We start from the raw sequence: 72,089 nt of genomic DNA, 5'->3' as shown, positions 1-72,089 counted from the left end.
ACCTTACTCCCAGCTTTTTAAGTCCATCCAAGTGACTTCATCAGTTCTTTCATTTCCTTATTTATCTCCACACTCTCTCCTTTTCAATTTGCTCTTTATTTTCTGCTGTCAAGTATATCAGGTTTCAGTTATTCATCCATGGGATCACCACATTGACTCTGCTGCTCCTTATAGGTACTTCACTTGTGCCAGATCTTCCCAACCAATGTGAGCTACAAAAGCATCTGTTTATTCTTCTTGTCCATCTGGTAATTGTCAGATTGCACATACAAACACATGCACAGAAACAAAAACAAAAAGTACAAATCTTAAAGAGGAAAGGAAATCTTTTCCTAATATTCGGTAATTTTGCAACACTGCTGTACAAAAGTTAAGCCAAATTTTAGAGATTACTATTTATTTGGGCCCATTTAACATTTAGACAAAGGCCGCCTTCCTTCTCAAGCTGTGACTAATAAGCTGTAACGAATCTTTGGCCTTATAGTCATATATATAAAGTCTAGAGAATAAAGTTATTAATTTTTAATGGTAGACCCTTAAGAACCTGATGAAAGTATATAGACTCTCACCCCAGGACAAAACATACTGCCATTTTTTACTTAGTTCAGAGGTCCACAGATCCTGTGAAGCCTAACCATAGATCCAGATGTAAAAATCTTTTCATCTAAAACATTAGCAGTTATTAGAGATCGTTTCCTAATTTTTATTTTCTAATTTTCCTAAAATAAAAATTTGTGTTAAAACGTATGTATATTTTAAAAACAAACCCATGCTATATGATATGCATAAAGGATCTTGTAAAATAAATTCATCATGAAGTGAACTTGTCAAAGACTGACAGATTTTGAATTAGGCATGACTGTAATACAAGGTACTTAGGTTTCCCATCTGTAAAATGGAATAATTAATGTTAATCAGTCATTATGTCATATAGGTTAATGTTTGCAAAATTCTAATAATTATGATCTTTCTATGCTATCCCTGGATAGTCTCTTTGTCATTAAAGTTGTAATTTTCTTCCCTAGTCTTGAAGCAGATATAATGCCACAGCTGTTTCTTCAGCTATTCTGTTTTCTGTGAATAAACACCTGCTTAGAATGTACCTAAGGAGTTATTTCTTTGTTTTTTGATAATTAAAGCACTGCTATGGCTATAGCTGACATCTGGATTCACTTTTAAAGACTTTGTTGTGTTTTTCTGCTCCTGGGAGACTCATGAAGTATAACGCATTAGATGGAAATGTGGTGATGTGCTTCATTTTGCAACAGCAGTTTTACTCTTGCTTTGTTATTTCCCCACTGCAATGAGAAAGAGCTGCCACTCTGTTGCTGCTGCTATGAGATTAGGGGAGCTGAGTTGAGCTCTAGAAATTTAATATGCCATATAATGCCTGATTCATTTTGATTCTGGCTTTGACTTGATAAAGTCATTTGGGACTGCTATAAAGAATCAATATTGGCCCAGTGCCACAGTGGCTCATGTCTGTAATCCCAGCACTTTGGGAGGCTGAGGCAGGCAGATCACTTGAAGCCAGGAATTCAAGACCAGCCTGGCCTACCTGGTGAAACCCCATCTCTACTAAAAATATAAAAATTAGCTGGGCATGGTGATGCATTCCTGTAATCCCAGCTACTCAGGAACCCTAGAGGCAGAGGTTGAAGTGAGCTTGAACCCTAGAAGCAGAGGTTGCAGTGAGATGAGATTGCACCACTGCACTCCAGCCTGGGTGACAGAGAGAGATGCTGTCTCAAAAAAAAAAAAAATCAATATCCATAGGTTGAAAATTTATATAAACTGGTTTTAAGATAATTTCTTTTAGAGGACAAAAAAGTCTAAGGTCTCCTATTTCCAACAGTAATAGAGAAACTTGGCAAAAATGTTCCAATATTATATATAATTTCCTTAAAAGATACATTCTTCAATTTCTGCTTAATAATAGTTCACTAAACTTTTCTAGAGTTTGTTTTCCAGCATTATGCACCTTTGTTTACAGTGATTATAAATTATATCGTTACTGCCTCTACCTTAATATTCTCCTTAGCCTGTTACAGGTAACAATACTTCAAAGGAAGAAATATGTTTTCAGTTAGGGCTCACAGTTGTAAGTAATAGAAGCTAATTCTGCCTGACTGAGTAGAAAAGAAGTTTGTTAAAAGGAGATGGGAGGACTCATGAATCAACGGGCTAGAGGAACAGGCATGGAATTAAGCTTGCAGGAACAATGCTTAAAACTGTCTTATAAAACTGGTCCAATGACGAAGTCACTGTCACAACTTACTATTGCCCTACCAAACACTAAATCTAAATATAACTGCTGCCACTCCCACTGCCCAGCAAGCCCACTACTGCACTAGTTGTGGCCTTGCAAGCACTGCCATCCCAAATGTCATATCAGCAAATTGTTTTCAAAGTAGAATCTTTCCTTTCTCAAGCTGCTAACTTCCAAATCAGTTTTCTGCAGGTGTTCTGTCCCTAGCTTTGAGACTCTGGAAAAATTTTCAGAGCTTATCTTGGGGAAGCACCACTTATATTAAGATTGGAAATTCCCTAAACATAGCAAATAGATTCAAAACATCATGAGCTACCAGAAAATATGAAAATGTTTACTACAGGAGAAAATCAATTTTGGTTAAGAGTATATGCTAAGTGCCAGATGCTTTAAATTACATTACTTAATGCTCACAAAAATAAATATTTAACTCTATTTTAGTGAAGGGAAAGCTGAGGCTCAGAAAGGATGTTATTAGCCCCAAATTGTCTTGTTGGTAAAATGGAGAACACAGATTCATGTCCAGGCTTTTATCTTTCTGAATTCTTCATTTTATTTGATTTTTTTTTTTTTTTACAACAGAACTCTAATTCCAATTCACAGCTTCTAATGCCCCTATAAGCAGTGGTGTACAAAGTAGTGGGGCTGAGGGGAGAGTAAAACCATCAGCTCCCGGAGCAGGCAACCAGAGGCGCTTTATCTGGGAGAAAATTTAAAAACAATAGTAAAATAGACTAAAAATAGATCTGCTTTCAATGATAATCATCATGTGATATCAATTCTAAACAATGTCAGCAATAAAATATTCCTTCTTGCTGAGGTGAACTGTTCCCCACTCCTTGGTAACCAGCACATATAAGAAGCCCCCAACTTAATTTTCAAGATTTTTCCAAAGAGAAGTTTGTTTAGAACTTGTAATAGAAGTGCCATATACAGTCTGATGTTCCTAGAGTAGACCATAAAGAAGCCATTTAATACGTGATGTAGGCCAGGCACAGTGGCTCACATCTGTAATCCCAGTACTTTGGGAGGCCAAGGTGGGTGGATCACAAGGTCAGGAGTTCGAGACCAGCCGTCCAATATGGTGAAACCCCATCTCTACCAAAAATACAAAAATTGGCTGGGCATGGTGGTGGGTGCCTGTAGTCCCAGTTACTTGGGAGGCTGAGGCAGGAGAATTGCTTGAACTCAGGAGGCAGAGGTTGTTAGTGAGCTGAGATCATGCCACTGCACTCCAGCCTAGGCAACAGAGAGAGACTCTGTTTCAAAAAAAAAAAAAAAAAAAAAAATACGTGATGTACTAAGTACCTATCTTTTAACATTGTTTCTAAGAATAAATGAATTCCAATTTTCATTTTGGAAGTATATCTCTCCCAATTTTGGCAGTGTGAGAAGGGGTTGTTTATCTTCTAGTAGCATCAGACCCTCTGTTAATATGACAGAACCTCCTGGGAGAGCTCCTTTGGCAGTAGAGGCTCTCTTGGCAAGATGGCTTTTGCAGATGAGGGGAAAGAAGATGGTTCTTGGTAATTTATACAGTAGAAGAGGAAAGGGCACCTCTTTAAATTGGCACAAGAAAGTAACTATTTAGGTTAATAGGTTTAGAGAATTTGAGATCTTAAAACATTACTTTGCACCACCACCAAATTATATGTTGAATTCATTCATAAACTGGGAAACTTGGCTGGGCATGGTGGCTCATGCCTGTAATCCCAGCACTTTGGGATACTGAGGTGGAGAATCACTTGAGCCCAGGAGTTCAAAACCAGTCTGGGCAATATAACAAAAGATCCTGTCTCTACAAAAATAATAATAATTTTTTTAAATATAAAAAAATAGGGCAAAGCTGGATCAACTTTTCAGTGAGACTGGAAAACTAAAGATGCTAAATTTAACTTTCAGAGTTTCCAGGTGTCCCTGTCATTTATGTCAAGAAAATTATTGTCATTCGTATGTATTTCTTATATATATTTTTTCAAATGTAAATCTTTGACTTGGAAAGATTAACTGACTTGTACTATACATATAGTGGAACCTAGTGTCACAAAAATTGAAAAACTATATTGCATACACACAAAAAGCTATTAAAGGGGAGCAGAAATATATGTGGCATATTGCACAAAAAATGATTACTAATTAATAAATTAATAAAAAAAGGAAACTTTTGTAGTATTAGGATTCTTCGGAGAAACAGAACCAAGAGGGTACACACACACACACACACACACACACACACACACACACACACACAGAGAGAGAGAGACAGAGAGAGAGAGAGAGAGAGAGAGAGAGAGAAAGTGTGAGGCAGAGAAACAAAGTGATATTTTATTTACTTATGTATTGGAGACAGGGTCTCCTTCTGTCTCCCAGCCGGGAGTGCAGTGGCTCAACCATAGCTCACTGCAGCCTCAAACTCCTGGGCTCAAGCAATCTAACTACCTCAGCCTCCTGAGTAGCTAGAATGACAGGCATGTGTCACCATGCCCAGCTAATTTTTGTACTTTTTTTGCAGAGACAAAGTATTGCCATGTCTGTTGCTCAGGCTGGTCTCCAACTCCTGGTCTGAGGCAATTGTCCTACCTCAGCCTTTTGAGTCACTGAGATATTTATAAGGAACAGAGAAAATTCACAATTATAAAGGCTGAGAAATTCCAAGATCTGTAGTTAGCAAACTTGAGACCCAGGAGATCTGATGGTATAATTCCAGTCTAAGTCTGGAGATCTGAAAACCAGTACTGCCAGTGGTCTGAGTTCCAGTACAAGTCCAAAGGCAGGAATGTTCCAGCTCAAAGACAAAGGCAGAGAAAGCAAATTCTCCCTTACTCAGCTTTTTGTTCTAATTATGCCTTCAATTGATTGGATGAGCCCCACTCACATGAAAAAGAGCAATCTGTTTTATTCAGTGTACCAATACAAATGTTCATCTCATCCTCAAACACCCTCACAGGCACATCCAGAATAATGTTTAACCAAGTATCTGGGCACCCTGTGGTCCTCTCAATTTGACACACAATTAACCATAACGTCTTTAAAAAGGCCTGTATTTCAATATGTCATAGAAATACAATGGAATATATAGAGCTTTCTTACAATTTACAGGAAATATAAAAGAGTATGGAAAAAGTTAACTTACACCATAAAGAAGTAAACAGATAAATCCAGACCACAGAACATTTAATAGAACAACTAACCTTGAAGTTTACAGAGGATATAAGACATGATGCCTTTGATTGCTTTAAAATTCTAAAGAGAGAAAAACTAACAAAAGAATAAAAAGAAAAAAATGCAGCAAGTTAGGCAAATGTGACAAATGCTTTAAAAGTGTTGAACCTGGTGTGATGGGTTTAAGAGAAAGGGTTATTATACTATTCTCTCTATTATTGTGTTTGAAATTTCTCATAATGAAAAAATTTAAAAATAAACATCTGACTCATGTCCTGAATTGGCTCTTCCTATTGTTTTCTCTTGACTAAGCACAAACTTTGATAATCACACAAATCACAATTTGCATATTATCTTTGATTCCTCTTTCTCATATACAAGAAGTCACTAAGTCTTATAGATTCTACTCCTAAATATCTGTCACATATGTCCCCTCTTCTTGGCCTAATACTATTTAACCTAGACTAATGTAACACCTTGCTACTTGGTCTTACTTACTGTCATTATTTCCAATTAATTGCAAACTATTATCCACATATCTGTTAGAACAACCATCTAAGCATGAATGAGATCATGAAATTTCCTTGCTTAAAACCTTATAATGACTTTTATGTCCTTCAGGATAACAATGCAAACTCCTCTGCAGAACTGAGACATTTCTTAAAGATATGACACCTCCTTATATCCTCAGCTTCATCCTTTGCCATTCTTTAACTCAAACACTATAGTATTCCAAACTACTTGCACTCCAAATGCATAATGCCCTCTTGGATCTTTCTGGTACTACATATGTTGTTGATTCAGCAGCCTAACTCCAACTCATTCTCCTGTGGAAAGCCTTCCCTCTTTCCCAAACTCAACTGTATTATGTACTCTGTACTTTGTGATCTGTCCCATAGTACCAGAGGTTTACCTCCATATTAAACTTAAATGATAGAAAAGTAATTGCTTTCTGGTCTGACTTTTTCTACTAGATGGTAAGCTTTCAACCCTTGCACTTAGCACAGTTTTTGTACTCAACTTTTTTTTTTAAATGAATGCCAGGTCCTACATGGTATATGTATTGAGGAGATGAAAATGTGGTATTAAGTACAAATTGCTTTCATATTACTAAAATATAAAGCATAAGTTGTGCCACAAAAGAAGTTAAAATGTAATTATTATTTTCAGGAAGGAATGCTCAATTCTGGTTTTAGGGTAGGATGGGGGTATAGATTTAAGAAAGTTTGAGGGAGAAGATGGCAATTTGGATGACTCTGACAAAAAGAATTTTAATATTTGGAGAGGCAATGCACATATAAGGAATAAGTTAGGTAACAGTATTGGCATAGTAAAACTGAGGGTGTAATACAAGGTGATAGTGTAGCCTTACTGAGCATGTAACAGATTATTGGACAAAGCTAGAGAAGAAGGTTAGGCTTTCAATGCTGGCTAAGGAGGAAGTATATAATTCAGAAAGCAACTATAGTGTCATTAAAGGCAGTTATTAGCAGAAGACAAAATATTAGAGCAACCGTGCTAGTCCCATTAAGGAATAACAAGTTTATCTTTAATAGGTAGTATGGTATAGACATGCAGAGAGACTTGGCTTCAAATGCTGGTTCTGTTACTTATTAGTGGTATGATCTTGAACGTGTCACGTAACTTTGCAAAGTCTGATTTTCCTCATTTTTTTCAAAAGCAATTTGTGATTAAATTTATATAAAGAGATTAGCATGGTGCTTGAATTAATCAGTGATATTTCTGCTCCAACTGATAAAAATTCAACTCAAATGAGCATGAGCAAATAAGGGAAATTATTAAAAGACTAGTGCCTAGATCAATAAAACAGAATAGAAAGCCCAGAAATAGACCCACATAAATACAGTCAACTGATCTGCAACAAAAAAGCAAGGGCAATACAATGGATCAAAGATAGTTCAACAAATGGTGCTGAAACAACTGTCCATCCACATGCAAAATAAAAAAGAAATATAGACACAAATTTTACATCTTTCATAAAAACTAACTCAAAATGTATCACAGATATAAATGTAAAATGAAAAAGTATAAAAGTTCCAGAAGACAACAGGGAAAAATCTAGGTGACTGTGGGTTTGGTGATGTCTTTTTGGGTACAATACTTAAAGCACAATCTATAAAAGAAAACACTGATAGTCAGACTTCCTTAAAATTGAAACTTCTGCTTTGTGAAATTCACTGTTAAGAGAATAAAAAAAGTTGAGCATGGAGGCTTACACCTGTAATCCCAGCACTTTGTGAGGCTGAGGTGGGAGGATTGCTTGGTCCCAGTTGGAGACCAGCCTGCACAACATAGTGAGACCTAGTCATGGAGAAAGAGAGAGATAGATAGAGATAGAGGTAGAGAGACAGAGAGAGAGAGACACACACACACAGAAAAGACAAGCTATAGATTAGAAAAAATATGTATCTGATAAAGGCCTGATATCAGAAATGATTAAAGAGCTGTTAAAAGCTAAGCAGTGAGAAAACAGCCCAATTAACAAATAGGCAAAAGATCCAAGAAGACATCTCACCAAAGAAAATATTCACATGGAAATAAGCTTATGAACGTGCACTCAACATTATACATCAGGGAATTACAAAATGAAACAAGTTATCACACACCTATTAGAATGGCCCAAATTCAAAACATTCACAACGCCAAATATTGATGAGGATGTAGAGCAACAGGAACTTTCATTTAATGATGGCGAGAATGCAAAATGGTATAGCCACTTTGGAAGACAGTTTGACAGTTTTTTAGAAAACTAAACATACTTTTACCATTCAATCCAGCAGATGCACTTTTTGGTATTTACCCAAATAACCTAAAAACATATTTCAAAACAAAAGCCTGCACACAAATGTTTATGACAGCTTTATTCATAATTGCTGAAACCTTGGAAGCAACCAAGATAACCTCCAATAAGTGAATGAATACACTGATTCCCAAATTCAATGGAATATTAGTCAGCAATAAAAAAATGAGCTATCATGCCAAAAAGGTATGAAGGAAACTTAAATGCAGATTGCTAAGTGAAAGAAGCCAATCAGAAAAGGCTGGCTACTATATAATTCTATCTGCATGACATCCTAGAGAAAGTAAAACTATGGAGACAGTGAAAAGATGAGAGGTCTCCAAGGGAACAATGACTAGGTAGAACACGGGAAATTTAGGGTAGTGGAACTATTTAGTATGATACTGTAGTGGTGAATTCATGGCAGTACACATTTGTGAAAATCCATGGAATATAAAGATTAGGGTGGTGCAAAAGTAATTGTGGTCTTTGCCATTTTAATGGCACCAACCTAACATAAACAGTGAGCCCTAATGTAAATCCGCCTACCTCAACCTCCCAAAGTGCTGAGATTACAGGCATGAGCCACTGCTTCTGGCGTTCCTGGTCCCTTTTTTAGATGGAGTCTCACTCTGTCACCAAGGCTGGAGTGCAGTGGCATGATCTCAGCTCACTGCAACCTCTGCCCCCCAGGCCCACCTCAGCCTCCCTAGTAGCTGGGCCCACAGATGTGTGCCTTATGCTCAACTAATTTTTTAATTTTTTTTGGTAGAAATGAGGTTTCACAATGTTTCCCAGGCTGGTCTTGAACTCCTGAGCTCAAGCAAACTGCCTGCCTCAGCCTCCCAAAGTGCTGAGATTACAGAAATTGGCCACCATGCCCGGCTTACAAGCTCTTTTTGAGGATTTTCTTTTTCTTTCTTTTTTTGGTCTACACCTAGTGGCATTTCTGAATTTCTGGCTTCTTCAGCTCCAATTCTGCAATATGTGAAGCCAAAAGAATATCCAAGGTATCACCACCATTTTGTTCCTTGAGTCCTGAAGTCCCTAGGTGGTCTGCTTTCTCCTTTCTACCTTTCAGAGACTTTTTCTGTTTTATAAATAATGTCCAGGGTTTTTACTTGTACTTCTCTGGAGGAATATAGAAATGCCTATTTATTCTATCTTCTCAAAAGCATTTATAACTTCTCTATTTCACTAAGGAGTTCTTCAGTAAGAATGCTGATGGTATCAGCTCCTAATTGTGTATGAAAAGATACAGAAAGAAAGAGACAAGAATTAAAAATGGTCAGTTGCCAAACAAAATTTAAAGGATATATAGAGGGTCCAGGACTTTTTATGTTGGAAAATAAAACTTTCTATCTCCAGTCTCTCCAACTAAAATATAGCCTGGTAGCCAAAGATAGGATTAAGTGTATAAATATAGATCCTTCATACAGGTCTTTGAAAGAACTAAAGTAATAACTATTAGATCTTATCAGCAGGGCAGAGGGGTTTTGGAATTTTAACGTCATGGTCTTACAGAAAACTTTTCCCAAAGTAAAAATCTCTATATACAGAGGCATGCTTTATTATTATTATTTGTTTAAGAGATGGAATCTCACTATGTTGCCCAAACTGGAGTGCAGTAGCTATTCACAGGTGCAGTCCCATTACTGATCAGCACTAGAGTTGGGACCTGCTCTGTTTCTGACCTAGGTTGGTTTACCCCTCCTTAGGCAACCTGGTGGTCCTCTGCTCCTGGGAGGTTACCATATTGATGCTGAAGTTAGTGTGGACCCCAAATTAGCATAGTGCATTACAGCCCAGAACTCTTCAACTCAAGTGATCCTCCTGCCTCAGCATCCAGAGCAGCTAGGACCATAGGCACACATCACCATGTCTAGTGAGAGGCATATTTTAAAAACAATTATGGATGCTGGGTGCAGTGGCTCGCACCTGTAATCCCAACACATTGGGAGGCCAAGGTGGGAGGGTCGCTTGAGCCCAGGAGTTTGAGACCAGCCCAGGCAACACAGGAAGACTCTGTCTCTACAAAAAAATTAAAAAATTAGCTGAGCATGGTACATGCCTGAGGTCCCAGCTATCTGGGAGGCTGAGGTGGGAAGACTGCTTGAGCCTCAGAGGTCAAAGCTGCAGTAAGCCATGATTGTGCCACTGCACTCCAGCATTGGCAAAAAAGTGAGACTCTGTCTCAAAGAAACTCTCCAAAACCAAAAACACAATTATGAGTTGTGAGTTTTGGAGCACGGCATAGACTACAATCAAATACATAGGAAACATAATTTTTAAGTAAATTTTATAGGTAAAAATGCTATTAGAACGCCTTTAAAAGGACTGAGAGTATTCGAACATGCAAAAAGACCTTTGGATCCCTAACTTACCATTGGCAGAAAGCAGGTTAAGAACGTTAGTCAGCTGCCACATGAGCTACTTAAGATGTATTCAAAGGATGATGGAGAAGAAAATATATCTCATAGTATATTGCTCAGAATCGAGAGCCAAAACTCACAGGATACAATGGAATACAGAGCCACTCCTAGAAAGTTAAGCTGGGCTCCAATCGAGGAATATTCGCTTTCCCAAGAATAGAGGGATCTGATAACATGTGTCTAGAGGAATTTCAGAATTGCTCAGAACCAAGGACTGAAGTGTGCTAACTTTGCTCTTTTTGAATGGCAGTATTTATGTGATTTTCCACTCCTTATTTGATCACTAAATATTGGATGTGTGAGGGACAGATAACTTTTTTCACTTTATAGATTTGCCTATCAGGGAGTCCTGCCACATTGGTACCCAACATAGAACATGAAATTCTGAAGTATGAAACCATGATTGGATGAAAATTAGGGTATCCTGGAGTAGGAGTGAATGTATTTGTATGTAAGTGTATGGGAAAAGAGAATTATTTTCTCGTTAATCACCAGATTCATGACTGAAGCCCCTATAACAAAAGAAAGATTAATAGGAGAAAAGCATAAAAATTTCTTTAATATAAGCTTAACATGACACAGGAGCTTTCAGAAATGTACAACTACAAATAGGGAAATTTGTATATCTTTATGCTATGTTTGATAAAGATGTGGAAAGTTGAGAAATATGGACAAAAGTGGTGTGATCTCATGGTAATAAACTAGGGGGAGCTTAGCAAGGCTTGTTTGTTCAGATTCTTCTCTGTGACCCTGTGCCTTTAGGATAAGGATGTTCCTTTCCTCTGAATATAGGAAAGGAATCTCTGACATGAGAGTAATGTGATCTACTTTGGAGGAAGGTCGGGAAATTTATGTTTTATGGCCTGCTCCCGGAAAGAAAAGTGAGGGGAAGATGAGAGTGAACTTCCTGCTTCTGCTGTTTTCTCAAATGCCAAGATACCATATTTTGGGGTAGGAGGAGGGATCATGAGGAGGGATGTAAGTATTTGTGGCCAGAGAATGGACTCTGGTAGATTACAAAAATGGCTACAATTCTTCAACCGTTTCTATATCTATGTCCTATGCAATGTGACTTTGCAGTTTCTCCCATTAAGAGGTGGAATCTATTTCTTCACTCCTTGAATTGAGCTAGGCTTATTTCTTGCTCTGTTAATAGAATGCAGCAGCTGGATAACATGCAAGTTCTAAGTCTTGGCTTCACTTTTGCTCATTCTCCTAGGCACTACCATCATAAAAATAAGCCCAGACTACTCTTCTGGATGGTAAATGATACATAGCCTAGTCACCTCTGTTGCCTTAGATAATAGCTAGTCACCAGATATGCAAGTGAAGCTATCATAAACAAGCCAGCCCCTAGCCATTCTGTCATCTGAATACAGGGATTAGCCAAGATCAGTTGACACTAGCCTAGATCAGCAAAACTGCCCAGCTGACCAACATGTTCATGAGCAATAATAAATATTATTGTTTTATGTCACTGAATTTTAGATTGGCTTGTTATATCTACAGCATTATTGTGACAATAGATAACAGACATATATGGGGTACTGAAGTAGCTATCCAACTGGCTTTCCTTGACTGCATTTCTGTCTCCTTTAATTTCTTCTCCATACTGCTGTAACAGTGATCGTTCTAAAGTGCAGATCTGATAATGAATTTCCCTATTTAAAATTCTTCAGTAGCTCCCCAAGTTTTTCAAGATAAGGTTTAGTTTCATACTATCATTTTCTTTTAACCTTTAAGCTCTGTTGGACTTGACAATAATCTAGTCTTAGCTAAGTCTACCTTATTTCTTTTTATTCACCTTGTGCTTAAGTTCAAAGTTCTCTGAATTCTGATGGGTCTAGAGTGAGCTTGGATATGGTTGTTTTAAAATATATTGACAAGAGTTTTGATATTCCTCCCTTCAAGAGATAGAACCTCTTCAAAAGGTAGAAGTTACTTGTTCTCCCCTTCAGTGGACTTAGTGACCAGGTTTTAATTAGTTCCTCTTCTTCTCCAGCCCTATGTAATCATTAATCTAACTTCTGAATCTACAGATAGATACTCAATTTTTAGAGCACTCATATGAATGGACTCATACAATTTGTGGTCTTTTGTAACTAGCTTCCTTCACTTAGTGTGTTTCCATAGTTCATCCATGTTGTAGCTTGGATCAGCATTTAATTACTTAAAAAAAAAAAAAAAGAAGCAGTGTCTCACTATGTTGCCTAGGCTGATCTTGAACTTCTGGCTCAAGCAATCCTCCCACCTCAGCCTCCCAAAGTGCTGCTATTACAGGCACGAGCCACCATGCCTAGACGAATTCCTTTTTGTTATTATTATTATTTTATTATTCAATAATATCAATATATTATATGAATGTACTACATTTTTTATTCATTTATCAGTTAATACACATTTGTGTTGTTTTTACTTTTTGGCTATTATAAGTAGTACTGCTATGAACATTTGTGAACAAGTTGCTGTGTGGTTATATGTTTTCATTTCTGTTGAATATATACCAAAGAGTAGAATAGCTGGGTCACATGGTAAATCTACATTTAACATTTTGAGAAACTATCAACTGTTTTCTAAAGCAACTACACCATTCTTAAGAGCAATGCATGAGTGCCCAACTTTTTGTTGATATTTTTTATTATCTGTCTTTTTACTATGACCATCCTGGTGGATATAACATGGTATCTCTTATGGTTTTGATTTGCATTTCCCTAGTGGCTAATGATGGTGAGCATTTTCTCATGTGCTTATGGTTTATTTGTATATCTTCTGTGAAATGTCTATGCAGATCCTTTACTCATTTAAAAAATTGGGTTATCTTTTTATTTCTGAGTAGTAAGAATGGTTTTTATATTTTGGATATAAATCCTTTAACCAATGGTATAGTTTGGATGTCTGTCCCCTCCAAATCTCATGTTGAAATGTGATCCCTAATGCTGGAGGCAAAACCTAATGGAAGGTGTTTGGGTCATGGGGGCAAATCTCTAGGCAATTGTGTAGTGCCCTCCCTATGGTAATGAGTGGTTATAGGCTCACATAAGATTTGGTTGTTAGAGCCTAGCACCTCCTCCCTTCTCTCTTGCCATGTGACATGCCAGCGCCCTTTCTCTTCTGCCATGAGTAAAATGTTCCTGAGGCCTCACCAGAAGCAGATGCTGGTGCCATGCTTCTTGTATAGCCTACATAACTGTGAGCCAAATAAACCTCCTCCTTTGTTTATAAATTACCCAATCTCTGGTATTCCTTTAGAGCAAAACAAAATGGACTAACAAACAGCACATTATTTCCAAATATTTTCTCTCATTCTGTGGGCTGTCTTTTCATTTTCTATTGCTGTCTTTTGAAGCACTAAATTTTTCTAATTAGATAAAGTCCAATTTGTCTTTTTGTGTTTGTTTGTTTTGATTTTTGGTACCATATATGAGAAGACCTGGGCTAAGCTAAATTATGAAGATTTACTCCTATTTTTTTCTCCTGATAATTTTATAGTTTTAGCTCATATATTTAGATCTACACGCCCTTTTGTGTTTTGAATGCTTGAAGGAAGGGGTCTAACTTCATTTTTTTGCATTTGTCCATCCAGTTGACCCTGTACCACTTGTTAAAAGACTTTTTTTCCCATTATCTTGGCACCTTTGTTGAAAATAATTTGACCATAAATTTAAGGTTTATTTCTAGACTCTCAATACTATTTTACTGTTTTACATGCCTATCCTCATACCCACACACACTGTCTTGATTATTGTAGCTTTGTAGTAATTATTGAAATGGGGAAATATGAGCCCTCCAACTTTGCTCATTTTTTTTTAAGATTGTTTTGGCTATTCTGGGTCCCTTGCATTTCCATATACATCATAGGATCAGCTTAAACATTTTTGCAAAAGAAGCAGCTGGAATTGTGATACAAATGGCACTGAATCTGTAGATCAATTTGGAGAGAATTTCCATCTTAATAGTAAGTCTTCTGATCCATGAATATGGGAGATCTTTCAATTTCCTCCTATTTAAATATGGGAGGTCTTTTTAAATTTCTTTGAACAATGTTTTGTAGCTTTCACTATATAACTTTTGCATTTCTTTAAATTTATTCCTATCTTTTCAAGTTAATGTAAATGGAATTGTTATATTTTTATTGCTCTCATATAGAAATATGACTGTTGTATTTTGTATCCTGCTGAACTTGTTCATTATTTATAACAATTTTTTAGTGGATTCCTTAGGATTTTCTATATTCAAGATCCTGTCATCTGCATGGCTTTAATCCTTCCTTCCCAATCTACATAGCTTTTATTTCTTTTTCTTACCTAACTGCCTTAGCTAGAACTTCCAGGATGATATTGATTAGAAGTAGCAAGAGTAAACATCTTTATCTTGTTCCTATTCTTAGGGGAAAAACAGTCATTTATCATTAAGTATGTTAGTTGTGGGTTTTTCATAATGCCCTTTATTAGGTTGAAGTTCCCTTAAACTCCTAGTTTGTTGAGTGTTTTTAATCATAAAAGAGTGTTAGATTTTGTCAAATGTTTTTTCTGTGCCTATTAGGATGATTATGTCATTTTTATTTTTTATTCTATTGATATGGTATATAATGTTAATAGATGTTCAGAGATTAAAAACCAGCTTTGCATTCCTGGGATAAATCCCACATTTTTATGATGTATAATTCTTTTCATATGTTGCTGGTTTTGACTTGTGTATTAGTCCATTCTCATGCTGCTATAAAGAAATACCCGAGACTGGGTAATTTATAAAGGAAAGAGGTTTAATTAACTCGTAGTTCTGCATGGCTGGAGAGGGCTCAGGAAACTTACAATCATCGGGGAAGGGGAAGCAGGCACCTGCTTCACAGGGCAGCAGAAGTGAGAGAAGTGTGTGAAGGAGGAACTGTCAAACACTTATAAAACTATCAGCTCTCGTGAGAACTCACTCCCTATCACAAGTACACCATGAGGGAAACAGCCCCCATGATCCAATCATCTCCTTCCCTCAAGATGTGGGGATTACAGGTCCCTCCCTTGACACACGGGGATTATAATTTAAGATGAGATTTAGGTGAGGACACAGAGCCAAACCATATCAGTTTGTTAGTATTTTGTTAAGAATTTGTTATATTTTGAATTGATTCATTTTTTTCAACCCTTTAACAGTGGGTAAAGTACAATACATTCAAGTACTCTTAGCTAGTTATTGCATTTGAGGATTCATTGAGTGCTAAAGATAATCTATAAGGTCTTGACATGTAGTGATTTGCATTTTGAGGAAGCATATGTTTAGTAAATTACATACCACAGGAACAGTGTACATGGTGTCACTTAGCTAGTGAAACTAGCCAAAGAATAAGCTTTCAAATCCCCAAATGGTTCTATTCTCTAATTTTTATTTTATCAAGCATTTTGGGAGCAAAATTATATGCTATAGTGGCATACTTCACGTGAAGCCTGTTCCTCTCAAGGCCCAGTTTTGGCACAGAAGCTTATTAAAACACACAAAAAAAAACCTGTTCAAAACCAAGAATAATTTTTTAAAACTTTTTTTTAAAACTCTTAAAGAACATCAAATGGGATCCAATTAAAATCTCACAGAACTTCTTAAAATCTTTTCCCCGGCCGGGCGTGGTGGCTCAGGCCTGTAATCCCAGCAGTTTGGGTGGCTGAGGCAGGCGGATCATGAGGTCAGGAATTCAAGACCAGACTGGCCAACATGGTGAAACCCCGTATCTACTAAAAAATACAAAATTAGCTGGGCACTGGTGGCTCGCGCCAGTAATCCCAGCTACTTAGGAGGCTGAGGTAGGAGAATTGCTTGAACCAGGACCCAGGAGGCTGAGGTTGCAGTGAGCCAAGATCATGCCACTGCACTCCAGCCTGGGCTACAGAGTCAAAAAGACTCCATCTCAAAAAAAAAAAAAAAAATCTTTTCCCCATTCTTTTCCCTCTCAATCGCTCACAGAAAGCCACAATTAAGGGCTTTTGTCTTTTTTTTTTTTTTTTTTTTTGAGATGGAGTTTCGCCCTTTTTACCCAGGCTGGAGTGCAGTGGCGCGATCTCAGCTCACCGCAACCTCCGCCTCCTGGGTTCAGGCAATTCTCCTGCCTCAGCCTCCCGAGTAGCTGGGACTACAGGCACGCGCCACCATACCCAGCTAATTTTTTGTATTTTTAGTAGAGACGGGGTTTCACCATGTTGACCAGGATGGTCTCGATCTCTTGACCTCGTGATCCACCCGCCTCGGCCTCCCAAAGTGCTGGGATTACAGGCGTGAGTCACCGCGCCCGGCCCGTCTTTTGTTTTTTTTTTAAGACAGAGTCTTACTGTGTTGCCCAGGATGGAGTGCAGTGGCCTGATCTCCACTCACTGCAACCTCCGCCACTCGGTATTCAAGCGATTCTCTTGTCTCTGGAGTCGCTGGGATTACAGGCACCCACCACCATGCCCGGCTAATTTTTGTGTTTTTAGTAGAGACAGGGCTTCACCATCTTGGTCAGGCTGGTCTTGAACTCCTGACCTCAAGTGATCCACCTGCCTCGGCTTCCCAGAGTGCTGGGATTACAGGAGTGAGCCACCACACCCAGTCTTTTTGTTTTGTCTTTTTTCCCCCCATCTCCTGCCTTCCTATATCCATTCATTTCACCTCTACTAGTAGAGAAGTTGTACATTTGTGGCTCATAGGCCAAATACATGCATTTAATTGAATAGTGTTTTACAAGCAAATTTAATTAGTTGTCAACATTTACAAGTTGGCAAATGAAACATAAAAATCTGTATTTGATTTGTGTTGAGAAAGCTCTTAAAAAATTAAAGATTTGGGAAAATGCTGTCTTCATTTTACAACTGCATAGTAGTGAATAGTGACTGCCTTCTTCAAATATGACATGTCTCTGTAGTTTGCCAGTGTTTACACTCTGTATTGTTTACTTATAGCCAATTTTACTGTTTATAATACAGACCTGGCCCCTGTAGATATTGGAGTTGTTGCTTTTTAATGCTGTCCTTTCCAATGTAAATTAGCCTTTCTCAGATTCCTTCCAATTTTGCAACTTTTCTATTGTATTGAATAGCATTAAAAAGGTCTGAGAGCTCAGCAGGATCCCTTGAGAACTCTCTAGAGTCCAGAGGTGAGCTATAGCTTTTTGGACACTATTAAGCATTAATAAAATCCCTGTGCAGAATCCTATCAGTTAGAGAAGAGAAAACTCACATAACAGATTAGGGTAACTTTTATATGTAAGATCTCATTGTGGGATGGAAAACCAGCTCTGAGAGAGAATAAAAAGGGAGAATGCTCGGCCTACTGTGCCAGTGATTGTTAGAAAAGTAGTGATTTACAAAATCAGTCACCTAGCAGAAGACAGAGGGATGGAGACAGAAAATACTATAGTAATATCAAGGGGACCTGTGAGAAGGAATTGCAGCATCAGTGACTTACCATAAATGACATACATACCTCAGCTAATAAATTGAGAGTGGTTACTTTCTCTGGAAGTGTCTCCTATAAGGCTGTACAAATCTCTTGACTGTAGGGAAACATTTGTGCTTACTTTAGTCTGTTTCTGTACTCTACCCTTTAAATTTTTACTTGTATTTCTCAAAGACCTTAAATATCTTAGAGATACCGAGACAACTTTGTAGTATTTAATATTTGCTACAATTTTCTTCTAAAACACATTCTCCATCCCCTTCAATAAAATAGATTTCATTAAGGCTGGGGGCAGTGGCTCCTGCCTGCAATCCCAGCACTTTGGGAGGCCAACGCGGGTGGATCATCTGAGATCAGGAGTCCGAGACCAGCCTGGTCAACATGGAGAAACCCCATCTCTACTAAAAAAATACAGATATTAGCTGGACATGGTGGCACACACCTGTGATCTCAGCTACAGGAGGCTGAGGCAGGACAATTGCTTGAACCCAGGAGGTGGAGATTGTAGTAAGCCAAGATTGTGCCACTGTACTCTGGCCCGGGTGACAAAGTGAGACCTTGTCTCAAAAAAAAAAAAAAAGTAGATTTCATTAAAAATTCAAGCTAAAAACAAGACCACAAATCAAAAGCTGCATTTGCAATTCATGTACATGTTTGGACTTTGAGATTACATTTCAGCAATCCTGTATTTAACAATGGTAAGTAACATGTATGCAATTGGCAAAACAGAGTGAAGTCTGGTTGCCTAAATGTCATTATATACTCATTATTGTATAATTAATCTCTACTTGTTTTTAACCAGTTATTTTAGAAAGCAGGTCTCCTTAGTAATTAATTGAATAATTTTTGGTTGATAACAATATTTTGATGTCAGATGGAATGCAATAATTTAGACCACAGTAGGTTAGCATACTGTCACTGTATGTATATATATATGTGTGTATATATATGTATATATATGTCACTGTATGTATATATATATACACACACACACACAAAACTTGCTCATTTATGTTCCTTCTCCAAGCCATTTGTTAATATTTGCATATGTAGACCAAATGAAACAGTATGTGTGCTTAAATACACATATATGCACTCAGAACAATTATATACAAAGTGCTTAGTTAGATTTCTGGCCGATAGTAAACCCTCAATAAATATTGGCTGTAGTTTTTGTAATTCTCATTAATATTCTCTCCCAAAGGTTCTTTACAGTGCTTTGTCTCGCAAGTACTTGTATCTCATCCTCGCATGCACACATTTTCCTGTTTTGTTTGTTTGTTTTTAGTTTATTTTTTGAGACAGGGTCTGCTTCTGTTGCCCAGGCTGGAATGCAGTGGTGGGATCACAACTCATCTCAGCATACAACAACTGGGCTCAAGCGATCCAATCTCCCACCTCAGCCTTCCCAGTAGCTTGGACTACAGGCACGCACCACCATGCTAGACTAATTAAAAACAAAAAAATATATAGTAGAGACAAGGCCTCCCTATGTTACCCATGCTGGTTTCAAACTGCTGGACTCAAGTTATCCTCCGCCTCGGCATCCCACAGCGCTGGGATTACAGGCGTGAGCATACATTTCGTCAAATCTTATTCCTACTCAACTGGACACAGACAGTTGCTGGACAAATATGACTTTCCTACACTGTTTAAATTAGTTTTTGAAAACCTCCAAATAGCAAATCTCATCAGTTGGAAAACACCAAGTAATGCGTAGTGCTTCTCCCCGTTTTTTCCTGTTCTCGACCATGTGCCCATGTGCCTTTTGCGAGAACGCTACCAAGCAGAGGTGAATTAGCTTCATAAATAACCACAAATTCCTCATGAACATAGCGATGTTCGTGTATGTATAATAATTCTACTTATGAAACTCAAGGTTTGAGGAGATTCCCTTCCTCCAGGGCATGTAGAAGACTTCTCACGGACAGAATTACTCACATCTTTGGGACTGTCTCCCTTTTAAATCCTGAAAGACCAGATAAATCGCAAGTGAACCTACAGAAACAGGGAGCTTGGTATACGCAGAAATCTATACGTTACAGATTATTGAACGGCGACCTGCGGCCACCCGGGCTGCTGCGCATGCGCTGCAACTGCCGCTAGCTCCAGCTGGTAGTACTAGGATCTTCAAGTCTTGGCACTTCGCCGGCTCTTCCTCAGACTTCCGTTCGAACTTCCCGGTCACGGCAGAACCCACCAATCACAAACGTCCTTTCTCAAGGCACGCCCACCGTTCCCTACGGGAACCCAAAACCGATTTCGCGCACACCCCTCCCTTCCTTTCCTTACGCACGCTGCGCGCGGACGTCGGCCTCTGACGTCGTCGCCCCAGCGCCGGCTCCCGGCGGGGCTGCGGCCGCCGACAGTTGGGCCGCCTGCTGAAGTCCCTCCCTTAGGAACCCCCTCCCGCCACCCTCCACCTCCGAACCGCTCTCGCGGCGGCGACCCATGTTGGGGTTCAGGCTCCTGCGGTCGCCGCCGCTATTGCTTCTGCTGCGGCAGCTCGGAATCGGAAACGCCTGGTGCTGCTCTCAGGCCAGAACCATGAACCAGGTCGGCAGCAGCGGCGCGCGATGCTCCCTCTCGTCCGAGGTGCACCGCCGGCAGTGCCTGCAGCTGTCCACTGTGCCCGGAGCCGATCCTCAGCGCAGCAACGAGTTGCTCCTGTTGGCGACGGCCGGGGAGGGGCTGGAGCTGCAGGACCTCCCCGGGGACCCTGCGAAGGAGGAGCCACAGCCGTCGCCCCAGCATCACGTCCTCTATTTCCCTGGGGATGTGCAGGTAACTTGGGGCCTGCCTGGGTGTCTGTTCCCTCCTGTCGTGTTGTGTCGTGCGCGGTCACTAGATTCTTCTCTTGTGGCTGCTGCCGGGTTCCTTTCCTCATCTGAACACACCCACACATTCACTTATGAGGGTGACTTTACCGCTACTCCACGAAATCCAAAACCGCGCCTTCCATGCCCCTGGCGCCCCATGTCCTTAGAGCCCCATGGGGAAGGTGTCCGAGGAGGGCTACGATCTCGAAAGAGCCACCTGTCAGTCCAGGCTTCCAGGAGGTGGAATTTGAGACAGAAAATGAGACGCGTCTTGTATATTCATTCTGTAATTTGGTTTGTCAGAGGATCCTGTGTGTGTGTGTTGGGCAGGGAACAGAGAGATGGCTTTTAAATTAACTTAGCACGTAGTGTTTAGAAAACGGTGGCAGTAATTAAAAAACAACCAATCAACCCAGTAACCCTAAAAAAGAGTGGGGACTGGTGGGAGAAAAGGGACAATAATTGTTAAGCATGTCTGTTTCGACGCACACCTCATTTTGTACTTTTGCTTTTGCATTTTAGGTTTATTTTGTAGCTGCAGGCAAATATCTGTGGTTCTGTTGCCCTGAAAACTGGGTCTTAATCTAAAGTTATATTATTTAATGTGGTAGCTATTAGCCATATGTAGCTATCTGAATTAATTAAAATTAAATAAAATTAAAAATCTAGTTACCCAGTCATATTAGCTGCATTTCAAGTGCTCAGTAGCTACAGATGGCTTGTGTGTGCTGTATTGGACAGCACAGATATATGGCATTATCATAGAACGTATCCATCATCATAGAAAGTTCTAGACAGGTAAAGCTAGAATGTAGCTAAATGTGTTTCTGTGTTTTTTGTTTTTTGTTTTTGAGACGGAGCCTTGCTCTCTTGCCCAGACTGGATTGCAGTGGCACAGTCTCGACTCACTACAACCTCCGCCTCCCAGGCTCAAGCGATTCTCATGCCTCAGCCTCCTGAGTAGCTGGGATTTCAGATGTGCACCACCACAACAGGCTAATTTTTGTACTTTTAATAGAGGCGGGGGTTTCACCATGTTGGCCAGGCTGGTCTCAAACTCCTGACCTCAAGTGATCTGCCGCCTTGGCCTCCCAAAGTGTTGGGATTACAGGCGTGAGCCACCGCACCTGGCCTAGATCGATTTCTTATACTATGAAACTGCATCAGTTTGTTTTCAAAATTGATGCTTTAAGATGACATACTTAGAAACTTTATGCTCTGAGTCAAATAATGATTAAGATATACACACACACACACACACACACACATACATACATATATATATATAGTATTTTCTTTTACCCTCAAAATAATTGACTGGTTTAGTTGACTGCTAATAAAAACGGGGGAAAAAAAAGTAGTATTTAGATTTAAGAGAAAAAACGTCGTTTACTCACTTGGTGCCCTTGTGGCTCAGACTGGGAAAATAGTATGTGACATTTCTGACTATGACTATAATTTTGCGGAACAATTATTGCATACATTCCTAAAATGATGATAATGATAATTAACATTTATTGAGCACCTCCTAAAGTATTTTTAAAGTGTACAAGCCAGGATATAATAAAAAGTCTTACAGTTTGAGGCTTTTTTTTGTTTTGTTTTGTTTTTTTGTTTTGAAGCCAGATTGCCTGTGTTTGAACCCTGCTGATTTAGAACTTATCCCTGGACAATTGTTAAATCTGTTTCAGCTACCTCAACTATAAAATAGGAATAATAGTTTATAAGGTGTCAATGGAAATTAAATATGTGAATACTCAATGAGTTCTGGTCCCTTCTCATCTCTCTGGTGACTTTAAAAATTATTGTGTATCCTAGTGGTCTGTTCTTCCACATTTCCTCTGTCTGTGTTCACTCCTTTCACTCAAGGCTTTGCTCACTACTTGTACCCTGACAACTCTCAACATTTATGTATCTAGCCTACATACACTCCTCAAACTTTAGGCTGACAAATTAATATGCATGATTATTTCCTTTTGGATATTTAATAGATATCCTAAACCTAAAATCTCTGAATCTTTACTCCTATGCAGTCTTCTCATGTTGTTAATGGAAACTTTACCTTCTTAGTTGCTCAAGATAGAAATCTTGAAGTCATCCATTAGAAATCTCTTTCATACCTCTTATATCATCAATCTAGTGGCTTTACCTTCTCAGTCTATCTAAAGTAATCAGAATAACCATTTAGAAACGTAAGTCAAATCATTCCATGTGTGCTCAAAACTCTGCAGTTGCTTCCCATGTCACTCAGAGTAAGAGCCAGAGTCCTTCCTGTTAATGTCCTGTCTTGCATGGCTTTTCATTCTCTCTCTCTTTCCCCAACCTGTTACCTATCTGACTTGGTCTCCTGTTTCTGTTTCCTCTAATCCAGCCTCTTTGGCTTTCTTGGTGTTGCTCAAACATGTCAGGCACACTATACCTAAAAAGCTTTGTGCATACTGCCTAGAAGAGTCTTCCTGTAGATATCTGTAGATTTATTACCTCGCCTCTTCCATGTCTGCACAAGACTCTGCCTCTCTCAGGCCTTTTCTGACCATCCTGATTAATCATCACAGTATACATAGGCTTCCTGTCAACTTTTCTTCTTTATTTTTACCTGTTGCATTTACTGTACTAGTTACTTTTCGTTTTGTTTGCCGTCTGCCACTAAAATACAAGCTCATGTCTTTTCACTGATATAAACCGTGATGCTTGAGAGTGGCATGTAGTAGGTGTGCATTAGATGACTTGTATAAATCAGTATTTGTGAGTTTCTTTGAACAATGCATGAAGTGCTTGAAATGTGTTGGCTATTATATAAAATGCTGTTAAACTGATTTCCTCATCTTTATTTCCGTACTTGATTCTTTTGAGCCTAATATTTATCCTTTTGAAATTTTTGCTGTTAAATATAGCCCATCTTTTTATTGTGTTGATCCTTTTATTTTCTCTTATTGTTATTTTTTACAGAGATGGGGGTCTCACTATATTGCCCACTCCTGTGCTCAAGTGATCCTCCCACCTCAGTCTTCCAAAGTGTTGGGATTACAAGTATGAGCCACCACACCTGGCCAAGCATTCTTGTTATAGCTTTATTCTTAATTTGAATAAATATTGAACTGATTAGGGCTAAATAGAATTCTGTAAGATAGCATTAGAAGCTTTGCCTATCTTTTGTTTTTTTTTCTTGAGATGGAGTCTTGCTCTATTGCCCAGGCTGGAGTGCGGGGATGTGTTCTTAGCTCACTGCAGCCTCTGCCTCCTGGGCTCAAGCAATTCTCCTGCCTCACCCTCCTGAGTAGCTGGGACTACAGGCGCACACCACCACACCCAGCTAATTTTTTGTGTGTGTGCTTTTAGTAGAGACGGAGTTTCACCATGTTGGCTAGGCTGGTCTCAAACTCCTGACCTCGGTGATCCTCCTACCTCAGCCTCCCAAAGTGCTGGGATTATAAGCATGAGCTACAGTGCCTAGCCTGAAGCTTCGCCTATCTTGATACTGTTTCATTGTTTGGTTTTAATTAGAACTGGTTATTCATATAATTTTAAGTCCTTTTAATTCCCATTAACTTCTTGATGTTCCTTTTGCAGTCATCTTTTGTTGTATATCCTTTTAAAAAATTCTATACTTGTCCTTTATTATTTGAATTACAAGAAAGCTAAGGCCATATATATTAGTCCATTCTCAGCTGCTAATGAAGACATACCTGAGGCTGAGTAATTTATAAAGGAAAGAGGTTTAATTGACTCAGTTTCACAGGGCTGGGAGGCCTCAGGAAACTTAAAATTATGGCAGAAGGGGAAGTAAATGCGTCCTTCTTCACATGGCAGCAGGAAGGAAAAGAATGAGAGTGAAGATGGGGGAAGCCTCTTATAAAACCATCAGATCTCATGAGAACTCACTCAGTACCATGAGAACAGCATGAGGGTAACCTCACCCATGATTCAGTTACCTCCCACTGGGTCCCTTCCACAACACATGGGGATTATGGGAACTACAATTCAAGATGAGATTTGGATGGGGACACAGCCAAATCATATCATTCCACCCCTGGCACCTCCCAGATCTCATGTCCTTACATTTCAAATCATAATCATGCCCTTCCAACAGTCCCCCAGAGTCTTAACTCATTCCAGCATTAACTCAAAAGTCCAAGTCCAGAGTTTCATCTAAGACAAGGCAAGTCCCTTCCACCTATGAGCCTGTAAAATCAAAAGCAAGTTAGTTACTTCCTAGATACAATGGGGAACAGGTATTGGGTAAATACACCCATTCCAAATGGGAGACATGGACCAAAACAAAGGGGCTACAGGTCCCATGCAAGTCCAAAATCCAATAGGACAGCCATGAAACCTTAAAGTTCCAAAATGATCTCCTTTAACTCCATGTCTCATATCCAGGTCACGCTGATGCAAGAGGTGGGCTCCCATGGCTTTGGGCAGTTCCCCGCCTGTGGCTTTTCAGGGTATAGCCCCTCTCCAGGCTGCCTTCATGGCTAGTGTTGAGTGTGGCTTTTCCAGGCACATGGTCAAGCTGTTGGTTTATCTACCATTCTGGGGTCTGGATGACAGTGGCCGTCTTCTCACAACTTCACTAGGTAATGCCCCAGTGGGGAAATGAGAGCCCCACATTTCTTTTCCATACTGCCCTAGCAGCAAACTTCTGCCTGGACATCCAGACATTTTTATATATCCTCTGAAATCTAGGCAGAGGTTCCCCAACCTCAATTCCTGACTTTCATGCACCTGCAGGGCCAACGTCACATGTAAGCCACCAAGGCTTGGGGCTTGCATTCTCTGAAGCAACAGCCTGAGCTATATGTTGGCCCCTTTATATGTTGGTCACAGCTGGGACACGGCACCAAGTTTCAAGACTGCACAAAGCAGCAAGGGCCTGAGCCCAGCCCACCAAACAATTTTTTCCTCTTAGGCCACTGGGCCTGTGATGAGAGAGGGTGTCCTGGAGACATTTTTCCCATTGTCTTGGCAATGAACTTGGGGGCTCTTTGTTACTTATGCAAATTTCTGTAGCCTGCTTGAATTTTTCCTCAGAAAATGTTTTTTTTTTTTCCCTGTGGCATAATCGGGCTACAAATTTTCCAAACTTTTATATGCTGTGTCCCTTTTAAACATAAGTTCCAATTCCAAACCATGTCTCTCAAGGTCAAAGTTCCACAGATCTCTAGGGCAGGGGCAAAATGCCGGCAGTCTCTTTGCTAAACCATTAACAAGAGCGACCTTTGCTGCAGTTCTAAGAAGTTTATTATCTCCATCTGAGACCACTTCAGCCTAGACTTCATTGTCCATATCACTGTCAGAATTTTGGTCAAAGCCATTCAACAAGTCTCTAGGAAGTTCCAACCTTTCCCACATTTTCCTGTCTTCTTCTAAGCCCTCCAAACTGTTCCAGCCTCTGCTTGTTACCCATTTCCAAATTCTACATTTTCAGGTGTCCTTATAGCAGCACCCCACTCTCTTCAGTACCAATTTACTGTATTAGTCCATTCTCATGCTGCTAATAAAGACATACCCAGGACTAAGTAGTTTATAAAGGAAAGAGGTTTAATTGGCTCACAGTTCCACAGGGCTGAGGAGGCCTCAGAAAACTTACAGTCATGGCAGAAGGGGAAGCAAACGTGCCCTTCTTCACATGGTGGCAGGAAAGAGAAGAATGAGAGCAAAGAGGGGGATGAGCCCCTTATAAAACCATCTTGTCAGAACTCACTGTCACCAGAACAGCATGAGGGTAATGACCCCCATGATTCAGTTACCTCCCATTGGTTCCCTCCCACAACACTTGGGGATTATGGGAACTACAATTCAGATGAGATTTTGGTGGGGACACAAGCAAACCATATATCCATAGTAATTTGTATTTCTTTAGGTATCTATGTTTTTCTTATCCAGCTGTAATGATTTTGAAGGATGATCAAGATCAAAGTAGGTACTACTTTCCATTTTGAGTTATGTTTTTAAAGCCTCAGAGTATAGAATTGTATTTATCCCCTTTATTTTATTTTATTTATTATTTTTTGAGATGGAGTCTTGCTCTTTTGCCCGGACTGGAGTCCAGTAGTGCAGTCTCGGCTCACTGCAACCTCTGCCTCCCGTGTTCAAGTGATTCTTGTGCCTCAACCTCTTGAGTAACTGGGATTACAGGTGTACGCCACCATGCCTGGCTAATTTTTGTATTTTTAGTAGAGATGGGTTTCACCATGTTGACCAGGCTGGTCTCGAACTCCTGACCTCAAGTGATCTGCCTGCCTGGGCCTCCCAAAGTGCTGGGATTACGGTTGTGAGCCACTGCACCCAGCCGCTTCAAGTAAGAGTACAATTTTTTTGAATTTTGACAAGTGTTAGAATTATGTAACCACCATCATCATATTGTAGAATATCTTTATTATCCTAAAAAGTGCCTCTGTGCTCCTTTATGGTCAGTTTTCTTTTCCCAACCACTAATCTGCTTTCTTTCACTATGGTTTTGCTTTTTCTAGAATTTTGTTAATTTGTCTATAGTATGTAGTCTTTTGTGTGTGACCTCTTTCACTATGTAATACTTTTGAAATTCATCCATATTGTTACCTGTATCTGTATTTTTTTTTCTTTTTTTTTTTTTTGAGACAGGATCTCGCTCTGTCACCTAGGCTGAAATGCAGTGGTGTGATCATAGCTCAATGCAGCCTCAACCTCCTAGGTTCAAGCACCTTAGCCTCCCAAGTAGCTGGGACTACAGGCATGCACCATCAAAACTGGCTAATGTTTTAAGTTTTTTGCAGAAATGAAGGTCTCATTATGTTGCCTAGGATGGTCTCAAACTCCTGGGGTTAAGTGATCCTCCTGCCTTGGCCTTCCAAAGTGCTGGGATTACAGCTGTGAGTCACTGTGCCCAGCCAGTAGTCTGTTTCTTTTATATACAGAATAGTATTTTATGTATGGATATATAATTTGTTTATCCATGCAGCAGTTCATAAACGTGTCATTTCCAGTTTTAACTCTTTAAAAATTTTGCTTTCCTAAAGGTTAGAATCTATAGATGATCATGCCCTAAGTGATGTGTCTTGGTCATGTATCTTGGAACTTCCTGTGCTTTATCAGGCAGCTCTCTTAGGCTGGACCCTGTTCTGATCATTCTAGCTGTGCACTTTATGCACAGCTAAGATGTCCCTACACCCTGTGTTTTTGGTTTTTCTTGGAGATGAGGTGTTGTTCTGTTGCCCAGGCTGGAGTGCCATGGTGCCATCATAGCAGACTGTAGCCTTGAACTCCTGCTCGTGTCCTATTTTTGATGGAAATTGTCATAGTTCGTTTTGTGCTGCTATAACAGAATACTTGAAACTGGGTAATTTATAATAAATAAGTTTATTTAGTTCATGATTCTGGTGGTTGGGAGGGGCCTACATCTGGTGAGGGCTGTTTTGTCGTGTCATCTCATGGTGGAAGGCAGAAGGGCAAGAGAGCACTAGGGAGTGGGAGAGGGAGGGAGAGCAGAGGGCAAATTCATCCTTTATCAAGAACGATTAATCCATTCATGAGGGCAGAGCCCTTATGACTAATCACCTGTTAAAGATCCCACCTTTAATCATGGTTGGTTTAGGGATTAAGTTTCCAATACATGAACTTTGATGGACTCATTCAAGCCATAGCAGAAGTTCTCTCTGCTTTAAGGGCAGAACACATAGCTTGAATCTATTATTTGTCTCCAAACTCTTAGAGACACATATCAAGTTTTCCTAAAAATCCTTTGTTCTTTACTTCATTAGCAGTTTGGAGTGGATCTCTGAGTTTTTGCAGATCAGCAAGCATCTAACTGTGGAGTAGTAAGCATTCCTTAAATAAACTCTCCAAGAGATTTTCTGTGACCTCCCTCACTGAAGATGAGAAGCATGGCCTTTCACCCCTTACCTCCTACGGGGTTAGTAGTGCATTGCATTCCCAACTAGGATGAAAACTCTCTTCAGAAAAAGCTCTCTCTTTCCTTAGTCTTTAACCTTTTCTGTGAATTGGCCATGGGTAATAATAGCCTGGGTTGCAGAACCAGTTTGGGCTACCTCTTAGTAACTCCTATAGGGGTGTCTGGTGCCTCTTTTTAGAATACGAAAGTGTGTTTCCATTGTTCTCAGATCTGGGCTTTGACACAACAGTAATGACTCCATCTTTACATTTTAGTGCATACAGTTCCTTAGAATAAGCATTCTCCTTCCTCTAATCATGGAACCCGGGGCTAATCAAGGAAAATATCACATTTCTAGATTTAGAGCACCTTCTATGTGGTAGAGACTAAACCGAGAGTCCTAAAACCTAGGTTCATTTTGGCTCATTAACTAAATAAATATATAAATAACTGTGTAGTTTCCAGGACCTCAGCTTCCTTAACTATAAAAAGGATATAGATGAGCCCTTTCAGATGTAAGTGCCTATGATTTCATAATTGTATATATCATATAATTGTAAAATAATTGTGCAGAAAGCAATAGCAGAATCCATAAGAAGTCAAATGATGGCCTTCCAGGAATTAATACTTTTAACATATATGATAAACTACTAATATTAGTGAAATATAACTTAGGAAGGAGTTGAACATCATAGTGGGAAAATTATCGTAGGACATGAACAGAAAATTAACAAAAGAAAAATGAAAACTGCCAGTTAACAATGTTTAACCTGATAGGGAATCAAAATATGCAAATTAAATCAAAAGTAAGATATCATTTTATCATAGTAGCAAGGATTTTTAAAAAATGATGCTAATAGCCATTAGCATTATGGATGGGTAAAGATGTGGGAAAATAAGCACCCGTTTATATTTCCAATGAAGGTGTAAATTGTTATTAACCTTAGATATCTAAAAATTATGATGCAAATCTATATTGATATGGAACCATGCCTATAATATATTTTTAAGTGAAAACTATGTATAAGCTTATTGCTTGTTGGGGGAGAAGAATGCTCCCTTGTATACATACTTGTAAATGTGTATGCTAGAGAAAACTGGACTGCTAGACCTCGGAATTTTAATGATTATTTCTAATTGGTGGTTATATGGATGAGTTTTCTATCTTATCTATATCTTTGTATATAGACTGAATTTTTGTATTTACTAGTTTTAATTTTTAAATAGAGAAAATGTGCATATTGCTAAAAATTCAGATAAAAAAGTTAACCACATGTGATGATATGCACCTGTGGTCCCAGATACTCAGGAGGCTGACAAGGGAGGATTGCTTGAGCCCAGTAGGTCAAGGCTGCAGTGAGCCATAGTTGCACCACTGTACTCTAGCCTGGATGACAGAGCAGATCTTGTCTCACACAAAATATGGGGGATGGGGGGCAAAGGATATGAATAAGCAAGAGTAGAAATCCAGACTTAAATTACAAATATTCTTTGACCTAGTTTTTTCATATCTAGGAATTTAAGGATATAATCACAGATTTGTACAAAGAGTTTTCTGTAATGTTCATTGAAGCTTTGTATATAATACTAAATTTGAAATTGAACATACTGTTCAGATTGCTAGAGGAATCCAAAGAGGGAAGGGTATAGAATGGCAACTTAGGGAAATATTTTAAGGTTCTGTGTTGGTCAAAAAGTCTAGTGAACCAAATTTATATTTTCAGTTAATGTGTTAGGAAAGTTGATTATATGTATATGCTAAAAAAAATTGTTAAACATATCTCTAATCTTTCTAAATTAAAATTTTTTAACTTTTTTTTCTATAGCTCATTTTTTTTTCATTTTACTTTAGGTTCTGGGGTACATGTGCAGGTCATGCAGGGTTGTTGCATAGGTGCATACTATATCTGTCATTTCTCCCCACGTTATCCCTCCCCACCCTTCCCACACCCCAATGTCCCTCCCCTAGACCCCCCCAACTGCCCCCAGTGTGTGCTGCTCCTCTCCCTGAGTCCACGTGTTCTCATTGTTCAACATCCACCTATGAGTGAGAACATGCGGTCTTTGGTTTTCTGTTCTTGTGTCAGTTTGCTGAGAATGATGGTTTCCAGATTCATCCAAGTCCTTACAAAGGACACGAACTCTTTGTTTTTTATGGCTACTTAGTATTCCGTGGTGTATATGTGCCACACTTTCTTAGTCCAGTCTATCATTGATGGGCATTTGGGTTGGTTCCAGGTCTTTGCTATTATAAACAGGGCAGCAATGAACATATGTGTGCATGTGTCTTTATAGTAGAATGATTTAAAATTTTTTTAACTTTTTACTGTTTTCCATGTAGGTATCTCTTATTTCCCTGTCTCTTGATAGATTTCAGAGCTTAAACTGAAGAAGTGATTTGTTCAAAATCTTATTACTAGAAAGTAAAGACAGATTTATACTTTTCATTTCTAACGCCATTAACCATAGGTCATTGTAGTATCCTTTCTCCACAATAAAAATGGAAAATCTTTTGTGGAAATCATTTTCTGTAAATACGTATTTAATACTTATTTCATCTTTCTTACCTTTCAGAATTACCATGAAATTATGACTCGTCATCCTGAGAATTATCAATGGGAAAACTGGAGTCTAGAAAATGTTGCCACCATTTTAGCCCACCGGTTCCCCAATAGTTATATTTGGGTGATAAAATGTTCCCGAATGCATTTGCACAAATTCAGCTGCTATGACAATTTTGTAAAAAGTAACATGTTTGGTGCCCCAGAACACAATACTGACTTTGGAGCTTTTAAGCACCTTTATATGTTATTAGTTAATGCTTTTAATTTAAGTCATAATAGTTTATCAAAGAAAAGTTTGAATGTTTGGAATAAGGACTCCACAGGATCTAACTGTACATCCAGTTCTTCTCATACTACGAATGGTTGCCAGGGAGAAAAAGAGAGGACCTGTGAAAAATCTGATGGGTCTACCATGAGTTTTTATCCACCCTCACTAAATGATGCATCTTTTACTTTGATTGGATTCAGTAAAGGTTGTGTTGTTTTGAATCAGTTGCTTTTTGAATTGAAAGAAGCCAAGAAAGACAAGAACATAGATGCTTTTATCAAAAGCATAAGAACAATGTATTGGCTGGATGGTGGTCATTCTGGAGGAAGCAATACTTGGGTTACTTATCCAGAAGTTTTGAAAGAATTTGCACAAACAGGGATTATCGTTCACACTCATGTAACACCTTACCAAGTACATGATCCAATGAGATCTTGGATTGGAAAGGAGCACAAGAAATTTGTTCAGATACTTGGGGATTTTGGTATGCAGGTGACTAGCCAAATTCATTTTACAAAGGAAGCTCCTTCCATAGAGAATCACTTCAGGGTTCATGAAGTATTTTGAGATTACAGGTATATTAATGAACTTGTTGAGTGGAAGAACATAAGCATTTTGAGTGTTATAAATTCAGATAATGGGATGTAATTCATGGCTGCATTGTCAGTTTTGGGGTATGGGGGGAAGCACACATTCCTAAAATATGAGTGTAATGTGCAGTAGTATTTTTTGCTTGTGAATGTGAACAGTAAAAATTTGGATTGGGTTAGAATTAATTTGAAATCTAACAAGGTGGTTTGTAATAATCCTGAGGAGATATAAGACCCTTAAAAAATGAAAGTTACCCTAAAGTGCAATAAAACATATATAAAATATATATATATATAATGAAAGTTACAACATAGTTCTTATAAAAGGTAACTAAAATTGTTATTGTTGGAAATAGCTGATTTTCTGAGTAATGTTTTAAACTAATTTGGTGACATTTTAACAGTAATTAGCTATTTTGGCACTCAAAACGTGAGTGGAAATATTTTCATTTCTCTTCTAACAAAAGCAAAGGTATGATGCCGTTTTCTATCATTTTGGAACAACTGCACCCTGCCTCTTTTGTTTTGCAAACTCATTCTTTCATGTGCCACCAAGTACTTTTCTCATGAGAATCAACATATATTTGTTTCCAAATGTCCAAGAGTGTACAATAGTGTAAAGGTGGTTTTAAAAAACATAGCCAGGTGGTGGTACGTGCCTTTAGTTCCAGCTACTCAGGAGGCTAAGGCAGGAGGATTGCTTGAGCCCAGGCTGTGGTTCACCATGATTGTGTTTGTGACTAGCTACTGCACTCCAACCTGGGCAACATAGTGAGACTTCATCTCTAAAACAAAACAAAATTACACTTAAGCACTATTGTTTAATTTTTAATTGACTGTTTTTTATTATTTTGGATAAGACATTCTGGAGTTTCTTGAATCTTGGCCAAAACTTAGTTGTTTTGGAAAATTGCTTTAAGTTGAACATATTTATGTATATTGAATAGAAATGTACTACAGAGCAAATTTCAAATTTTTCATTATATCAGTCTTTTCGGGATCAACTTGGAAAAAATAAATATATAATGTTCTATTTGTTAGAGCTCTATTAAAAAGGAAACAGATTCCATAGATCTAAGTCAGTGTTTCTCCAGAAGCATGATTTTGTCTGCCAAAAGAAAATAGCTCTCTTTGGCCAAAATGCAAAATTACATTGCTATAAGAAAAGTTACAAGGGAAAGTTTGAAGACACAAATGATTTAATTTTGGCTCAAAAACTGAATTTGCTTAACACTGCTACATAATTTGGGTGAAGTTTCCTTCTGCCCGTTTTTCTTGACCTAGATAAATACACTTTGAGAAATCAAGATCTAATTAATGTCAACCAACACTGACATTGTAATTGGGTGATTACAATAAAAGGTGAACAGTTTGTTGTTTATTAATAATTAGCTTTTGCAGGACATAAAATGGCTAAGCAGGGAAGTAACCTGCTGCTTTAGGACTAAAAAAAAAAAAAAAGACACTGAAGCTTAATACCTTAGTGACCCAGAAGACCTAGATTTATAAAGCCATATAGAATAAAAATATTAATTTCTTGGTTTCTTCCCAGAATTATATTTTAGTGACTCTGTAAATACATTCCAAATACTCAGACACTAATCAGAAAGGATTCTTACTTAACAAATGCTTAAAAATAACATTGCTTTTTGGTGTTTTAACACTTAATTTTATAAACCAGAGAACAGCATCTCTAAATGGTTTTAAGACAAAGTTGTTGTATGTTGCTTCAGTTTCTTTAAATACCTGCTGTTTCTTTTGAGACCAAAAATTCCCATGAAGGAAATAAATCAGCCTGATTTTAACATTTAACATGTTACATTGCCTTTAAGCACTGATAGGATGGCTTTTTTTTTTTCTATTTATTTAATAATCCTTGGTTAAATTCACATGCATCTAAAGTAAAATAGCTGAGGTACTGAATTACATGAGGGGAAGAAAAAGCATTTATTTTCACGATTAACTGAAATGGAAAAGTAAGACATTTAGCAGAATTCATTTAAAAATAATTTAAATAATTTTTTAAAATCAGACATATTTAAAAATATGGGTTCTTTGGCTATCCAGTATTTGAATGCTTAATTATAATTTTTACATGTTGAATGGATATTAAGAGTAACTCACCAGGCACCTAAAACTGCCATCATAGCAAAATGAGACAATGTTGAAAAGAAAAAATATTTTCTGGAATGAAAATATATTCAAGTTGATCCATATTCAGATGTTTTCTGTTTAATACTTCAGATCGGTCCTTTGTCCACATTTGTTTAAAACTGTTACTGTAATGTTAATGTATACTTTTGGATTGTGCCTTTGTCATGAGTTGAGAAAAGTAGTCCTACAAATGTGAAAGTTGTTACCACCACAGCATGAATGTATAATTGTATTAAAGTTGATCATCCACAGAGGTTTGTTTGGATGTGCTTTATATAAATATTAGCATTGTTAAAACTTCAGATTTTTTAAAAGGAAGCCATTTCTCTCCATACTGCTAGTTTGGGTTTGTATACAGTTAAGTCGTCACTTAACATGTCAATAGGTTCTTGGAAACTGGGATTTGAAGCAAACCAATATAACAAAACCGTTTTTTTTTCCTCATCATTTTTTAACTAAATGACAATGAACAAAACGTTATTTGAGGACCTGCTGTTTGTCCTTTTGTTTAAAGTCACAGGATGTTGAGGACTTACTGTACATTTTTTCCATTATCCTCCATGTCTTTTCAAATGAGCAACTTTGAACCTTTTCTGTACAAATATATATCTTCTCCCTTTTAAATTGCTCCATAAACATTGGCATTATATCCACTTCTTCTGTTGGCTTTCATAGAGAACAAAACCTCTAACAAGTTCATCTTTTTCCCCTTTTCTGTGCTAATTCTCAGGGATCTATAGTCCTTTAGCTCCTTACAAGACTTGGTTAGGATATGGTATAATCTATATTTCTTTTCATTCATGTACTATCTAAGCAACCACCAAGGTCAAGGAGGGTCTAGGCAATGAGGATGTAGGACAAACAATACAAAGTCCCAGCATGCTGGTATAGAAATGTTTAATACATTAAACTTATGAGGTAAAATACAAAACAAAAGGTAGTATTCATAAAAGAGCTTATTTTATTTTACTTAAAGGTCTTTAAGAGAAACAAACATTAGAAGAGATATAGATAGACCTCATCTGTAAACTCATGTTGCTGTTTACAAAGGCAGAGATCCAGCAGCTGTTGTTAAACTAGTTAGTGGTAGAGACAGGCAGAGTCACCAAAAAAGGTCATTTTAGTATCCTGCTTAATGGAACTTAAAAAGAGACTACAACTTAGGTATATTTAAGACACCTAAAAACTTGTGGCTTATGTGCTTGAAACAAGACTAAGGTAACACCAGAGATGTGTGGGTGACTGCCAATCTATGTTAGTTCCTCCTGACTACATCTATTTTTTAGCACTGGGGAAAGGAGTCACAGCAGCACAGTTCCAATTCCATCCAGGCCTGCCTTCCAGCTTCCTGCATTTTTTTTTTTTTTTTGTCAACTCCTTTGATGTCTGTTGGCAACTTTTTATAGGTGATAGAAAAGCCGCCTTACTAAGGTTCTTTCCAAATGTTCACATAGCTGCTGTTCAAAAGGATGAAGGATACAAATTAAGTTTTGTTGACTTTGTTTCCTTTGTTTTCATATTTCATCAAAGTGAGTTAGAAATTAATTACTGAACAAATAGAATTCTAATTTGCCTTCAAATACCAAGACAAACAATGTTACGAAATGCTAATAATTACACTATGCAGTGTTTTTAAATTTGAGATGGGTCTCCCATATTGCCCAGGCTGAACTTGAACTCCTGGCTTCAAGGCTTCAAGCACTTCTCCTGCCTCAGCCTCCCAAGTAGCTGGTATTACAAGTGTGTACCACCACTCCAAGCTCTGCATATAGTATTATTTTTTTTTTTTTGGAGATGATAGGGTCTCACTCTGTCACCCAGACTGGAGTGCAGTGGCACAATTTCAGCTCACTGCAACCTACACTGCTCAGGCTCAAGTGATCCTCCTATCAGCCCCCCGAGTAGCTGGGACTATTGGCGTGCATCACCACATCCCGCTAATTTTTTGTATTTTTGGTAGAGACAGGGTTTTGCCAGGTTGCCCAGTCTGGTCTCAAACCCTGAATACAGATGATCCACCCATCTCGGTGCATATAGTAATTTTAAAATGCATTTTGAAAGGGTGATGTGAACAGAAGTTCAAATAATATAAAACTACAGATTCCAATTGGCCCACATAGTTGAACCTCTTCTTGAAGGCATCAGTATCACTAGTTTTTCTTGCATCCTTAGAGATAATTATATGCATATGCAAATAAGATGTTCACACACCACATACCTTATTACACAAGTGGCAGTACAGTTTCATCTTTTTCATGTAACTGGAAAAATTCCATGCCTGTACATATACCTCTTCCTCATTCTTTGCATAGTATTTCATTTCTTTTTTTGTATTACATTCTGGTATAATGCAATTCATCATTACTTTTATTTTTTAGATGGAGTCTCCCTCCATTGCCAGGCAACTCCAGCTTCCTGGTTCAAGTGATTCTCCTTCCTCAGCCTCCCAAGTAGCTGGGGTTACAGGCATGTGCCACTACACCCAGCTAATTTTTGTACTTTTAATAGAGACAAGTTTCACCCGTTGGCCAGGCTGGTCTCAACCTCCTGATCTTGTGATCCGCCCGCCTTGGCCTCCCAAAGTGCTGGGATTGATTACAGGCGTGAGCCACTGCGCTTGGCTCATCGTTACTTTTATTTTGAATCTTATCTGTGTAGCAAGCAGTGTAGTGAGAAATTTTGTGGGCAGAGGAAAAAAATTCCTTTTTGCCTCAGGTCAAGCCCCCAAACTAGCCAAAGAAAAGCTATGTAATCTATTCGGAAGTACTGGAAATGTGCTGCACATCAGGAAGAATGGAGAATTACTGATCACAACTGTAATCCTAGTTTCTATCACCCATAGCTATGTGAGCCCAGACAATCATTAAGCAATCTGGGTTCGTTAGATAGCTTCTAAAATATCATTCAGTAAAAAAGTAAGATTCAGAATTCCTGAGAAGTTCCAGCTAACATATACTGTGTAGTATTTTATATATTAAAAACAAATATCTCATTTGGTCTTAGTAGGAAAAAAAGATGAAAATATTTTGTATTTGAAATAAACAGACCCTAATATTAACAACTATGACCAGGGAAGTAATTTTAAAACATCCCAAATGAAAGTTCTGTAACTTTGTAAATATTATAAATACTGCAACAGAAGCTACCTCAAATCTCTCAGCAAAAAAAGAATATCATTAAATAGAAAAACTAGCATAAGTCATCAACTATGTGCCTGCCCTTGAACTATCTTTCTGTATTTTGGTAGTTCTGTTTTAAATATGAGGAAAATAAGCTTCACAGATAAATGTTATTTTGTCTAAGACCATCCAGTTTGCTTCTCCATTAAACAATTAAGATGAATGTTGAGTGCACAACTGTAATCTGTTTTATTAATACTTCCAAGTTTTCTACATGACTCTAGATTTATACTTTCTATCAGTTCAATTGCTAAGAAAAAAAAAGATTAAAAACCGACCATAAATACTGTGTACACTAAGAGGAATTTTGTCTTTTTCCTTACTGAAGGACAAGGAATCACTAAAGAAGTTCTTTGCTTAGCCTAAGGTAACGAAGATCAAAATCTGATAATTAAATTTGGCTAATATAATCATTCCTTTTCTGACAAGACTTTTTTCAGCTTTGTTGACCTGAGTAACTTATCTGTTTCCAAAGACACCTAGAAACTCATAATGTTTTATATGCTTTTCCTTTCTTATTTACTATAATTTATAGGGCATGAGTGGATGGATTCTCTTCAATAATTATTTTCTCTAATTAAAATGCACCAAATTGATGTACTAAGAGATTGCTTTAGATGGGCACATTTATGTTCTGCAAAGATTATCTGCTCTTCAATGACACTGCAATATAATTACTAGGTACAGAACAAAGAATAGCAGAGATCCACACACAATGGCTCACTGTCTTCAATGACAACACTATTAGGATCTCATTTATTCATTCTTTAAGTAAATGTTTTCTAACATTCAAAAACCAAAAAAAAAAAGGACAGACCTGACAAACTGGGTGGCAAAAAACGTCAGGATCAGATTAAACATTTGTTTTGGACTAATTACAAAACTAATAATCCAAGTCACTATCATCAAGTCCAGTTGATCTCAGCTGATTATGTATGAAAACACCCTGTGAGGTCCATTAAGTTCCTATACAAAATCCCAAACATTCTCAATCAGTCTACAAAGTTGGGACCTAGGTTTCTGAACAGTTTTTAAAGTTCCTCATAAAATTCTGCTTCCAGGCAAATGTAATATATACTATTGGTTACTCATGGTTTTCCTATCAGAACCATGATTTTAAAAACTTATCCATTCTGTCCCCATATACCCCTCATGAGGCCTCCACTTCTACTCTCAGCTCCAGTAGACCTTACTGCCCTAAGTGTTATTCCAGACCCTTTGCCAGTGACTGGCTCAGGGATAGACAGGTCTAAGTTATTTTAGAGCAATGAGACCTTAGGATATGGAAAGTGAATTCTGGGAAAGCTTTCTCATATTAGGACGAGGCCCCTACAATCCAGCCTGACTCTTCCGCTGCATGTAAATGAAGATGCAGAAGGCTCCAACTGCTACTGGCAATCATCCCATGACCACGAGGGTAGCCAGCCTTAGGATGATGCCAATGTTGTGGGTGAAAAGGGGGTGGGGTGCGGAGGCGGGCTCCCAAGGTTCTTGATGACATTACAGAATCACTGGATCTGTAGCCCATTCTATCTATAAATTTCATGTATTGTGATTCAATATATTTTCTTATTGTTTAAGTCATTTTCAGTTGGACTTTTAGTGGTCAGCATCTGAATGTTAAAGAGTGGTCCCAGCACAGCATTCTTTAATTATAACAATCTGCATCAAGTAGAATCCAAACAAACACCCCTTCCTACTTATATAATCTGTAAATCTGATTTATCTTTCCTATTTTAACAAAATATTTAAAGATTAATTTATATCATTATACCTTTAAAGTATTTGACCTAAATGTTATTAAAATGTTTATGTGCATTGCATTCACTTAATTATTTACTCAAAGTTCTTGCTGTAGGCTTTGTCTTGAATGTGTACGACCATTCGTCGTGCATAGAAGTCCCTATATTCCTCTGGTAATTCGGCCAGTGTTTTCAAGGCTCTGTCCAAAATTTGTGCAGCTCTTGATGCTGCTGTAGGATCTTTGTTGCCATAGGTATCTGTTTTATCATAGCATTCAGATGGAAGGTGCTTCCAAAAGATGTTCACTCCCACTCCAAACTCTTCAGAAATTACATTATGGAACCATAAAGCTGGAGAAAGTTTAAAAAACAAGTTAAAAATAAAACCTACAGTTAAAAAAAAAACCCAAAATGTCAGTGAAATATCACGAATTGCATATAGCCAATGTAAGAAATAATTCTTGTAACCAGATCCCTTCGTTAGCACACTCCAGGCTTTTAACAGAATCATTTTAACTTTTATGAATTGCCAACAAATTTAAAGTGTCAATAGCACAACCCTTACTTTTAAAACCTTTAGAAACAGCAATTTTTCCTTTAAACTTGAAAGACATAATAAAGATATATTTGTTTTGCAGTTCTCTAATCTAGGGCTGTGTTTTGTGTTACTTGTTTATACTTCCTGAGTCATGCAACCACATCAAAGTGTTTATTTTTTGGTACACAGAACATTTCAATTACTTGAGGAGTATCTTTGACCTCTTCTGATTCACTACAATACTTTTGTCCCCGAAGACTTCCTGTTCAAGCTGCAATTTGGTTTTCTAACTTGCTTAATTTCGTATTCATTATGGCCTCCTTAGTTTTATATTTCAAATGCAATTATAATCATCTTATATTTCTTTCAGCTCCTTTATAAATAGTATATAAAACTACAGCAAATATTTTGGTGGTGGAAATGATAAGTAAACTTATATTATATACCTACACTAATCACATTAAAAAACCCTTTTAATCCTGTGAAAGGGAGATTAAAATTTTAGAAACTTATTCTAAGAGTGTTTAAGGAAAAACAAAAGCTTAACATATTTTGATTTGGAAAACTAATTTTCAAACATAGCTTTAATCTTAACTACACTTTCTTTCAGAATCTTTTCTCCCTTATTCAATATAATAGGAAGAAAATGCTAAGCATTCTGTTGAATTTAAACCCAGATAGGAATTTTGCTTTTGTTTAAAAATATATGCAAATATTCAGTATTTCTGTTTTTTTTTTTCTTTTTTGATAAAACAACTGCATGTAGAATAAAGGAAAATCACATAGACCTTAATCATGTTCCCAAGATACAAAAACCAAAAATGTAAATTTAAAAGATGGCAATGGATTTGAAGACTAATACATTGGTTGCTTTCAATGAAAATAAGAATTAAAAAGTCAATCAAATTTTTATAGATGATCAATTTTACTAAAGACATTTTATCAGGCTCTTTGGGGGAAGACAAAGGTGAACAAAACATGGTTCTTTGTCTTCAAGGAATTTATCATCTAGTCCCAAATGAAATCATCAAATATCTATCTTTATTAATATTTACTTATTTTTGTCAATGAAAAGAAGTATTAATTATTCCTAATATATTAATTTAGATACAGAACTACAACTATGAATAGAATTTGTTAATACATCCCTTTAATTTTAATTATGAATTTTACAATCTTCAAGAGTTCGTTTTTTTAAGTATTAATTATAGATGTTAATTACCTTGCTGTGGTGACTAACAACATTAAAACTTTATGGACTTTCAAACTAATGCCTATTAATTGAACAAAGAAATTAAGTGACACAAATCCAGACTGTATAGAAAAATAATGTACATGAATGATACCATAAGTGTTGAGATTATAAAATTTTAATACTTAATGAAATCTTTCATCTGTTTTGGCCATGAAAAATATTTATCTTTTTTTGATAAATATTTGATAAATATTTAAGTGGCACAATTCTAAAATACATGAATATTTTAAAAATAATTTACAAAACCAATCAATATAATCTTTTCCCAGATATAGAATGTCTTACTTGATGCCATTTAATAGAAGGCAATATTATTTTTAAAACATAATTTAAAAAACCAACCAGTATAATCTTTCTTTTCCCAGATATAAAGTATCTTACTTGGAAAATTAAAAAAACAAACAAAAAAAACACATTTAAAAAAAGTATCTTACCTGATGTCATTTAGTAAAATAGTTTAGAGTATAATATTATTTTTGCAGGTTTCCCTTGAAAGCAAGACTGTTAATTTATTTAGAGACAGTGTTGCTCTGTTGCTCATGCTGGAGTACAGTGGTTTCATGATGCCATGGCATCAACCTCCTCAACCTGAATCTGCTGGGCCCAAGAGATTCTTCTGCCTCAGCCTCCCAAGTAGCTGGGACTTACAGATGCACACCACCATAACTGACTAAATTTATTTATTTATTTTTATAGAGACAGGGTCTCACTATGTTGCCCATGCTGGTCTTGCACTTTTGGCCTCAATCAATCTTCCCACCTCAGCCTCCCAAAGTGCTAGGACTGTTAACTTATAATAAGTTTGCCTAGGCCTGCTTTAAACACACACACACACACACAGAGTTTTGTTTAAAAATCATCTTGTATAGGACAGGATACATATAAAAAATATATGTTTGTACTAAAAAAAAAATCACATGAAGGATGAGTGACAGAGTATATATTTTATAAATAGCACATTACTGAGGTCTAGAAATCTTACCAGGAATGAATAATACATCACCAGCTTCAAGGGAACATTCATATCTTCTAGCCTTGGAAAAAAGTGGATATTTAGCCAAGTCTGGGTTATCTATATTCAGTACTTCTGATTTAGTACCTAAAAAGTTCCAAAAAGGGATAATGTAGATTCAACAAAGTTAGCATTTAAATAAAAGTAATTGCAAATATACATTTGAAAATTTATTCTTTTCTATACAATTACTTACTACGCCTGCACTGTGAGAATTACTATGCTACTGACATCTAAGACAGTTATCAATGACTCACTCTTTAATTCTGATGACTGATACCCATGTAATATAATTAAGATAATCTCAAAATTTGAACCTGTTATTACATATATACACAAATACAATGGAGAATACAATTAGGAAGACATCCTAAAGTGTTCTTTTCCTGTAAGAATCAAGAGATTTCTCAAAGAGTAACTGAATAGACTTCAGAAATATAAACTTAAAAAAAAAAAAAAAAAAACCCTACCTTTTAAATATAAATACTGGGCATCTCGAGGACTGAAGAGTACAACACGCTTTTTTCCTGTCACTTGTATTAAGAAATTATCCATTACCTGAAGACCAATAAAAGCTTATAGGTAATTATTACCTAAAATTAGAATAAATTATTACCTAAAATAAATAGAACCAAATTCGATTTACCTAAAATAAATAGAATTATTACCTAAAATAAATAGAACAAATGGCATTCTAAACTTTAACTGCAAACCTGATCCTTTAATGAGACTTGACTTACTTTACTTAGGACTCTTACAGTCAGCTAACAATAAAAACATTTGTATTCCATATACAACCGGGCCTTAAAGACATTTCTGCAGTACTGCTCTAAAATGGGAAGGCTTGGCAAATTAGGAAATGGGGAGTCAGAAAACTATTTGCCCTTGTCATTAACTGACAGCATAGTTAAGCCTATTTAAGGCTCCCCTTGGTTAATATTTACTATGCTATAAGCCCAATATTAGACAACAGAGTAAAAGCACTTAGAAAAATCAGATGCCAGGAAAATACAAGGTATTGCTGCAACTACTGCTAAACTCTTAATGTATGTTCAACCATAATTTCGTTATAGGTATCTTGATTTTCAAATTATTTTTATAGGAATATAATTTCACAGATTTTATTTTTTTTCTTTTCTAACTGTATGGTGACTTATGACAGATTTTCTTAATATATATTTATTATTGGAGCAATCTGAACTTCTCCTGTGAATGCAACAGTACACTTTCTTGGTAAAGATTGTGAAAAATGTTAAAGGCAGAGCCACATAATTCTCAGCTAAGGATTTAAGATAAACACTAAGCAAGATGCATTCATGACTTTTTACTTCTACCCAAGCATTCTTCCTTTTAGTACTAAGCCTTTACTTATGTATACTATAACTGTACAATCAAACTAGCATTCCTCTGACTTAATTTTATAAGAAAAGCTTTATATATTACATTCTATTATAATTCTTTTTTTTCTCTTTTTGAGACAGAGTTTTGCTCTTGTTGCCCAGGCTGGAGTGCAATGGCATGATCTCGGCTCACTGCAATCTCTGCCTCCTGAGTTCAAGCGATTCTCCCGCCTCAGCCTCCCAAGTAGCTGGGATTACAGGAGCCTGCAATGACACCCAGCTAATTTTGTATTTTTAGTAGAGATGGGGTTTCCTCCAGGTTGGTCAGGCTGGTCTCGAATTCCCGACCTCAAGTGATCTGCCCACCTCGGCCTCCCAAAGTGCTGAGATTACAGGTGTGAGCCACCGCACCCCAGCATTCTATTATAATTCAAAGTAAAAGGGATAGTACTTAAAATTTAAAACATAATCGTAGAGGCTGGGTGCCATGGCTCACACCTGTAGTTCTAGTACTTTGGGAGGTTGAGATGGACAGATCACTTGAGGCCAGGAGTTCAAGACCAGCCTGGCCAACATGGCAAAATCCCATCTATACTAAAATTACAAAAACAAATTAGCCGGGTGTGGTGGTGCATGTCTGTAATTCTAGCTATTCAGGTGGTTGAGACACAAGAATCGCTTGAACCTGGGAGGGACTGGTTGCAGTGAGCTAGGATTGTGCCACTGTACTCCAGCCTGGGTGGTAGCACAAGACTCTGTCTCAAAAACAACAACAAGTACAATAATAATGATAATAATCATAGAATGTAGTTACAATGTATTACCACATGATTTTCTTACCGTGTCATTAATATAAAACTATAAAATATGCTAAGAGTTTATGTCTATTTCATTTAATTACAGATTTACTGACTATGGTAAAATCCTCCCAAGAAGTTCTCAACTGAATTATAAAACACACATATAAAACATAATAGTGTGATTTGGAACTTAAAAAAATTTTTTTCTCTTTGGAAACTTGTCAGATATTGCTCTACCTTCCTTAAGTTTCTCTGCTTCCCAACACCAAACTATATACCAGACTAGTATTTTTAATGTTTTTAAAATGCTTACAGATGTGTACATAAGCAAACAAAATAACACCATCGATAAATAATCAAGATCAATATTGCACACATTTTGCTGCCCTACAAATACAGCAGATATTTGACATTCTCAAGGCATATATATCCTAAGATCTTCAGATATCCTCAGATCTTACAATTGCTAATGACTCGACAAGCTTCTGCCATTTTCCTGAATAATGTAACTCTGGAGAGAGCTATGGATCTCTGGGTGGCCAGAGTCATGTGTATCATTTACACCTCCTCATACTACAAGCTTATCACTTTTTTCAGTACAATCTCCCCACTTATCTGATGGCCATTTTTCACATGCAAAAAAATCATTTCATAAAACTTGGTATATATATGATGATGAATCAAGAATTAGGACCACAGAGCAATACAAATGTGAGGAACCAACTAGGCTTTGCCATTAGCAAAATAATTCACTCCTGTATCACTGCTATGCAGAGTACTTATTTTCAAAAGTCATGTTTCAGCAAATTATACAGATCTTTAGGGTAGCCTATAGGAAGTTAAAACTGTGACTATTAAATCTATAATGCTAAAGATCTATTGTAGCTTTAGATATCTCATTTATGTAGCATACATCATAATGAGTCCAAAGTTGTAATCCTGGTGAACTAATTCGAAAAACACTGGAAAAGAACTGTTCCTCTTTGAAGAATTCTGGAAACTTAATATCTCCTTCCAACAAAGGAAACTGCTTTCTGATATCTGCAACATCCTGTATTTACAGAAACATATAAAGAAAAAATTAAATTAGACCCTATGATATTAAGGAAGAATGAGGTAAAACTTTGTTCACTGCTTTAAAATACTATGATGTGACCATGTGCCAATATATGATCTTTCTCCCTTCCTCCCTTCCTTTCTTCTTTCCTTCTCACTCTCTTTTTTTTTTTTTTTGAGACAGAGTCTTGCTCTGTCACCCAGGGTGGAGTACAGTGACACCATCTTGGCTCACTGCAACATCCGCCTCCCGAGTTCAAGTGATTCTCAATTCTCTTGCTTTAGCCTCCTGAGTAGCTGGGATTACAGACGTGCGCCACTACATCTGGCTAATTTTTAGTAGAGATGGGGTTTCACTATGTTGGCCAAGCTGGTCTCCAACTCCTGACCTCAGGTGATCCGCCCACCTCAGCCTCCCAAAGTGCTGGGATTATAGGCATGAGCCACCTCGCCCAGCTGATATAAGATCTTTCAAATGAAGAAATACCAGGCTGTGTAACAAGATTGCAGATTTAATAGTATCACTACCATTAAGCTCAATATACTTCATGAATAGAAAGGTTCTTCCTACTTTAAGCAAGAATTACACAATTGTTGTCCACTCTAACAGGAGTCAACACCCTCCACTAACATTACTAGTCATCACCTACATAAAATCTGTGAATTCTACTGAGGGAAGGGACTAAAAGAGAGGGTAAACAACTAAATGGTGAAATTAACGGAAAAAAAATCCCATTTGATCATTTTAGGGACTACTCTTTAACATGGCAGCCATACTGATTTGACTCTGAGTACAAGTCAAAACTTATACAATAAACTATTCAGGATTCTAATAATTATTTTTGGATTAATGTTTTATTAGCTGAGTCACCACCTATAAAATATACAGAAGAGATTTCTTATTGTATAGAGATTAGATGACTATAAACACTAAGATTCTAAAGGCCTACCTGAATACAAAGTAATGAATTTTTAATCATCTTACCTCTTATTTAGAGGCACAAATCACTGAGAAAAGAATGGAAAAGGATAAACAGGGTATATGTCAGGCAGTAAGTATAAAAATTACAGTGTTGCGAGTTAACATATACATCCATTTAGATTTTAAGCAATTGTTTACCTTCAGAATTCTTACCTTTCTAGGATCTTCTCCAAGTGACCGTAAGTAGTATTTCTCGTCCTTAAACATCCCATAGAAAAATAACATCAGCAATATTTTACTTTTTTAAATGTAAAAATGCTAAGATATGTATAGCTATCATGTATTCATAATAATTAAAAGTAAAAAAAGAATTATGTACTCAGAACTATGGAAAAAAATAAAACACCTTAATTTCAAAAATATTACGTAGTAAAGAAGTTAGGAAACAAATCTTAAAATCTGACCCAGTTAAGTAGTTTTCTAAAAAGTTCAATTATCGCTGGTCATGGTGGGTCACACTTATAATCCTAGCACTCTGGGAGGCTAGGGCAGGAAGACTGCTTATGTCCGAGAGCTCAAGACCAGCCTGGGCAACAGAGTGAGACATCATCTACAAAAAAATACAAAAAAATTAGCTGGGTATGGTGGTGCGTGCCTGTAGTCCCAGCTACTTGGGAGGGTGAGGCTGCAGTGAGCTATGATAGTGCCGCTGCACTCCAGCTTGGGTGACAGACAGAGCAAGACCTTGTTTCAAGAAAGAAAAAAATAAGGTTAATTCTCTTACCCTTTCTACTAATGCTCTCTGGTGGCCATATGAAGAAATGTCTTTAATATGTTGCTCATAATAATGACTGGATCCTTAAAACATTAAGTAAAATAAATTCTAAAGACAATATATACATACCATCTATAAAGCTACAATGAGTTAGTCTTTATATTTCAAATTAGACTTAATATTGTTTTAATACTTAGCAAATATAATACAAATGTACAGTAACAAAATACCTTATGCTTTTATATATATTTTTAAAATCTAGAACACTGTATTTTATCAATGTAAGCCTATCCCTGCCTATAAATTCTCAAGCCAAATGCTTAAGATTCAGCTCATGCATGAATTAAAAATATATAATTTCATCGTAGTAAACTTAAATTGATCATTTAAAAAATTATTAAATTTTTAAAATTGTTTTCAGACAGGGTCTCATTCTGTTACCCAGGCTGGAGTGCAGTGATGCGATCATGCCCACTGCAGCCTCAACCTCCTCGGCTCAGGCAATACTCCTGCCTCAGCCCTCCAAGTAGCTGGGACATTCAGCTTTTTTTTTTTTTTTTTTTTTTAACTATTTGTAGAGAAGGAGACTCGCTATATTGTCCAGGTTGGTCTCAAACTCCTGGACTCAAGTGATCCTCCTGCCTTGGCCTCCCAGAGTGCTGGGATTATATGCATGAGCCATCATGCTAGGTCGAAAATTATTATTTATACTTCACCAAGTACCTAAATAGAGAACTGTTTGAACTATAAAACATTCACTGTTAGAAAAGTGAGACCAAGTCAAGCACATGGACAATCCAAACTCAGAATTCTGCCTCTTTCACCCAATACTGAGCATTATAACACAAACTTCAAAAGATCATCATATTTATCTTAAGATATAAATTGGTGATTGAAGTTTTAATTGAACTCTCAGATTCACTGTTTTTCTATTTTTAGCTACCACCACATCAGATTTTCAAAATATGTTCTTCAAAATTCTGAGGGTTTTCTACTTGTTCTAAGATTTAAAAAACAAAATTCATGCAGCTGACACAGAGGTACACTTCTCAGAAATCCCTTCAAGAAAGAACTCACTGCTTAACTGCAATAAGTGTGATTAGCTTAGAGGTACCAGCTGTTAACTTCTTTAGGTCCACCTCAGGATTGGAACCTAGGTCATGCTCTTCTTGGGGTAGTCCCAACCAGTGACTTAAGATGGTAAACGACCTGGACACTGCCACCCAATGCAGGACTTTTCTCACAGGCAGTCTGCTCAGGAGTTCCAGGATGAGTTGGCAGAGACTGTCAGATCTGTATCTACATCTGACGGCTTCCTCGCCTTTCCTTTCACAGGTATTTCTATTTAACAAGCCTTTTGCACTCCTAATTCCATCTCAGCATCTGCTTCCTAGGCGACCAAACTGACAGTTCATGTTGATCTTGTTTACATACTTTCCATAATTTTTAGACTTTAATCTTTTACCATGTGCCTATTTATTTTACTTCACATTTCATGGCTATTTAAATCTGTACCACTCATTACCTTTAGACACAAAAGTACCAAAGGGCAACTTAATATACATGTTCAAAGCATGGCTATAAAGTTAGAAAACAGTTTCAGGTGCAACTAATGGGATCAATTTTAAAAGATATTTTGGTTATACTACAGAATCACAGACCTACAGAGTTTGTGGGGATTGTGGTGGTAATCTAGTGTAACTATTACCTGACAAGAGAACTGTAAAAATGCAACGGCGCAAATGCAGACAACAGCTTTATTCAAAGCTTAAAAAACAATTTGTTTTTAAAATGTGCTTTTGAGTAACACAGTGAATTTTTTTTTTTTTTTTTTTGACATGGAGTTTCACTCTTGTTGCGCAGGCTAGAGTGCAATGGCGCGATCTCAGCTCACCACAACCTCCGCCTCCCAGGTTCAGGCGATTCTCTGGCTTCAGCCTCCTGAGTAGCTAGAATTACAAGCATGCGCCACCATGCCTGGCTAATCTTGTATTTTTAGTAGAGGCGGGGTTTTTCCATGTTGGTCAAGCTGGTCTCATACTCCTGACCTCGGGTGATCTGCCTGACTCGGCCTCTCGAAGTGCTGGGATTACAAGCGTGAGCCACTGCACCCGGCCAACACAGTGAATTTTTAAAAACATATTTATATATAAGGCCTAATGCCTTACTCAAGGTATTTAAATTGAATTATTTAAAGCTAGACTATAATTAAGTAGAATTCTTCTGCATTTAATCCTGAACAAATATTATAGCAAATACACACATAGAAATCACATTGATAACAAGAATATGGAAACAGGCTAATAGTCAATAGATAATGAAAATGAAGTTCTCCATTAGCACTTGATGTTAGCATATCAGACCAAAGCATTTTAAAAGGAAGTAACATTAATAGCTAACATTTAATGAGTAATTTCTACACAGCAGGCATACTGCTAAGTATTTTACTGACTTTATTTAGTTAATCCTCACAAACACTTTATAAAATAGGTACTATTATTACCGCCATTTCAAAGATGAGTATACTGAAGTACAGAAAAATAGTTTGGCCAGAGTTTGAGAGCTAATAAATAGCAGAGCTTCAGTCTATGGTGCATCCAACTACATCTTAAGAATGTCTATCAGAGAAGGCTATAGCTCTTGTATATCTAGTATCCTTTCATAAGAAAACCCATTTAGTATACAGTTATTAATGACTTCTTTAAAAAATGTTAAAAGCAATTACCTCTGAAATAAAGAATTCTTTATGCTTCTCTTCAGCTGCCCTCTGGACCAACTGGTCAAAAGGTAAAGTTCTGAAATAAACATAAAAGAATCCTTGGGCTTAATAATAACAGATCAACTAGTAAGAATGTAATCACTACACATAAAGGTTTGTTGGAGTTGGATATAATCTCCTGTTTTACACTATCTATAATTTTTATTATAACCTATTATGTGAAATTCTAACTTTTCAAAACTCATTGAACAGTATGCTTACTTGACCTAAGTTGTCTAAAATTTTGGAATTAAAGATTTAAAAATCTATGGTTCTAATGGATTCTTCTATAGTTCTATATTTTTCTATTCCAAGTTATGATTGAAAAATGTTCCTATGGTATCTGATTACCTTTGCAAATACACAGACTTTCAGGTTCTGATTGCTACCTGTTTTTAAGTGTCATGGCAAAACAAATCTTATGATGAGTGGGGCAAACTACTCGTGCTACTTTGGAAGAGACAATACACAAATGGTCCCATGAAGATAACCACCCCCCATTCTTCCTGCCTTTTGGCACTATCACAGAACACAGAAGCCGGTAACACTGCTCTCATCCTTGCTTCTGAGGAATAGCTCAAGGAGAATCCAAGTGAAGTGACCAATTTTTATTCTTCAAAATTTCTGCCCAAATGCCTGTCTCATTCCATCCTGATGAACAGGGCTGAACACTGTAGAAGCAAAGTTTGTTTTCTTTACATCACAGTATTGAGCTAGAAGGATATTTTTACTCCAGATTGCTTCTATCCCTTCACTTTCTAGAATCAAAAGTACTGCCCTATAAACAAAGATGATACTGTATAGGTAACAAGACAATTAAGTCCTCAAAAGCCTCTAGGTCAAAAGCCTCTCCTCTGCTCCCCGCACTGCACTCCTGCCTCCAAACTTCTGATTAAAAGCTGAAATCTTTTCAGTCTTACTACTAAATATCTTCCCACTTGAACTCTGTACTGAGAAACTGGAAAGGAAAGGTTAGCTAAACACTTTCTCCTTCTCTATGAGAAGATGACCTGGGGCCAGCTTACTTCTTCCTTGCACTGTTTTCCCAGAAATATACTAAGTAAAAACAAACATGGTGTGAACCCATTAATTATATTGAATAAAAAAAAATTAAAGATAAATGTGGAATGTCAGTTGTGATATCAGGTAACACTGTTTATTGTAAAAATAACCCTTGGTTGATGAATTATGTCTGCACTATGTGGTTTATGAGTGGACTATAAATACTTGTTCCGAAGTAGAGGATTTGGCTTTCCTGTGCATAGTGCAACTCTCCTGAGTATGGCCCTTGGAAGAATGCAGAAGCTAAGTTCATGGGGTGTTTCAAGCTACTGGTTTCTGTGGCCCATGTGTCTTACCTAAGCTCAGGTGTTTCTATAGTACCTCCATCGTCTCATTCTCTTACAACTAAGCTGTAACTTGATGAGTCAAAAAATAGTCCCTGGATTTGTATAAAGGCTCCACTGATACTATCCTGCTAGAATGCCATTTCCTGCCTTATATCCTCCTGCAAAAAGCTAAGGGAATCTGATGCCAGGTTATGGATTGGTGGGTGCTGTGAATGTCAATCTGAACTTCAGGCCACTCCTGGTAATTATGTAGAGTGAGCATTGCAGGAGAGGAAAGAGGGGTCTGCCACTACTCAGACCAATGCAGAGTACGATTTCCTGGACTATAAATAGTGTCTGACTAACTAATATATCAACAAATTTACTTGGCATTCTCCTACTCAATGTTTCCCATCTGTGACCTCACCATATACCCTTCATTCCTTTGTGCTTTCATTCTTCAAAGCATCTTTGAAGGGTCTAGGCCAGTAGGGAAGCTTATCTGGTTCACAGCTACTACTGTAATTGCTGCATTTACCCAGGCTTAGCTTTCTAACTAGGGCGAACACAGAAGTATTCTTTAGACCTTTAGAAAAACAGAGCAGAATAGTGACCCTGAAAAAGCAGACAGAGTAGCTCAGCCCAGATAAGCAGAACTGGGGTGCCACCAGCAACCTTCTCTCTTAGGTAGTGGTACCTGTCATAGCTTCTGGTAAGCCCTGATGGGGGAGAAATTAGGTATATAAATTGAGAAGTTGTTTGACTTTTAAAAAATCTATCCATGTTTCAAAAAGAAGGGCACTGGTTATTAAAGTACCATTTGTCTGGACTGGCAGCACCAGTAAGGAGGGTAATGTCAAAGGTTTAATCACAGACACTGTGGAGTCAGGGAAATTTGAGTAAACACCTTGGGTTCCATCATTTCAAGCTATATGATCCTGAGAAGTTACTTAATATTTTTAAACCTCTCTTTCCTCATTTGTGAAATTATTATTAAAAATATCTACCTCACAGATTGTTCTGAAGTTTAAATGAGTAATATAACCTAGATTGCTTGGCACAGTACCTGATAATATAATAAGTGCTCAGTAAAGGACAGATGGTGGGGTTAACAGCAATGATAATGTACTCTTTTGCAGCATGCAAGTAGTCATCAACATTTTAAAAAAGAAGAAAAATGCCCTTCACTGTCTTGTTCCCCATTTGGAAAAGGCTGCTTTATAAAATCAAGATCAGAACTGATGAGAGTACAATAAACAAGAGCAAGATGATGACAGGAATTACAGTATGTGACAGATAGAAATGGCAAACATTACATGATGAGACTTTTTAAAAACAATCTATGATCAGAAGAATGCCAACAATATCCTTTCATCACACAGGGTTCTTTTGTCCAGACTCTCCTAACTCTGAACAATGAGCGCTACCAAGAAGAAAGAAGTAAAAATTCATATTTGCTAAGGTATCAATCTTCCAATGTTTGATAAAGCATAATAGCAATCTCAATTTGAAGCGATAATCATAATAAATATGTGTATGCAGAGTTTCTTACTTTCCAGTCTCTCTCTGGCCTGGATGCATTCCTTCTTTCCTGCTGCCTGGTAAACGCTAAAAATGACTAAACCTATTTTTTTTCTTGCACTAAAAAAAATAATCTTGCAACTTTTTAGTAGCTCTAGTGAAAGGCTTGGAGGAAGCTGCGATAGGAACTATTACATAATGTATGTGCTTCAAAAACAAGTTTTGAAAAGTTTAAAAGACATGACAAAACATCAAGGCAATTCAAGATGAAGTTTCAATACTTGTTTGTTATGGCATTGGACTCCCTGGAAAATAAACATCATTAACTGCTGGCTGAAAAACACTCATCATTACGGCATTTTTAATCTGATAAAAAATGAAAAGTTCTTACACTTGGAAAAACTTAGGGCAATTAAATTCAATTCATGGCCTATTAATAACTAAAACCATTATGGTGAATATTCAAAGGATTAAAAACTGAGCAATGCTTTGGCAGCTGCTATATGAACTTGGAAAACTAATGAGAAAGTAATGGCTGTGGACATTAGAAGCTCTGTTTAACTCATCTCTAAATTGAAGTCTTGTGAACTACATGGCTTTTCAATAGACAGAATTTGCTGGGAACATCACATGCTCAGAGTTTGAAAGCTGTTTGTTTTTAATTTAACAATTTAAATGAAACTCATGGGAATAAATAGCAAATGAAATCTGCAAGATGACAGCATTTAAAACTTTCATCTTTAGACAATCAGCAGCTTTTGTCTATTTCTTATTTACTCTTAAGAAATTCCACAGCATAAAATGACAATCATGAAAGAAATTAAAGGTATTTAAAACTATTTTATCAAAAGGGAAAATTAAGTATGATTTTTAAAAGTTATCTAAGTTGATGAAAGATTATATCAAACATAGCTTGTCCTGGTTTTCTGGAGAGGGCAGAAAAAGAAAACAAGAGCCTTTTGGAATTTCCTGTTCTAGACAACAGTTACTAATGTGGTAGGATCAATTAATTAATCAAGCATTGAATGAATACAGCACATCCAACTTCACATGTAATCTAACCCTAGTTATAGAAATGTTCTCTTCCTTCCATCTCTCCAGAAGGTATCGGGTATATACCCTATTTAAAAAAATTGTTGGCCAGGCATGGTGGCTCATGCCTGTAATCCCAGCACTTTGGGAGGCTGAGGCAGGCGGATCACTTGAGGCCAAGAGCTTGAGACCAGACCGGCCAACATGGTGAAACTCTGTCTCTACTAAAAATACAAAGTGAGCTGGGCATAGTGGCATGTGCCTGTAATCCCAGCTACTCGAGAGGCTGAGACAGGAGTATCACTTGAACATGGAAGGCGGAGGTTGCAGTGAGCCGAAATCACCCACCTGCACTCCAGCCTGGGTGGCCGAGTAAGACTCTGTCTCAAAAAAAAAAAAAAAAAAAAGTCAGTGTATAATTATGTAAACTCAGAATTCTTGTCTTTTAAAAACCACTCTTTAAAAATCAGTAAGCTATTCCATGATTACATCAAACCAGCCAAAAGATGAAATGCCATATGGTCTTTGTATAATAATGCAAAAATATTTTAAAAGTTTTAAAAAAGTTATTTGTATCCCCAGAGTAAACCTCAGAAGAAAATACCTATATACAAAGTTCTTACTAATGAAGTCCATCTGTGCGACTGCAGCAACATGAATCTTTACTTCTTTCTTCCCTCCAGCTTGGCTTAGGTAATCCACCGTCCATTTGCTTGTACATGGCCCCAAATCAATCCCTTCCAACACAAGAGGTTTTCTCTGTAAGTGGGGAAAGAAATAACAACAACAAAATTCATGAAAACCAACAACATACCAAGAGCTGTATTTGGCAACAGGGAGACAAATACAAGTAAGATCGACTCTTGCTACCAAGATGCTCGAACTCAAAGCTTTTGACAGTTCATGCTGTCACTAAAACAAGAAGAGGAGCCATGTGAAATATCTAGAACAAAATTTTAAGATTAGAAAAACAAAACAAAACTGCAAGACCATCAATAGATAATGACTAAAATTTGTACTTTAGAGTCAAATATTTTTGTAACTTTTAATTTTGATGTCATTTCAAACTTATAAAAAAGTTTTAAGAACTCTACAAAGAATTTCCACAAATGCTTTACACGGATTCACCAATTGTTAACTTAACATTTTGCACATTTGCTTTATGATTTGTTCTTACTGTCAAAAGAAGGAGATATTATTAATTGAAATTAAATTAAACATAATTTAATTTTTGAGCCCATTTCAAGGTTTAATTGCTGACACCATGCTCCTTTATCTCTAAAAACTTAAGTATATTTTCTGAGAACAAAGACATTCTCTTATATAACCACAGAATAATTACCAAAATTATATTTAACATTGACGTAGGCCGGGCGCAGTGGCTCATGCCTGTAATCCCAACACTTTGGGAAGCTGAGGCGGGCGGATTACTTGAGGTCAGGAGTTTGAGACCAGCCTGGGCAACATGGTGAAACCCCATCTTTACTAAAAATACAAAAGAAAAAAAAAATTAGCTGGGCATGGTGGTGCATGTCTGTAATCCCAGCTACTTGGGAGGCTGAGGTGGAAGAACTGTTCAAACCCAAGAGGCAGAGGTTGCAGTGAGCTGAGATAGAGCCATTGCACTCCAGCTTGGGTGACAGAGTGAAACTCCATCAGACACACAAAAACAAAACATTGACATAATGCTACTATCTAATCTACAATCCATATTCAAATTTTTCTAATCGTTCTGATGATTGCCTTTAGCGTTATTTTTTTCCTAGCCCAGAATTCAATCTAAGATGCCACATTGCATTTAGTTGCAATGTCTCTTTTAATCTGAAATGTTTAATCATCAGCCTCTTTATTTTCTATGACCTTAACATTTTGGAAGAGTATAGGTCAGCTATTTTGTAGAAAACCCTTCAAATGGGGTTTATCTGAAGTTTCTTCATAATTAGACTCAAGTTACACATTTTGTAAAAGGAATGTGCCACAAAAGGAATGGTGCTGCCTTCTCAGCATGCCACATCAGGTGGCACATGATGTTTTGCTATGATGAGTGCAAAAAACAGTGATTTTTCTAAACTCCATCATTTCTTCTGCATTTATTAGTTGGCATTCTAATATCAAAATGAGCTCTAACTTTTCCATTGAATTATTTTATTCACTGGGTAATAATCTAGTGGTATAATTTTGATGCCCAAATTATCCCAGATTTGGCCAGTAAGCCCCTTCAAAATGCTTCTTGTGACTTTTTAACCTGGGCACTTCCTTACTTTATGGCAAAATAACACAATCTGACATCTTTTATACTTTTTCTGTCCAGCCCTGTGATCAGTCATTTCTTAAAGTAGCTCTGGTTTCTTCACAGTGGACAGAGCTAGGATATATGTGAGGATCTATGTATACCCTACAATTCATATACCTATTCTATTCAGCTCCCTCTCCATATATATCCATATATATAATATATGCACACACACATATACCTAATAGATGTATGTATGAACCATAAACATTTCAAGGTTCATTACAGTCTACTGAATTTGTAATTCCCATTTTCAACAGTGAGAAACCTAGTTCCCATCCTCCTCGATGTTTAATCACTTGCAAAATCCCAGAATTCACAGGAAGTAAAGAATTCACAGAATTTGCTTTTGTTACTGTTAGGTCACACCACTGTAAAAAACATGTCTACAGCAGGTCCTCAAATTAAGTTATAACACAAATGAGAAAAAAAAATCAATTCCTAGCCAGGGCCACTGTCTGAGTGGTTCTTCCATTATCCTCACATCTCTGTGGGTCTTCCCGGGTACTCTGGTTTCCTCCCACATCCCAAAGATGTGCACATTAGGTTCACTGGCATGTCTAAATGGTCCTAGTACGAATGAGTGCATGTGTGTGTGCATATGTGTTTGAGTGCGCCCTGAGATGGGATGGTATCCTGTCCAGAGTTGGTTCCTACCTTGTGCCTGAGCTGCCAGGATAGACTCTGGCCACCTGTGACCCTGAACTGGAATAAGCAGGTTAGAAAATGAAGGAAGGAGTGGATACGAAGTATGTAAAACAAAAACTTGTAAAGCATATGATAATCATACAAGTGCACGATAAACAAGGCAGTATGAAAGCACTCAGTGAACATGCCACACTTGTTTTTGAACTGTTCAGTGGTAGGAGGCACTCCTTACAATTTTCCATTTGTAAACATTTATTCCTTGATTTAACCCACCACTATAATGACCACTGTTGGACAACAATTCACCAAAAATTGAGTAATTATTTGTTTTTATTCATCTTTCTTAAATGTATATGTAGCTTATATTTATTTCAATGTTTAAGATTAGAAGTATTTGGGGTCTTTACTTACAAGTTTGGTGATGTTTTTATGGCCATAAATATGCCACTGTAACTTAACTCTTGTTTATACCAACTGGCCTGTGGTAATAACTGGTTTCATTATAGGCCATTTCCCTTAAAGTTGCAGCTTCCAAGAACTTACAGAGAACATTAAATGAGGACTTACTGTACTAACTAGAATTGTTTGTTTTCAGTTCTTTTTGTCTTAGATTGAGGACATATAATTAAAGTACTGTGTTTAAAAAAGTGACATGAGTAACTTCTCTCTCTCCCATTTAAATAGGTTCATATGTTACTTTTTATATTCTATATTATAGGTTTTTAAAAAATAATTTTTCATCCTTGTTGATTTGATTATGACTTTAGCATGTAAAAAATTAATGTGAATCCCCAAATCAAAACTATACAAAAGTCACCCCATCCATATTCTTCCATCTCATACTCACACATCCCCTATGCATAACCAATTCTCCTTAATTTTTGGCTTATCATTACTGTATTTCTTTTCTGCAAAGTGATCAGAAACATGTATTTCCTTCTCTCTTCCTTTTTTTACATAAATAGCTTACTATATATTTTGTAATTTGCTTTTTAAAAAATTCATAAATATATCCTAGAAATCACCACTCTCAGATCAGATATCACCTTTATTCTTTTTTACATTTTAGTATGCCTCAGTGTAAATGGGCCATAATTTATTCAGTTATTCTCATCTGCATAGGCATTTAGGTTATTTCCAATAATTTGCAAGTACAGTAACACTATGTAAATATTTTCACATTTTTGAAAGTATATCTTCAGAATAAGTTCCTGAATGAGGAATTACTGGGTCATAAGTAAACACGCATAGATATGCCAAAAGAGTTGTACCATTTGGTATAAAATTTGACAGTGCCAGTTTCTTCACAGCCTCACCAAGAGAGTATTACCAGAGCTTTTAAATTTTTGCCCATATGATAGGGAAGAAGTTGTATCTCAGTGTAGCTTTATTTCTCTTATGAGTAAACTTAAACATCCTAGTTTAAAGGCCATTTTAATGTTGCTTTTTCTCCCCTCAATCATTTGTTCATTTTTCTACTAGATTTTCAGCCTTTTACCAGCCCCCCACCACTCCTTTTTTATTTTGAAACAGAGTCTTGCTCTGTTGCCCAGGCTGGAGTGCAGCAGCCCGATCTTGGCTCACTGCAACCTCTGCCTCCCAGGTTCAAGCGATTCTTCTGCCTCAGCCTCCTGAGTAGCTGGGACTACAGGCGCCTGCCACCATGCCTGGCTAATTTTTTATTTTTAGTAGAGACGGGGTTTTTCACCATGTTGGTCAAGCTGGTCTCAAACTCCTGACCTCGTGATCCACTCCCCTGGGCCTCCCAAAGTGCTGGGATTACAGGCATGAGCCACCGCGCCCGCGCCTTACCCCGTTTTAAAAGTTCTTTCCATACAAGGGCTTTTACTGTCCTTTATATGAGATATATGTTGCAACTATTTTCTCCTAGTTTGTATTTATCTTTCAAATTTGCTTATAGTGTTTCTGGCATACAAATGGTTCATGTAGTCAAATTTTAATCTATTATTACACCTGAATTTTGAGTCATAGGTAGAAATGCCTTCCATTGACCTAGATTATAGAGGAATTTACCCATATTTTCTTCCAGCACTTGTGTAGTTTCATTTCTTTACATTTTTCTGATCCACTTGGGAGTTTATTCTTATGTACGGTGTGAGATATAAATAGAATTTTATCATTTTCTAAATGACTATCCAGTTGCTCCAGCACCATTAGGGCAGTGAAACTCCTCTGTATAATACCACAATGGTGGATTCATTTTATTATAAATTTGCTGAAACCTATGGCATGTAAAATATCAATAGTATGCCCTAGATGTAAACTATGAATTTTGGGTGAAAATGATGTCAATGTAGGTTTAACAATTGTAACAAATATGTCACTCTAATGAGGGGATGTTGATCATGGAGGAGGCTATCCATGTCAGGGCAGGAAGGATATGAGAAATCTCTGTACCTTTGGTCAATTGTGCTATGAACCTAAAAAGACTCTAAAAAATAGTCTATTTTTTAAAAAGTCATTTTTTGCCCTAGGGCTTTTTGAAATGTCATGTTTATTACACACTAAATTTCCATATGAATAGATATTTCTGAATTTTCGATTTTATTCCCCTGGTCTATCTATTCATGTACCTGTACAATATACAGATGGAGTTATTGGAAAATGTTTACAGAAAAACTCATAGGCCTATGTCCCCCTCATGCTTTTTAATGTTTCCAGATAGAAAGGTAGGTCATTTTTTTCCAATTTTGTTATTAATTTCTAGTTTTACTGCACTATAGCCAGAGAAGGTTGTTTGTAATTTTCACCTTTTTAAAATGTAATGATGCTTTCTTTGTGATATATGTCTTGTCTGAAGAGATTAAATTACAAAATACCTTTTGCAAAACACCTTTTGCTCTGCATCTTACAAAGCACTTCCACATACATTAATCTTCACAACACTGCCTTTTAGGCAACTTACGACTAGCACATTCTGAGATGGGAGGGGTGGGGTGTCTAGAGACAGGGAGAGCAAGAACAACCCATCTAGTATAAGTCTCCAAATAAAAGCTTGAATCCTATCCCGTAGGTTGCTATCAAAAGAAAAACTTCATTCCTCCCACGCCCCACTACCTTCGCCTTTTTTTTTTCTTTTTTCTTTTCTTTTTTTTTTTTTTTTGAGCGAGGGTCTCTCCCTCTCCCGCATGCTGGAGTGCAGAGACAGGATCATGGATCACTGCAGCCTCGACCTCCCGGGCTCAAGCAGATCCTCCAACCTCAGCCTCCAGAGTAGATGGGAATACAGAGCCTGTCACCACATCTGGCTAATTTTTGTCTTTTTTGTAGAGACCGGATTTCGCCATATTGGCCAGGCTGGTCTCGAACTCCAAGTGATCCACATGCCTTGGCCTCTTAAAATGTTAGGATTACAGGCAGGAGCCACTGCACCAAATCCCTGACTTTGGTAACACTCAGAACTGTAGTTTTTTTGTTTGTTTGTTTTGAGATGCCCAGGCTGGAGTGCAGTGGCACAATCTTGGGCTCACCACAACCTCCGCCACTTGGGCTCAAGAGATTCTCCTGCCTCAGCCTCCTGAGTAGCTAGGATTACAGGCATGTGCCACCACGCCAGGCTAATGCTGTATTTTTAGTATAGACGAGGTTTATCCATGTTGGTCAGGCTGGTCTCGATCTGCCGAACTCAGGTGATCCGCCTGCCTCAGCCTCCCAAAGTGCTGGGATTACAGGAGTGATACACTGCGCCTGGCTCCAGAACTGTAGTTCTGTGACCACCCTTATCAATGCAAATATCAGGTAAGAAAATTGCTAGAGTTTTCTTTTTTTTTTCCCACCATAAACAGACTTAACTGTAATACTGTGGATTTTTTCTTTCAATATCTTCCGTTTTTCTTAAGTCTGGACTCCCTTGTAAAGCACTGCAAGTAAAAGCATTTTTTGTTTCCCTAATACTTCTCTATTAGTTTTCTTTTAAAGACCTGAAGTTCTAACAACAGGTATAAAAGACTCCAATGTCGGAACTAGAACCTAAGTTAGTTAGAACTCAAGGCCAATAGAATCCCGGGGGAATCCCACTGCTTTCCCTGTTGGCTCAATGGAGTGAAAAGCTGTGCCTCCAAATCCATTAATTCGGAGTAGACTGACAGATGCGGAGTAGAGAGCTTAGGCAAAACACCTCTCGCACTCAGCTCTCCGCCATCATCTTGCTCCCTACAAACATTGGACTTTCTCCGAAAATTTCAATAGAGGAGCCAGTCGGCGTCCCCGGTGCACCTGTCCCTTGGCCTAAGGGCCAACCAGTCATCTGCTGCAGTCCTGCGCCTCTTTCCCACACCCTGGGTCTCTAGAAACCAGTTCCGAGCAGTACGAATGGTAAAGACGCGTCTCTCGCTGGCTTCCCATGGTTCCGCCCCGCGCGAGGGCCTCACCTGTGGGTAGAGGTGCTGCATGAACTGCTCCCGAGAAATGCCCTCTAGCCGGGGTACCGGGAGGTGCTGCCCGGCCATGGTTGCTCACACCTGCCCTCTTTCAGTCCTCGGAACTTCGGTTCTAAAGGGCTCCTCAGCGCCATCCGCCCGGAAACACGACCGACAGAGAAAAGGTCCGCGAGGCCGGCGGACTCCAGAGTGGCTGGGTCCGAGCGCGCGGGGGGTTGCCGAAGGGCCTCGGCCTGGGATGCGTGCTGGAGAGAGGGGACGTGGCCGATTCACCAGAGGCGGCAGCAACCGGCCAACTTTGCTTTCCAGTCTCCTTCTCCGATACCACTGAGGTGGTTTCCCACCGACTTCCTTTCGATACAGCACCCGCAGGCACCGGGGTGAAGGGTCATGAAAATGGCGCTGGCCGCTCGTTTGTTACCCCAATTGCTGAACTCTCGGTCGCTGCCCAGCGGGGCCGCCCGACTCCGGACTCCCGGTGCGGCCGAGGTGAGGCTGCCGTCGGCCGGACTTTGCTACCTTTGCCGCTGTCACCTCGGCTCGGGAGTGGCCTCATTTCCCCGAAGCGCTTGGGCCTCGGCGGCCTCGCTGCTACTGTTCAGCCGCCCGGGACTCCCCATAGCCTTCGTTTCTTTCCCTGCCTGCCCTCGGCGCAGCTACAGCACGGAGGAGAAGCCCCAGCAGCACCAGAAAACCAAGATGATCGTCCTGGGATTCGCCAACCCCATCAACTGGGTTAGGACTCGAATTTATGCCTTCCTTATCTGGGCCTATTTCGACAAAGAGTTCAACATCGCAGAGTTCTCTGAGGGAGCGAAGCAGGTTTGTTTATTTCCCTGGTTGACCTGTGCATCTCTAATGAGTTTATTACTCCCAGAAGTGCTTAGCAGTGAGGTTTCTTCAGTGGGATACAAGCGATCGAACGTGATTAGTGGCCCAGATATAGAGCCTTTCAGCCATTGGTTGACTTTAAGCTTCTGGGCCAGGTATGGTGGTACACACCTGTAGTCGCAGCTACTCGGGAGGCTGAAGGGGGAGGATCTCTTGAGCCCAAGAGTTGGAGGTTGTAGTGAGCTAAGATCGTGCCATTGCACTCCAGCCTGGCAGACAGCCAGGCCCTGTCTCAAAAAATAGAAAAAAAAAAAAAAGCTATATGGTTCCATCTTGTCTGAGCATAATTTTCAAATCTACGAAGTGGGCAAGACAATGCCTGGCACATAGTAGGCACTCCATGAATGTTTGTTGAATACATTAATGAATGGATAAGATTGAAGAATAGATGAGATAACATTTCCTCTGGCACATAGTAGGCACTCCATGAATGTTTGTTGAATACATTAATGAATGGATAAGATTGAAGAATAGATGAGATAACATTTCCTAAGTGATGTAATGTCACCTGCAGTAGAAGAGTAGAATTTCTTGCCAGCTATTTGACAGAGCCCACCAATATACCACCCTTTAATCATATTCCTTAAAGATTAAACTGGAGCTTAACAATTTTACCCCTTCAAAGAATTTGCTGAGACTGCCTGGTGGCTAAGTGCTCAGCACACAGAATATTTAGCCGTTAGAGATTCTTATCCCTGACTTTGTTAGTTATGTACCTCTTTCTGAATGGCTGATTATGCATTGCCTTACACTTGCAACATATGGTCACTTGGGTCCTGAGATTATTTGTAGATTTTGTGGGTACATGCTTTTTTTTCTAGGACTAAGGGCCATCTATACCTTTCTTTGGACTCCTTTACAGATTGTATATCGTTCCCAAATGTTGCAGAACTTTTGGTAACAATAGAAGTTGGCTGGGCGCGGTGGCTCACGCCTGTAATCCCAGCACTTTGGGAGGCCGAGGCCGGTGGATCACAAGGTCAGGAGTTCGAGACCGACCTGGCCAATATGGTGAAACCCCATCTCTACTAAAAATACAAAAATTATCCGGGTGTGGTGGCGGGTGCCTGTAGTCCCAGCTACTCAGGAGGCTGAGGCAGGAGAATCGCTTGAACCCTGGAGGCAGAAATTGCAGTGAGCCGGGATCATGTCACTACACTCCATCCAGCCTGGGCGACAGATACACTCCATCCAACCTGGGCGACAGAGCAAGACTCTGTCTCAAAAAACAAACAAAACTAGAAGTCATAAAGTTTATTTCCCGGTTTAAAACCATATGCCTTAAAACCATGCCATTGGTGTAATCATTTTACAATATTGGTTGTATGCTGGTATTGATACTCCAAATTTATTTCAGATTCTTTCCATAATCATGGCTCTTTGTATTTATGAGACCTATCAGTTGTAAATCAAATGTTGTCAACTTTGTGTAATAAGTGTCAGTATTAACTCCTGCTGCCTGCTTCTCTTGAGTCAACTCTTGACTACTATATATGTTATATTAAAAAAAATCAAAGAGCAAACTTAACTAAGATACATAACTCAGCATCATAATTAAGGGATAAACCTCTGTTCATGTCAGTTCTCAAAATCTTTTGTCAATGCAGTGATAAGTTATATTGATCCTACTGTTGTCTACAATGCCTGCTGATGATATATGAGCTGGTCCACCTCATAACACATGGTACCAGTTCATTTATATTACAGTAAGGAATGGAAATCACCTCCCCACCATTGGCAGGAATCAAGCCTCAGTACTTGTTTCCTCTGAACACACAGAGGAGCATGCAGCATTTTGGGGGTCACTCCAATCCTAGTTGTCCTCCAGCTGTTAGCTACTTTCATCTCCTTCCTTGCTATTAAGCAGTATTTCTACCCCATTCATCAGCCAGTGTGTATGCAGTGTTACTTATATAAAATAAACAACCAAAATTTCAGTATCAAAGTGTCAGAGGGGTTGTTTTCTCCTGAGACCTCTCTCAGCTAACAGATGGCCGTCTTCTTGCTGTGTCCTTGCCTGGTCCTTCCTATGCATGTGTGCTCCTGGTGCCTCTTACTCCACATTTCCTCCTCTAATAAGGATGCCAGTCAGATTGGATTTTGGCCCACCCTGATGGTCTCATTTAACTTAATCACACCTCTTTAAGGTCTTATCTCCAAATATAGTCACATTCCAAGGTTCTGGGGGTTAGAGCTTCAACATAAATTTAGGGGGAAGGAGAGCACAATTCATCCTGTAACAAGTAGGCAGTATTCTCTGGCATGCCATATCTGACATATCTGTGCATCCCCCGGCAGCTTAGATAGCAGCTTATTTCAGATTTCAGTTTAGATGTTACTTCCTTTAGGAAGTCCTCTCTGATCCTTCCAGATTAGATTTGATGGTTCTCCTTTATGCTCCTAAGTCATCCTGTTCTTATCCCTGTCACAATTCTTAAACTTGTCAGTTTACTTGTCTTTTCCCCAAGTAGACTGAAAGTTCCCTGAAGACAGGATCTTAATTCACAGTTTAATTTCTCATTGCTAGTAATGGGGAGAATTGCAGTTGGGTTTTTACCTCCTTGAAAACAGAATTTCATACTTCAAAGCTAGGATCTACTGTTTTAGACCATATAAACTAATTACCTATTCTCTCACTTTCCCAAACTTGTGTTATCTCCCATACTGAGATTCACACTACAGCCCAGATTTCCAGACTCCCAATACAGTCTAGACTGTTCTCCTTTCCAACTGCTTTCTATGCACAATTAAGAGGTAGGTCATAGAACTGCCAAATGACTGTTTACTTCATCATTTTAAAAGGAAATAGAAAGGAGGATTTTTATTGAGACATCTAGATTGCACACCACACACTATCATTTCCCAGGCCTGAGAGTGGATTCAGAATTAAAGGCCAAGTCACTTACTGCTATATATGTGGAAAGGCCATATATGAAAAGTCAACTAACCTTGAAGGAGTCGTGCTTTGATAAATTAATATTTGATATTGTTTATCTCTGTTACTATAAAATAGTCTTTATTTTACTTAGCCATTTAAATATGAACATGATATGGTATTTTGAAATAATAATCCCCACCCTTCCCTTAATATTTTTTTTAAGGCTTTTGCTCATGTATCCAAGTTGCTGTCACAGTGTAAATTTGATCTGTTGGAAGAACTTGTGGCCAAAGAGGTAAAGTATATTTTACATTTTGCTTTAAAAATAAATGGTATTCTCTTGCAGTAGAATGATGTACATTTTCCTTATTTATAAGGAAAATAAATAAAAATATTGTGTGTGCCAGCATCCAAAGTAGAGTCTGTGTATCTGTTCTAATGGGTATTTTGGGTCATATAAAAGTATGGAATAACTCTTGATACTTAAGGCATAAGTAAGTAATCATGATGTCTTTCAGTTGCTCTTATATAGAATGTTCTGTTAGAAATTACCTAGTTGAATAATGAGATGCATTTCAGCCTTGCTTTTGAGGATGAGTAAATATGGTAGTAAATTTAAAAACAGGTTTGGAAAAATGTATTCCATGATAAAGATCACTTTTTGAAAGGTTTCAAAAATTGAATCGGTGAACTAATCGCTTGCTTTTTTCAAACTTAGGTGCTACATGTATTGAAAGAAAAGGTTACTTCACTACCTGACAACCATAAAAATGCCCTTGCTGCTAACATAGATGAAATTGTATATACATCAACAGGAGATATCTCCATTTACTATGATGACAAAGGTAATGCCAGAGCATAGTCAACTTGAAATGATCCTTAATTGTCCAGAAAGCTAAAATAGTAGATAATCACAAAATAGTGGAGTTTTGTCAGGACAACTAAATATTTATAGAACTTGAAAGAAAACGTTATATCCATTCTTTAAAGACCTACTTTTGAAAGAGTTAAGATATGGTAATCATTTCTTAAGCCTTTCTGTCTAGAAATTTTTTCTGCTACTCTTTAATTCACAGTAGAGAACATCATCACTTGCATTGTTGAAAATAGTTTGAGCGGCTCCCACATCTCAAACTGAAAATATTTGTGTTTCAGATTTCCTAACTTGAAGGAAACAACTGAGTATTTTAAAACTGTACATTATATGGAAGGAATAAGGGGTAAAAGAAAATCAAAGTAGATGTTGTCAGCTAAAGGCGATTTGAAAAGATTAACTGCAGAACTCTCGAATTGGTTCTATTTGAGAATAATGAAAAAAGTTAGGAGGAAATTTAGTGGTTATCTGGTTCTTCTTGTCCGCAGCATACATTTTCCCTATAGCATTCCTGATAATTCACTGATTTATTCCTAATACATACAAAGTTGGTCCTCTATATCCAGGGCTTTCACATCCATAGATTTAAACAATCTTGAATTAAAAAAAAATTTAAAAAAATAGTTGCATCTGTACTTGATCATGTACAGATTTTGTTCTTGTCATTATTCTCTAAATACAGTATAACAACTATTTACATAGCATTTACATTGTATTAGGTATTATAAATAATCTAGAGATGATTTAAAGTATACTGGAGGATGTGTGTTATGCAAATACTACACCATTTTATATAAAAGACTTGAGCATCTGTGGATTTTGGTATCCACAGGGGTCCTGAAACCAATCCTCCATGAATTTCGAGGGATCACTCTATTTGCATATGTATTGTGTGCCAGCCACACAGAAAATGTAACCTCTGCTTATACACTTCCCAAGGTAGAAGAAGAAGACTCTTGATGATGATAAAATTTTTCATGCACACATTATTTTGAAACATTTGTAAAGATCTTATAGTGATAAATATTTTCTTCTTCCCTAATATTTCAGATTGCATCTCAGCATCATGGTCACTAACTAATTTTTGCATCAGGAGGTTGTTGGAATCACCAGGCACAGCAAGGTGAATTAGGGTAGAATAGGAAGCCTTTACTCTTTCTCACACTTGAGGTTAAGGTAGTTACTGAGCAGCAAAAAATATGATTTTTTTCCTCCTCATTTTTCTTTTGACAACAGACATCTTTCATGAGATTATTATAATCTTAGAAAATGCTTGGCCAGTTGCAGTGGCTCACACTTGTAATCCCAGTAGTTTGGGAGGCCGAGGCAGGTGAATCGCTTGAGCTCAAGAGTTCAAGACCAGCCTGGGCAACGTGGCAAGACCCAGTTTCCACTGAAAATACAAAAAAATAGCCCGGTGTGATGGTGCATGCCTGTGGCCCCAGCTACTCAGGATGCTGAGGTGGGAGGATTGCTTGAGCCTGGGAAGCAGAGGTTGCAGTGAACCGATACTACGCCACTGCACTCCAGCCTGGGTGATAGAGTGAGACCTTGTGTCAAAAAAAAGAAAAGTAAAATGCCACTAATTGAAAATAATCCATATAGTATACTTAGTAAAGTATGTGTTCAGTTAAGTAGTAGCTTTATTACTCAGATGTGAGAAGAGGGCAAGTATGTCATAAACCCTAAGACAATTTTCTAAAAACAAATTAGTATCAATACAAATATTTTAAGTCACACCAGAATAAACACAAAATTTGACCTGTAACAACTGTATAATTACTGCCAATTTCTGATTTCATTTTGTATATATGGATGATAGATTGTTTTGATTTGTATTTGTATGTGTGTGTATATGTTTTTTCCCTAAGGAAGGAAGTTTGTTAACATCCTGATGTGCTTTTGGTATCTAACCAGTGCCAACATCCCTAGTGAAACCTTAAGAGGAGCCAGTTTATTCCAGGTTAAGTTGGGGAATCAGAATGTGGAAACTAAACAACTTCTTAATGCAAGCTATGAGTAAGTTTAATCATATTTCATTGTTCCTTTCTCCAGAAAATGGAAGGTAGTTTGAAGGTATGAAAACTAAGTGATCTTTAGGAAGAAAGGATTTGAAATTTGACAAGTTATTTATGAAAAGAAAAGGTCAGAAAGATACACTGGATATGAAAAAGGAGAGTTAAGAAATTAGAAAGAGGTAATGTTGTTGAATTCAATTAAATGATGTTTTAGCTGTCTATTGCTGTATAACAAATCATCCCCAGATTCATTGGCTTCAAACAGCCATTGATTTTGCCTGCTATTTCACTGCTCAGAAATTTTGGATAGGCTCAGTTATGGCGTTTTCTCTGCTTCACCTGGCATCAACATGGGTAGCAGGAGCTGGATGATTCATTTCCACAGTGACTTCTTAACTCACATATGTGGCACCTTGGTACTCCTTGGCTTCTCCATGACTCTGAATTCTCCAGGGCCTCTCTTTGTGGCTTGGACTTGTGGTAGTTTCAGACTAGTCATATCTTTTACATGGTGGTTGGATTCTAAGAGGCAGAAAATGGAAACTGCTAAACCAGTAAAGGGGTATGCCAGAATTAGAACATCAGTTCTGCCATAGTCTACTTGTCAAAGCAGTCAAAGGATCTGTGTAGTTTAAAGGGTATAGAAAGACTCCCTCACTTTTTGGGGCAAAAAAACAGCAAGCCCACATAATGGAAGAGCACATGGGAGGAGACATATGGTTGTGGCCATTTTTGGAAAATAAAATCTGCCATCATTGCCATCATTGGGATCATGAACCAATTCACTAGACATTTGTTGATCATCTCTATGCCCACATGGTCTGGTAGAGGTTCAGATACAAAGTTGAAGGGATAATGCCCTTAAGGACATATTGTATAGTAGGATGTTAGCAAGTTATGTAAAACAGACATTATGTTGTATTTTTATGCAAATTAGATCTAGAATAGGCCAGGTGTGGTGGCTCACACCTGTAATCCTAGCACTTTGGGAGGCCAAGGCAGAGGAATCATGAGGTCAGGAGATCGAAACCATCTTGGCCAACATGGTGAAACCCTGTCTCTACTAAAATACAAAAAATTAGCCGGGCGTGGTGGTGCGTGCCTATAGTCCCAGCTACTCGGGAGGCTGAGGTAGGGGAATCGCTTGGACCCGGGAGGAGAAGATTTCGGTCAGCCAAGATTGCACCACTGTACTCCAGCCTGGTGACAGAATGAGACTCTGTCTCAAAAATATCTAGAACAGTGAACAGCTGGAGCAAGTCAGTGAAGATATAATTTAACATTTATTTTAAAAAATGATTATGTTGCCACAGTTACACAAATCTGCTTTAACACAACGAACAAACCCTAAAAATGACTTAATAAATAAAATATATTCTATTTTACTTAAGTAAAAAAAAAATTATATCCTTACTCTTTTTTTACTTTTCTTGAAAGAAAAGTGTTTTTTTTTTTAAATTTTGTTTTATTTGTACTTACTCAAAATAGTCTACATATTTAAATACTTAATTTAAATCCACTGAATTGTCTGTTAAGACATTATTTTTAAAGAGCATTGTCATCAATATTAAACTTTTTCTCTTCTGATGTTTCTTACTAAGACTATGTGTACCTCATAAACATTGTTATTTTCAAGATTAATTTAATGTATGTAAACTAAATTCCACTATTTATTCCTAAATTGGTAGCAGTGCTATTTGAAAAATAGCTATTCCTGTATCCTAGTTTATGTATGTAAAGTGCTGTTTGCATCACAAGAGTCCAGTTTATTTCTCTTAATACTAGGCATGTGTTACACCTAGTGTTTAAACAGAATAATATCCAAGTTTCTCTTAGGGGCTGGCAGATGTTGAATATAGATTAGTCCATTAAAAATACGCACATTACTTGAGAATGTACTTTAATTTTGTGGGTATATTTTTTGTGATTGAATTGGTAGGTTTCAGGTTTTTTTGTTTTGATTTTGATTTAATATTAACCATTGGCTTGTTTTCAAAAATTCTTCTAAATATACACTTGCAAATTACATAGTTATCTAAGATATATTTGGACTGATGTAAGATTTACATTATTTGCAATGTTTTTCCTAGGTTTCAGAGGGAATTTACACAAGGAGTAAAGCCTGACTGGACCATTGCACGGATTGAACACTCAAAATTATTAGAATAATTTTCTTGGAAAAATCAGCTTATGGACTTTAGCAGTTGCTGTGAAAAACTAAGGAAGAAAATTTTTGGATCATTTGATCTTCACTTAATCTAAATGTGTGAATTACTTTTATATTATTTTGAAATACTTCTTGCAGTATATTGGCATGATACAGTAAAAGCATTTTCCACAGATTGTTATCACCTTCTTTAAAAGAAGTCAAAATTAAAAAAATACAATAGCACATTGTTGGTGTCATATTCAATAACATTTCTAATGCTACATATAATTTTACAGATATAATAAAGAAGGTATTGAAAAAACTACTTATACATATCTTTATTTTTTAAATTGTTTAAGAAACAGGGTCTTGCTCTATCTCCCTGGATGAAGTCCAGTGCCATGATCGTAGCTCACTGTAACTTTGAGCTTCTGGACTTGAGCAATCCTCCTGCCTCAGCTTTCAGAGTAGCTGGGACTATAGGCATCCACCAGCATGGCTGGCTAAAATGTTTATAGCGGTTTCACTATGTTGCCCAGATGGTCCTGAACTCCTGACCTCAAGTGCTCCTCCCGCCTCGGCCTCCCACAGAGCTAGTTAGTATTTTAGTGAGAATTCACATAAAAAGTAGGAGTTCTGCCAGTAAGAAGTTACGACTTTAATTTAGAAAAATTCATGACAAACATGATAAAACATTATAGTCACTCAAAATATATGCTAAAGAATAGCATCTCAGGTTACCTGACCAACTGGGGCTAAGAAGGGACTATACAATGAATGACATGACAATTTTTTACTCTGGCATATGGACTAAATGAAATGGCCTTTTCATTGATTGATGAAAGAGGAAGTGTCCCTGTGAAGGTGTTTAGGGAACAAAAGGCAAAGTTTGATCATGAATTTGTTACTGTCTACTGGACCTCTAATTCATAGTCCTTGGACTCAACTTGGGTTGAATTGGAGACCAAATGAACATATTCCTTTGTCCATTCCCTATGTAGAGCACCTTGTATATCCAAGAAATAAAATGACTATGAAAGACAAAGCAACAGGAAAAAAAAAGTCCTGAGCCAAGACTTTGTACTAATAGATGCACTAAAGCAAAACAAGCACACGTGAAGAATAATGAAATTAATGACCGAAATATTGACAATGCCATCTACAAAGAACTGTTTTAATTGGAATCCTCCTTTAACACAATAAACTCAGCAATACATGCTCAGTGAGAGTCAGAGTACAGATCAATATTGAGACAAAAACACTTGGAACAAATCCAAAGGATAAATGAAATCTGGACACAAAGGGACCTGGTGAGCACACTTTTATTAATTTTTAAGTTAGAGTCATCAAAATAACCTTGATGGAACCTCATAATGGTCAAAATATGAGACCATCACTCAATATAAAACCTCAAATTTGAATTGGTTTCTTACCTAAGTAAGGGAGGGGTCTTGTTGAGCAGAGCAAACTTGATCTTACAGGGATTTTTGAGGAAGAATGTGTAATGTTAGTGAAAGGTGGGAGTGGAATTATGTCAGCTTAGATGTGTTAGTTTTCATGTCTAGACGTTCCATTTGACTCTCATATCTTCTCTATGTTCATGTTTTCCTTTAACTTCCTGGGCATAGTTGTAACAGTTTCATATTTGTTTGTTTGCTTTGAGACAGCATTTCGTTCTGTCACCTAGGCTGGAGTGTAGTGACACAATCTTGGCTCACTTCAACCTCTGCCCCCCGGGCTCCTACCTCAGCCTCCCAAGTAGCTGGAGCTAAGGTGCACGCCACCATGTCCAGCTAATTGTTGTAGGTTTTGTAGAGGTGGGGTCTCTCTATATTGCCCAGGCTGGCCTCAAACTCCTCGCTAAAATGATCTGCCTGCCTCTGCCTCCCAAAGGGCTGAGAATACAGGCATGAGTCACTCTGCCTGGCCCAACAGTTGTTTTAAAGCTGTCTTTCATGAATCCTACTGTTTCTCTGTCTTTAAAATCTCTTTCTAGTAACTGATTTTTCTTTTGGTTATTACCCACATTTTCCTGCTTCTTGGCTAGTCTAGTAATTTTTTTTAAATAAAATAAATACGGACAATGTCTCACTATTTTGCCCAGGCTGGTCTTGAACTCTTGGGCTCAAGCAATCATCCTGCCTCAGCCTCCCAAAGTGCTGGGATTACAGGTGTCAGCTGTCAGCCGCCATGCCTGGCCTGGTCTAGTAATTTTTTATTTGACACCGAACTTTATGAATTTTCTATCACTAAGTATCTGGGTATGGTTGGATATTATTTGCCTTGAGAAGAATGTTGAGCTTTGTTCTCGTAGGTAGCCAGTTAGGTTCATTTGT

At 37.7% G+C, this 72,089-nt stretch overlaps 3 protein-coding genes across 3 annotated transcripts; 2 read left to right on the top strand and 1 right to left on the bottom strand.

Annotated features, from left to right (window-relative positions):
* The first annotated feature begins 20,509 nt into the window (after positions 1-20,509).
* On the top strand, positions 20,510-34,597 carry CUNH2orf69 (chromosome unknown C2orf69 homolog). Its single transcript, XM_012473248.2, has 2 exons — positions 20,510-20,863; positions 31,343-34,597. Exons 1-2 carry the CDS (start codon positions 20,531-20,533, stop codon positions 32,165-32,167), a joined length of 1,158 nt encoding a protein of 385 aa, XP_012328671.2. The 5' UTR covers positions 20,510-20,530; the 3' UTR covers positions 32,168-34,597.
* A 627-nt stretch (positions 34,598-35,224) lies between these two features.
* On the bottom strand, positions 35,225-61,079 carry TYW5 (tRNA-yW synthesizing protein 5). Its single transcript, XM_012473245.3, has 8 exons — positions 60,935-61,079; positions 54,207-54,361; positions 49,689-49,758; positions 46,402-46,446; positions 45,124-45,261; positions 42,541-42,628; positions 42,041-42,157; positions 35,225-39,616 (listed from the first exon to the last, which is right to left on the bottom strand). The coding sequence occupies exons 1-8, from the start codon at positions 61,010-61,012 to the stop codon at positions 39,360-39,362; spliced, it is 948 nt and encodes a 315-aa protein (XP_012328668.1). The 5' UTR covers positions 61,013-61,079; the 3' UTR covers positions 35,225-39,359.
* MAIP1 (matrix AAA peptidase interacting protein 1) lies at positions 61,037-70,082 on the top strand. The gene is made up of 5 exons (XM_012473246.2): positions 61,037-61,765; positions 64,936-65,007; positions 65,431-65,557; positions 67,458-67,605; positions 69,695-70,082. Exons 1-5 carry the CDS (start codon positions 61,334-61,336, stop codon positions 69,771-69,773), a joined length of 858 nt encoding a protein of 285 aa, XP_012328669.2. The 5' UTR covers positions 61,037-61,333; the 3' UTR covers positions 69,774-70,082.
* The last annotated feature ends 2,007 nt before the right edge of the window (positions 70,083-72,089 follow it).

The sequence above is a fragment of the Aotus nancymaae genome, unplaced genomic scaffold (assembly GCF_030222135.1).
Source record: "Aotus nancymaae isolate 86718 unplaced genomic scaffold, 86718_ANA_hifiasm-v0.15.2.pri h1tg000008l, whole genome shotgun sequence".
In the NCBI taxonomy this organism is placed as follows: domain Eukaryota; kingdom Metazoa; phylum Chordata; class Mammalia; order Primates; family Aotidae; genus Aotus; species Aotus nancymaae.
This window is presented reverse-complemented; position numbering and strand designations above follow the sequence as displayed.

Excerpts from the sequence above, each read along its gene's own strand:
- CUNH2orf69 (XM_012473248.2), top strand. The coding sequence starts at position 20,531 with ATGTTGGGGTTCAGGCTCCTGCGGTCGCCGCCGCTATTGCTTCTGCTG. Across the intron at positions 20,864-31,342 it reads ATTTCCCTGGGGATGTGCAG|AATTACCATGAAATTATGAC; the intron begins GTAACTTGGGGC and ends CTTACCTTTCAG.
- TYW5 (XM_012473245.3), bottom strand. The coding sequence starts at position 61,012 with ATGGCCGGGCAGCACCTCCCGGTACCCCGGCTAGAGGGCATTTCTCGG. Across the intron at positions 46,447-49,688 it reads AAGAATTCTTTATTTCAGAG|GACGAGAAATACTACTTACG; the intron begins GTAATTGCTTTT and ends GGGATGTTTAAG. Across the intron at positions 42,158-42,540 it reads CCAGTATTTATATTTAAAAG|GTACTAAATCAGAAGTACTG; the intron begins GTAGGGTTTTTT and ends GGAACTTTTTAG.
- MAIP1 (XM_012473246.2), top strand. The coding sequence starts at position 61,334 with ATGAAAATGGCGCTGGCCGCTCGTTTGTTACCCCAATTGCTGAACTCT. Across the intron at positions 61,766-64,935 it reads TCTCTGAGGGAGCGAAGCAG|GCTTTTGCTCATGTATCCAA; the intron begins GTTTGTTTATTT and ends ATTTTTTTTAAG. Across the intron at positions 67,606-69,694 it reads CTTCTTAATGCAAGCTATGA|GTTTCAGAGGGAATTTACAC; the intron begins GTAAGTTTAATC and ends TGTTTTTCCTAG.